The sequence below is a fragment of the Arachis hypogaea genome, chromosome 17 (genome assembly GCF_003086295.3).
Source record: "Arachis hypogaea cultivar Tifrunner chromosome 17, arahy.Tifrunner.gnm2.J5K5, whole genome shotgun sequence".
In the NCBI taxonomy this organism is placed as follows: Eukaryota; Viridiplantae; Streptophyta; class Magnoliopsida; order Fabales; family Fabaceae; genus Arachis; species Arachis hypogaea.
In genome coordinates this window covers 125,095,576-125,167,664 of record NC_092052.1, presented here as the reverse complement: position 1 = coordinate 125,167,664, position 72,089 = coordinate 125,095,576, and the positions used below count along the sequence as shown (strand labels likewise).

At 32.7% G+C, this 72,089-nt stretch overlaps 1 protein-coding gene and 2 long non-coding RNA genes across 9 annotated transcripts; 1 reads left to right on the top strand and 2 right to left on the bottom strand.

Moving 5' to 3' along the window:
• Positions 1-35,764: 35,764 nt before the first annotated feature.
• On the bottom strand, positions 35,765-39,235 carry LOC112766811 (uncharacterized). Of its 7 annotated transcripts, XR_003184566.3 has the most exons (6): positions 38,715-39,235; positions 38,469-38,635; positions 37,345-37,422; positions 36,547-36,599; positions 36,142-36,228; positions 35,765-36,046 (listed from the first exon to the last, which is right to left on the bottom strand). It is a non-coding gene; the product is annotated as an uncharacterized lncRNA (long non-coding RNA). The 7 variants fall into 7 exon arrangements; XR_011875656.1 differs by having other exon boundaries at positions 38,469-39,235; XR_003184565.3 differs by lacking the exon at positions 38,469-38,635.
• An 8,284-nt stretch (positions 39,236-47,519) lies between these two features.
• Positions 47,520-49,607, bottom strand: LOC140180741 (protein MAIN-LIKE 1-like). Its single transcript, XM_072222031.1, has 2 exons — positions 49,056-49,607; positions 47,520-48,428 (listed from the first exon to the last, which is right to left on the bottom strand). The coding sequence occupies exons 1-2, from the start codon at positions 49,125-49,127 to the stop codon at positions 47,520-47,522; spliced, it is 981 nt and encodes a 326-aa protein (XP_072078132.1). The 5' UTR covers positions 49,128-49,607.
• A 19,935-nt stretch (positions 49,608-69,542) lies between these two features.
• LOC112765342 (uncharacterized) lies at positions 69,543-71,182 on the top strand. Its single transcript, XR_011874918.1, has 2 exons — positions 69,543-69,915; positions 70,872-71,182. It is a non-coding gene; the product is annotated as an uncharacterized lncRNA (long non-coding RNA).
• Positions 71,183-72,089: the final 907 nt, after the last annotated feature.

The window sequence follows — 72,089 nt, the reverse complement described above, 5'->3', positions numbered from 1 at the left end:
AGGCTTCTCCCTATAAGTAAGGATGAACAGTCAGGGTTTGATTCAAGGAGAAAGAGTGAGATTGCAAAGCACAGGATTCTCAGAGCTACCTAAGCTAACAGAATTTTTTCTCCTTCAATGTTTTTATTTTGTAATTTTTCTGTTTAATTTTGTCTGTCTTGAGTCTCATGAAAAAAGACAAATAGTGAGGTTTGTAAGAAAAAGTCATAGAGCGGAAAAAGGCAGAGAGTGAAAAATTAAAAGAAAAAGTCATAGATGTCCTTAGAAGTCCTTTGTACATCTGTGTTGTGTTTCATGATTTTGTGGGAATCCCCTTGCAAGTTGGGTTAGCACTTTGCAGTGATTAGCTTGGCAGTAACCAAGTCAAGTTCAGGATTGGGATTTAGATTCTGGACTTGTCCCGGATAGGAAGGGTAGTTCCTAGGGAGAATTGGTGTTTGTAATCAAAGATGATTATAGTGAAATTCCAACATTGTTGTGATGGAGACTGGATGTAGGCTGCACTGCACTTAGTAGCTGAACCAGGATATATCTGGGTGTAATTTTCTCTCTCTTCTACTCCATTTCTGTTTCTGCTGCACAGGAGATAAAATTGAAAAATATCTCGTGCTGATCGACGAGACAAAAAGAAAAGTCTCGTGGCTGGGTACGAGACAAAAGAAAAAGTCTCGTGGCTGGGTACGAGACAAAAAGACAAAAAGTCTCCAGAAGTTGTTTCAAAGACCAGCAAGTGTTGTCTAGTGAAAAGGGGGCTAAGATTCAACTCCCCCTTCTCTTAGCCACTAAAATCCATCAATTGGTATCAGAGCTTGGTCTCAAAGAGATCAAGCTTTGGAGCTTGGAGAAAAGATCCTGATGGCAGAAAACAGTGGCTCAAATCTGGTGTCCTACAACCTGACTGAAGGACAATCAAGCAACAGACCTCCTCTTTTCAATGGAAAAAACTATACCTATTGGAAGGAGAGAATGAAGATCTTTGTGCAAGTAGTGGATTACAGACTTTGAAAGATTATCCTGAAAGGTCCTCAATATCCAACCGTCACAAGTGCCGAAGGAGTTGTCTCTCCTAAACCAGAAGCAAGCTGGACCGAAGAAGACAGAAAGAAGGTTGAGCTCAACGCCAAGGCCATCAATTTACTCAACTGTGCTATCAGCTTCGAGGAATATCGACGGGTATCACGATGCACAACAGCAAAGAAAATCTGGGACAAACTTCTAGTGACTCATGAAGGAACCACCATTGTAAAGAAGACCAGGATAGATATGTTAAACAGAGAGTATGAAATGTTTGCAATGAAGGAAGGAGAATCTATTGATGAATTGTTTGAACGCTTTAACATCATCATTGTCGGCTTGGATGCTATGGGAATCAAGTATCCTGAATCTGTGCTAGTGAGAAGAGTGTTGAGATGTCTCACAAAAGAGTGGAAAACAAAAGCATTAATTATTTCTGAGAGTAGTGGTCTTGACTCCATGACATATGATGATTTGAGAGGAAATTTACTTGCTTTTGAAAATACTTATTTGAAAAAGGATTCAAAAAGGAAATGAATTGCTTTTACATCTGTGACTAACCCCCTGGATGATGAATCCAGTGATTCTGAAAATGAATTTGTGTTGTTTGCCAAAAATTCAGGAAAATGGTGAAGCTCAAGGAGAGAGGCAAAGGAGGCAGCTCAAGAAAATAGAAGAAAGATCTCAGCAAGGTTACATGCTACAACTATAAAGAAACGGGGCATTTCAAATCTGACTGCCCTAAGTTGAAAACGGAAGAAAAGCCGAAGAAAGGAAAGAAAAAGGGACTGATGGCATCATGGGAGGATCTGGAAAATGACTCAGAAGACGATGAAGAATCTGAAACAAAGTCTCAACCATGTTTTATGGTTGACTACATTGAACAGGTAGTCATTCCTAACCCTGATACTGAATCTCTTCATCTTATGATAGATTATCTTTCTGAAAAAAATAAGATGCTTCTTGTTGGATAACCAAGATCTTGAACAACAAATCACCATCCTTAAAGCAGAAAATAGTTTTCTCAAAGAAAAAGTAAGGGAGGCCGAAACTGCTTGTGATCTTGTTGAAGAAAATAAACAGTTAAAAGCCCAACTTAGAAGCTGTGAAAGTGACCATTCAGTTGTTGCATATGTAAACTGTTTTAAAGAAAATGAAGAGTTGTTTAAAGAGGTCAAAAGACTTAAAGATGACTTAGCCAAGTTCACTCAAAGTTCTAAAAATCTAAATCAAATCTTGGCTAGTCAAAAACCTCTTTATAATAAAGCTGGCTTGGGGTTCTATAAATCTATTGAGAAACCTTATTTTGAAAACATTGCTTCATCTTCCAATGATACAAGGTTTCAAAACCCAACAAGCTTTAACAAAACAGCAACTCCAAAATTTTGTAGGCTATGTAACCGAAATGGACACTTTCACATTCAATGCTTTTTTGGTGAGAGGATGATTGGTGATAAAGTTTGTAAAGTTGTTTTTGATTATAATGGTTTAGGACATAAGAGATGGTTTAACGTGAAAGGATCCAAGAAAATTTGGATGCCTAAGGTCACTTAAGCTTATTTTATAGATATGCCTAGCATCCAAACGGAAGGAGAATATGTGGTATATGGACAGCGAATGCTCTAGGCATATGACCGAAAAGACAACCGTCTTCATAAAGCTTGATGAATATGATGGAGGATTTGTCACTTTTGGTGATGATGCTAAAGGAAAGATAGTGGTTGTTGAGAAAGTTGGTAAAAGCTTTTCATCTTGTATAAATGATGTTCTTCTTGTAAATGGTTTGAAACATAATTTACTTAGTGTAAGCCAATTGTGTGATCTAGGTTTTGAAGTTATTTTTAGAAAGTTTATGTGTTTGGTTGTTTGTGAAAAATTTGGGGATATTTTGTTTGAGGCAAAAAGGTGCAATAATGTGTATGGATTGACTCTTGAGGACTTGAAAGAATAAAATGTAACATGTTTTACTTCTATTGAATCTGAAAAATGGCTATGGCATAGAAAGTTGGGTCATGCTAGCATGTACCAAATCTCTAAGCTAGTTAAGAAAAATCTGGTTAGAGGAATTCTGAATATAAAATTTGATAAGGATCTTACTTGTGATGCTTGCCAATTGGGCAAACAAGTAAAATTCTTTTTTAAACCAAAAGATGGAATCTCAACCAAAAGGCCATTAGAGATGTTACACATTGATCTTTTTGGTCCAACAAGAACTCAAAGTTTAGGAGGTAAATACTATAGTCTTGTGGTGGTAGATGATTACTCTAGATTTGGTTGGGTACTTTTTCTTGCTCATAAAAATGATGCTTTTCATGCTTTTTCAATCCTTTGCAAGAAAATTCAAAATGAAAAAGATTTAAAAATTGCCCATTTGAGAAGTGATCACAGAAGAGAATTTGAAAACCAAGACTTTGAAAAATTCTGTGATGACTTTGGAATTACTCATAACTTTTCATGCCCTAGAATCCCTCAACAAAATGGGGTGGTTGAGAGAAGGAATAGAAGCCTTCAAGAGATGACTAGGGCCATGCTTTGTGAGAATAAGATTTCTAAATTTTTATGGGCTGAAGCTGTAAATACAGCTTGTTACATTTTGAATAGGACAATTATTAGAAAAAGGTTGAAGAAAACCCCCTATGAGCTATGGAAAAGAACCCCTCCAAATCTTAAATATTTTCATGTTTTTGGATGCAAATGTTTTGTACTTAACAATAAAGAAAACCTTGGCAAATTTGATCCAAAATCCTATGAAGGGATGTTTGTTGGATACTCCACTACTAGCAAGGCCTGTAGGATTTATCTCAAAGAACATAGGACCATAGAGGAATCCATACATGTTACTTTTTGTGATTCTAATTTAATTTCCAGTACTGTGATAGATAATGATTCAGATTATGAAGAAGCTGGAACAAGTAAAAAAATTCCAAGTCTGCTCAAAATGAAGAATCTGCCAGTCCAATTTTGTCTCGTCAGATTGAAGGAGACATTTCCATTTTGTCTCCTGAACCAGCAAGAGAAACTGAAACAGTGAGATCCACAGAAGCTCATCAAAGTTCAACACCAATCCCGAAGCCTAGAGAATGGAAGTCCATGAGGGGTTATCCTTATGACTTTATCATTGGTGATCCCTCTCAAGATGTATCAACAAGATCCTCAACCAAAAGACACTCCGAACCAAGCAATTTTGCCTTCTTGTCACAAATGGAGCCCAAAAATATAAAACAATCTATTGAAGATCCATCATGGGTCAAAGCAATGCAAGAAGAGCTTGCTCAATTCGACAAGAATGAAGTTTGGACACTAGTACCTCATCCGGATGGTAAGAAAGTGACGGGTACTAAGTGGGTCTTTAAAAATAAACTTGGTGAGCATGGACAAGTTGTTCGTATAACAAAGCTAGATTAGTGGCCCAAGGTTACGATCAAGAAGAGGGTATAGATTTTGATGGGTCTTTTGCTCCGGTAGCTAGAATGGAAGCAATAAGGTTGCTTCTTGCCTATGCTGCCCATAAGGGTTTCAAAATGTTTCAAATGGATGTTAAATGTGCTTTCCTTAATGGCTTTATTGATAGAGAAGTGTATGTGGTACAACCCCCCGGTTTTGAAGATAAAGAACTTTCAAATCATGTTTTCAAACTATCTAAGGCTCTTTATGGTCTTAGACAAGCTCCAAGAGCTTGGTATGAAAGGTTTAGTGCCTTCTTGTTGGAAAATCAATTTTAAAGGGGTACCACTGACACTACTTTATTTATTAAAGCATCTAATGATGACATCCTCCTAGTTCAAGTTTATGTTGATGACATTGTGTTTGGATCGGCCAATGTGTCCTTGTGTGAAGAGTTTGGAAAACTCATGACTAGTGAGTTTGAGATGAGTTTAATGAGAGAGTTAACTTTCTTTCTTGGCCTTCAAATTAAACAAACTCCTAGTGGTACCTTTATTCACCAAGGAAAGTATGCAAAAGAACTTATCAAAAAGTTTGGCCTAGAGAGTTCCAAACCAATGGGAACTCCAATGCATCCTAACACAAAACTTGAAAAGGATGATGATGGCAAAGATGTGGATGAAACAAGGTATAGAGGAATGATAGGATCACTCATGTACCTTACCTCCTCTAGACCGGATATTGTTCAAAGTGTGGGTGTATGCTCAATATTTCAATCTCACCCAAAAGAATCCCATATTTCAGCCGTTAAGCGCATCATTAGATACATTAAGGGAACTTGTGAGTATGGCTTGTGGTATCCTAAATCTGATGACTTTTGTGCAGTAGAGTTTTGTGATGCAGATTATGTGGGAGATAGGGTGGATAGAAGGAGCACCTCCGGCATGTGTTGCTTCTTTGGAAGCTCACTCAACATGTGGTCAAGCAAAAAGCAAGCCACAGTGGCTCTATCCACAGCTGAAGCTGAATATATTTCTGCATCTGCATGTTGTTCACAACTAATTTGGTTAAAAACGCAGTTGGAAGATTATAAATTAAAGATCAATAGTATACCCTTATTTTGTGATAATATGAGTGCTATAAACATTTCAAAAAATCATGTTCTGCACTCAAGAACCAAGCACATTGAAATTAAATATCATTTTATTAGAGAACATATGCAAAAGGGTACTATTGATATTCAATTTGTAAAATCTGAAGACTAACTTGCTGACATTTTTTACAAAACCCCTCTGTGAAGACAGATTCTCCACTTTGAGAAAAAGTTTGGGAATGATTGATTTAAGTTCTATTAATAACTTATGAATTTTTTTATTCTGCTCAGTTTTGTCTCGTAGAAAAGTAGGAGATAAAAATCAGGGTGTATTGGAAGGGCTGTGATCAAAGGGGAGACTGCGCCGAAATTAATTCTTATGGGCCCCACCAAATTTTCTTGACCCCACTCTGACCGTTTTGTTAGTTTCTCTTTGTGTAAATCACAATATTCTTTTGTTGTCTCATCAAATCTTGTTGGAAGAGGATGTTGTCAAATCAAATCTTTTTCTTCATCTAATCCCTTGATTCTAGGAAACCACTTTTCAGTTTATTTCAAATAAAAGAGAAACTTCCTTGGGTATTAACCGCTCCTTAATGGTCATTAAACTCCCTCCAATTCTCTCTCCACTCCACATTTAATGCTTCCCTAACCTCCCTCCTCCCTCACTCAATTCGGTTTCTATTCAACCACCCACCTTCCACTTCTCTATTTTTATTACCATGAAAAAGAAAACCGCGCCCTAGAAAAAGTGAAAGGATTCTATTCTCTCAAAAACCGTCCACACCACAAACTCACACCCACATCCATATCCATTCTACATCCTCATCTTCTCCCTCACCACCCTCGAAACAAACAGGCACCATGAGAAGGAAAGTCATAGCCACGAAAACCTCTTCAAGGAAAAAGAAGGAAAAGGTTCCTGTGGCAGAAGAGGAAGAATCACATACCTCACCCATTCACCACCACCATCTCCACCAAAGAAGGCCACACCCGGAAGGAGTACCCAGAAAACAAAAGGGTTCGTGCTGTACAACACCAAGGAACCATCAAACCTGGAGTCCTTGGATTTCAAGAACAAATTCAGCAAACTACACTCTCACTATGATCCTGTCAGGTTCAACTCATGTGCTTCATATGAATTCCATAAGGAGGTTCTGGAAAAACGCCATTTCTATGCCACCTATCTCGTCAATCTCGACTCACTCACCAATAAAGGGATAAATGTTTCTTCTCTTTTTGAACTTCTCCAATGGACACCACTGCTCCACATCCAGAAACCGGTTTACCCCGGTTTGGTACGTGAGTTTTATGCCAATATGCGACTGATTGATGGCACCATTCACTCTTATGTGAAGAGGGTTCACATAACTCTTGACACTGAAACTATTGGGATGGCTCTAGGCTACAAAGAGGAGGGGCCGAGAGCATATATGGCCGAGAAATGGGACTCCCAGGTCAGAGTCACCTATAAGATTGTCCTCCAACATATCTGTGAAAACCTATCTGGCTTGGATGGCACTACTCCTATCCACAAAGCCCTCGGTCCTACCAACTCTCTGCTTCACAGGATCATCACCCACATCCTGACCCCTAAAAGCGGCTCCCATAATAGAGTAACATTCTCTGACTCTCTCATCATTTTTGCTCTTGTTACATCTACTCTTATATCTTTTGGTTACCTTATGATCAGACACATGTGGGGATCAGTTAAAAGCACCAAAAAGGCGAATCTGCCTTATGGGATGTTCTTAACAAGTATTTTTGAATATTTTAAAATTGATCTTCTAAATGAGGCTGTAGAAAACAAGGTATCTATGATCAAAGGAGGAGGAGCTGTTAAAGGAACCAAGGGGAAGAAATCTGTAGCTTCGGATAGTGAATATTAAAGTCGGCCTGAGTCCTCCAAGGCAACCGAATCTATCAAAAAAATTCTCACTGAATTTTCAAACATGTCGGAGCTCATGGTACAATCCCATAAGGCGGCACGCAAGCTAGCCTATGAAAATGAGAAGGCTTGGATGAGATGCAAGGACAGGGTAAGTCTGATGCTGGAGAGCCTTGAGGAGCTGCTAGTGAAGAAGGGGCTGAGGAATCCGAGCTTCATTTATCTGATGATTAATCTTTTTTTTAGTATTTGATATTGGCATGTTTAGGCTCAATTTGATACTCTATTTTGTCTGTTTGGACACTGTTGGACCTATGACTTGGTAACATACTTTTAACATTTTGGGTATATTTTGCATATTTTATGTCATTTTTGCAGGTGCCCCTTGATGCCAAAAGGAGGAGAAATGGTGCAGGAAAATTGAAATTAACAACAAAACAGGGATGAAATTCTTTTGAGGATTCATGATCTCCCTTGTTTCAAGTTTCAATATCTTGTTGTGATGATATGTTTAATGCTGATAATGCACATGTTCCACCTTGATTGCTGTCTGAAATTTATTTTGACTTATCTTGGTAAAATGAGGATTATTGTGATTGTGATACATTTGCCTTACCTTGATAAAAGTCTGCTGTTTTAGATTTATTTTTGGCAGTTCCTTTAAGCTGTGATGTAAACATGAAGTTTGATAGTTGCTATGGTTTGAGATGATCATGCTTGACTAGAAATATTTTTTGCTAAAATTAATTTGCTCTGATTTGCTCATTGAAAAATATTTTCAAAAGGGCTTGAAAAGCTACTTCAGGAAACATCAATTTTGTCGGTACCAAAATTTTTTTATATCAGATTGAGCAGAAAATCAAATTATTGATAACAAATGAGTTTTGATTATCATTCAATTCTGCTCATAAATCAAGCCATTCAACATTACATAATGAATATGTTGAATAACATTGTTGCCTTAGACTTGATCAAAATTGTTACAGGTATAAACCTTCCCTTGGTAAAATAGCATACATTAAGGGGGAGCCATGTGACAATTAGAAAGGGAGAAAAATTCAAATATTCAAAGAGAGTATTCTATACTTTAATCTTTAATTTCTTTCCATTTCAATTTCAATAATGTTTATCATCAAGGGGGAGATTGATGAGTTTGGAAAACTCTAAGCTAATATTTGTGATGACTAAATATTATTAATTTGATTAATTATAAAAATATTAATTCATATATGTTGATTAATTAATTTTTGCTATGCAGGTATGTTTGGGCCGAAAATAAAAGAAAAATGGTGTAAGCCCAATTCTATTGAAACACATTCAGCATTGATACAAAAATTAAATTGATTCTATGGCTGAATATTTGTTGTAGTATTTGGGTCAGAATTAGTGATACAGGCCCAATTTAAATACTTGTTACTAGACCATTGAAGTTGGTCCGAAATCAAAAGGAAATTGGGCCAGATTGAATTGTGTTACTACAAGCCCAATTATAATCCTTGCTAAGTGATCCTATGCTTGGTCCGAATCTAATTGAGAAAGAAAGCAAGTTGTTTTGCTTCCAACGGATCCCACCTTTCACTAAGTGATGGATCTCAAATTCAATTAATTTGAATTTAACTTACATTGGGAACCATGAGAGAGAAAGTGTGAATGACATTATTGATTGCATTAATGCTACACGCTACTCAGCATAGAGGGAAGTAAAAAGCAACTCATTTTAATTAATTTGTTCTATTTCATTTAATTGCTTTTCTTTCAAACTCTATCTTCTCTCTCAACTCTCTTCTCTTTTTGGTCATTACACAGCAAACCATGGAAGCTAAAGCTAGCCACCGAAGAAAAGGAGATGCACGCTACAAGACAATCACAATGATGGCAAGAAAAAGAAAACTAAAAGTATGCTGTGGCTAAGATTCTCATTCACTTGTGGTAAGATTTTGTGAAAAGATCTTGGCCTCTCCATACCAAAAATGGAAGAGAAGATCTCGGTCAGAGAAGATCCTTGGAGGGATGGCTTGTCTCTGATTCTGCTCAACTACCACAAGAGGTAGCTACAGTGGCTACATGATGGAAGAGGCAGAGATTGGAGCAGATGAAGCTATCATCATCATGAAGCATCAAGGGTCAGGAGTTCATCTTGGAGAGCAAGGCAAGGATGGAGGGCTCGGATTGATGAAGATTGGTGACCAAGGAAGGACTAGAGGTAATTGCATGTTGGATTTTGCATGGGTTATCTCTTCTCTCTCTCTGTCCGAACCGGTTCTGACTTGAAGAAGAAGAAGAAGATTAGCTTGGTCTGTTTGGTTTCAACCTTGGAGGCTTCTCCCTATAAGTAAGGGTGAACAGTCAGGGTTTGATTCAAGGAGAAAAAGTGAGAGTGCAAAGCACAGGATTCTCAGAGCTACCTAAGCTAATAGAATTTCTTCTCCTTCAATATTTTCATTTTGTAATTTTTCTATTTAATTTTGTCTGTTTTGAGTCTCATGGAAAAAGGCAAACAGTGAGGTTTGTAAGAAAAAGCCATAGAGCGAAAAAAGGCAGAGAGTGCAAAATTAAAAGAAAAAGTCATAGATGTCCTTAGAAGTCCTTTGTACATCTGTGTTGTGTTTCATGATTCTGTGAAAATTCCCTTGCAAGTTGGGTTAGCACTTTGCAGTGAAAAGCTTGGCAGTAACTAAGTCAAGTTCAGGATTGGGGTTTAGATTCTGGACTTGTCCCGGATAGGAAGGGTAGTTCCTAGGGAGAATTAGTGTTTGTAATCAAAGATGATTATAGTGAAATTCCAACATTGTTATGATGGAGACTGGATGTAGGCTGCACTGCACTTAGCAGCTGAATCAGGATATATTTGGTTGTAATTTTCTCTCTCTTCTACTCCATTTCTGTTTCTGCTGCACAGGAGATAAAACTGAAAAATATCTCGTGCTGATCGACGAGACAAAAAGAAAAGTCTCGTGGCTGGGTACGAGACAAAAGAAAAAGTCTCGTGGCTGGGTACGAGACAAAAAGACAAAAATTCTCCAGAAGTTGTTTCAAAGACCAGCAAGTGTTGTCTAGTGAAAAGGGGCTAAGATTCAACCCCCATTTCTCTTAGCCACTAAAATCCATCAGATGGTTTTCGATCGGTGGGATAAGTTATTGTGTGAAGCTGCTATTGTTGAGAACGAGAGCGAGAGATTCATGTATTGCCCCTTCAAGGACTGCTCTGCCCTTATGATCGTCGACGATGATTCACCAACGGAATCAGAATGCCCTAGCTGTAATAGGCAGATCTGCGTCACGTGTGAGGCAGTTTGGCATCATGGGATCACGTGCAAGGAATTTGGGAGGACAGATAATGAATATAGAGTAGTGATGGAGGTAGCGGCCAGGAACCAGTGGATGAGGTGCCCAAACTGCAGGTTCTTTGTTGAGAAAAAACGTTTCACGTGCGATAAAATCCGTTACAGATGCGGATATTTGTTCTGTTACGGCTGTGGAAATAGTTGGGATTCCACCTACGAGTGTTATCTCACCACCCTCGATACAACCCTCAAGAAAAATACTACTCATCCTTTAAATACTGTCCTTGATTCAGTTTTTAAATATAATATTTTATTATTTTAATTTTTTAATTAATCATATTTTTTATTTTTAAAAAATTACTTTTATTTTTATTTAATTTATTATCATGGTATCAGAGCTATGGTATCAGAGCTATGGTATCTTTCTTGATGAGGATATATAAGTTATCGTCTTTTTTGTGAAAAATCACCATACTCATTTTTCAACTTCCTCCCATAATAAATAATCAATATTCTAATTTAGTTCAAAATCCAAGCAATCCTTATTACATGTATCCAAGTGAAAATTCTACCTCAGTTTTGGTTACCCCAATTCTTTACCAGCAATTCCGCCTGCGCCTCCTTTTTTCCGGCATTTCCGTCTGCACTTACTTCTGGCAGTTTCGTCTGTATTCTATTTCAGCAGTCATATCTACATTCTGTTTCAACAGTTCAATCTGCACTCTGTTTTAGCAGTTCTATCTGTACTCTTATTGCGCTCCACGCGCCTTTTTTTTATCGCGCTCTACGCGCCCTCTTTCATTACGCTCTACGCGCCCTCTGAAGATCACTTTTATTGCGACATACGCGTCTTCTAAAGATTAATCTTATTGCGCTCTACGCGCTTATTTTTATTTTTATTTATTTTTATTATTTTTGAAGATTGCTGCTCAAGCACAGCATCTCCTTTTATATTTTTGCCGTCGGCAGCTGTAGTTCCGCCGCACGCATCTCCCTCTGCGTCACCATGCCAGACGCGTCTTCCTTAACAATTTTATCGGAACATATTCAAGCTGTGGATTATTGACATCTTCCATCCACCAGCTTGCGGGGCGTATTAAACTACTCTTCTACCTTAGCCCATGACAATAATAAAAAAGTCTCGTGACCCACAAATTCAGCCCAACAAAATACACAATTCAATTACAATTTTAGTCTTTATTATCTTATCTTATCTTTTTGTTATTTTCTTATCTTATTTTATCTTTACTTTTATATTTCGTAGGTAATGTTTTATATATATTTAATTTTACCTTCACAATTCAATTTAATTTAATCAATTAATAATTAATAAAAGTTTTTTATCTTTTTTTTTTATTTTTTTACAATTTTATCAGTCCATAATACTATTTTAATGTGAAGATGTCATTACGAGAGTATTAAGGTAATTATTGACGCTTATTATCTTGCTCCAGCTATATATGATGCCTACATAAACCGGTTTGTTGTTGGTCCAGCTATATTAGTCCTACGTAAACCGGTATTATTTATTTTATAGAGGAAAGTCGCAGTTATTGAATATTGCATGAATGTGTGAACTGTGAAGAATAATGAGGAGTGCATGAAGCATTATTTATCTTGGATTCATATTACTACATCGCTGTTTGATCTCTGCTTTTGTTTATTAATACGGGACTCTAAACCAAAGAAATAAAGATATAAAATTATATTTTATAGATAAAATATAAATACAAACATTATGTTTTAAGATAATAAATTAATATATTTTAAATTTTTAATAAAAAACATAAAAATATTAATAAAAAATATATTTTATCTTTTATTATTTTTATTATTTTTTTATAATTATATTTTTTTATTATGTTATCTTTTAAATTTTTTCATATTTAATTTGTCACTCAACAAAATATAATTACGTCGTTATTTATCATTGACATGAAAGTTGGAAACACCTATGTCTTTTTTTTTTTTTTTGGACCTGATGTCTTTTCTTTTTGCTTTTTGGTCGCGGGAAACACCTGTGTCTAATTTTCCATTCAGGAGTTAGAGTGGAACGAAGTTTTTGGGGTCTTGGACTTATGACAAGCCCAGAGGATTTTCTTTGGATCAATTACAAGCCGACTGTAATAAACAACCCAAATATTTTGGGCTGAAGGCCCATATGAATTTTGTATTGGCCAACAAAATAACGATTATATTATTTATACACTAAATATTATTAATATCCGTATAAAAATATAATTATTATTAATTAATTGTGTTTTTTAATTACAAAACAAAAAAAATACGAATTTAATTGTTAAAAAAAATACTAATATTAAAACAGTATTTATTATAAAGAGTGTAAATTTAATGGAACTGTAAAACGAATAACGTTAGCACATGCTATGAGTCTATCTATGACTTCCAAGACAATATGAAAAAAAAAAACAAAAGCATATGCTATGACTTCAATCAAAATGTGACAGGAAAAAAAATTGCCACAGCTTGTGGAAGCAGAAGACCATAGGTTGGAAGTTGGAGCATGAGCGTGGTGCTTCGGACATACTGCAAAAGTTTCTGTTTTATTTAATTTATTGGTCTAATTTGTTTACCTCCTCAATTACTTTGGCTTCATATGGATACGGCTAGAATATGCTTCAATAAAACGACATTTATTGTCTTCTTAGATTTGGTTATGTTGATGAAAGATGCACGGTAGCTAGTACAGTATTCCAGGAAAAGTTTTAGTTAAAAAATGGAAAAGATGTCATTCTCCCTCCTTCAATTTAACGGAACCAACCTTAGCTTGTTTGTGTTAACTTTGGAAATAAATACATTACTGTTTCCAGGGTTCAAATATTCAATTCAAAGGTCATGACAAAATGGTTCGATTCGAAACATCATTAATTCATTATTTTCCAGGTCCGTATATAAGTACCATACTCATGAATACACCCCCCAATTTCTGAATTTCATTTGTTGTTCCTTATGTAATGAATGTGACATGAAGTGTAATCAATGCGTTGAAGTCAACGGTCAAGATTTTATTTTTGAACCCTTGGTGTGAATGTGAGCGCTGAAATCTGAATGCAAAGATTGAGAGTTCCTTAAGCAGTTAAGCTCTTTAATTCCAGCCCTTCTCCTCTTTCCTGCTCCACCTCCTATTCACTGATAACTTATCTACTCATTAATTAAAATCCAAATATATACTGAACTTGTAAAGAGTGCTTTTCATAAGCAATCCATACTTCATAAATTTTGAAATAACTTACTATTTTAATTTTTAAAATTTAAACTAATTTTTTATAATTTTATCATTAATATTTAAAATATTTATTTTTGTTTCAAATATTTTATTTCGTCATATTTTAATCATTTAATTAAAATATAACTATTTTAGACTTCGAAAAACATTCATCTATTTCGTGATTTTAGTTACCATAATATAATTCAAATGTATTTTGATTCTTATAAAGTGCACTAATTTCAACTACGTAAAAGGTTGTTCATTCTATTTTTTTTATTAACATCGAATTAATATTTTTTCTAATTTAAAAATTTGATTTATATGCTATTAAATAATTAAATAAATTTACAACAAATCTGAGAAAAATTTAGATCAAAATATAGTTCTCAAGCAAAAATATTTTTTTATTATTATTTTATGATGAAAATCAAGGCTTCAAGCATTAAGAGTGAATAAACTACATATTAAGATAATGGTCAACTTAGCATTATAAGTGGCTTTTGGTAAATAGAGACTGAACTTTCTAACATTATCAAGTAGGTGGTTCTTACTTCTTCCTATACTCTCTGCCTTTCCCATTGGTAAGAATAGTATGATTAAGATTTAAGACAGCAACAATTTCCTTATTTTCCTCACCGTTTCTGTGTACGTTCATATTTTGATTAAGCAGTGATAAAATATTATGAAAATAAATAATAATAATAAGCTGCCTTGTGGCACAAATACACTATCAATAATTTATTGGCACTTATTTTTTAATTTTCATATTATTTTTTTCACTCTAAAACATAATATAGAAAATAGTTTACCAAGATCTTCAATTTATTCTAGAATGACTAGTGAGTTAAGAATGAGATAATTTTTTAATCACCTAATGGTTGATTATGTATCCCTAGCATATAATTTTAATGGCTATAACCTTCAATTTTCATTGAATTTATCTTAAATAATAATTTGTTACTTATAAAATATTTGTTTCTTGTTTTAGTCTTTACATAATTTTTATTTTGGTCAATTAAGGTTTAAAAGGTTTTTATTTTAATTTATATCATTAATTAACTCGTTCTCCTTCTGCTAAATACTAAAAGAACAAGCTAATGAGTTATAACTCAAATAGCATAGTCTTCTCATACTCAATTAAGAGGTTACGGGTTCGAGTCTCCTATCTTTAGTTAAAAAAAAATACTAAAAGAACAATCCAATGAACAAATATTCAACATTAACGCAGAATTTAAAAAAAAATCGCATTTAAATGGTATAATATACCATATTAAATACTGATGTGATAAAATATGTCATATTGATATTTAACCTATCAAATTAATACTTAACATAACAAACTAATGACAAAGACTAAATTAGAGCCTTTTTAATTTTAAAAAAAATTTCACTTCTCTCTCTTGCGAGATACTAAAATAACATTCCCCTCCCCTCTATTTTATAAATATACGTTCCCCTTTCTTCTAACTTTTAAAAAACATCCTCTTTAGTCTATTTTAAACTTTTTGTATTAACTAATGTTAACTTTATCCATTTTTTAAGAAAAAAATTATTTTTTAAAAAAATACTCATTAACAAAAATTTTATTTTTTATCATTAAATTTTGCTTACCAAAATATCCTTTAATAAATTATTCTTTTATTGATTAAATTATATTTCAAAAAAAATTTAATAATTATATTATTTTTTTTAAAATACCCTTCAATAATTTTTTAATTATTAAATTATAATTTTACCAAAATTTTTGTTAACAATTTTTTTTTATATTTTACTATTAATTTTTTGATATTTATATATATTATTTTAATATTAAATAAAAAATTTAAGTAAGATTATTTTTCAATATAAATATATATTAATTGTTATACATATTAACAGTGGTAAGATTTTTTTATTTAATGTTAAAATAATATATATTGGTATAAAAAAATTAATAGTAAATATAAAAATAATTGTTAATAAAATTTTTAGTAAAATCATAATTTAATAATTAAAAAATTATTGAAGGGTAGATATCTTAGAAAAAAATAATTTTATTATTAATTTTTTTGAAAATATTTTAGTAAAAATACAATTTAATCAATAAAAGAATAATTTATTAAAGGGTATTTTGGTAAGTAAAATTTAATGATAAAAAATAAAATTTTTGTTTAATGGATATTTTTTCAAAAAATAATTTATTTTTTCTTAAAAAATGGATAAAGTTAACATTAGTTAACACAAAAAATTTAAAATGGATTAAAGAGGAGGTTTCTTAAAAGTTAGAAGGGAGGAGAATGTACATTTATAGAGAAAAGAGGAATGTCATTTTAACATCTCGTAGGGGATGGGAGTTGAATTTTCTCTTAATTTTATTACATTAAAATAACAACAAAAGATTATTAAAGTGGAATTTATACCACTATTTAAAGCCCTCAGAGGCCACAACACACAAGCACATGAGAGAGCCCTAATAAGCTGACATAAAACAGAGAAGAAAGAACTATTAGAGAGGTTGGAGCATGGAGGGTAAAAAGATGGCAAAGGCAAAAGAGAAAAGAGAGATTTGGTGTCACAAATCAAAGAATGGAAGTAGATTCCCTGCAAAGAGGCGTTCAGTGAAGAAGATGATTTGGGATTCCATTGTTAAGGCCATCTTCAAATCCATCAATGGTAACAACTCAGTACACCCCTGCATCTAATTAAGAGCTTTCTCAATTCTCATAGTTGATGCTTACATCTCTTTCCATTCCATGTAATATAGTATACTCACAGAAGCTGCAAATGTTTGATTCATTGTGCTAATTTTCCTATGGTCCTTATTATTAGCATGTATTCTGATACAGAGTAGTTAGCCTATTATTATTTTAATTTCCAAATACCATCACTGCTTTCTATTCAAGATGAAAGCCAAGTTCACAACGCGTATAAACCTTAGCTTCTAAGGTTATTATCACACACCCAAAAAGACAAGAAAACCCTTCAACTTAGAAAAATGAGCATCCTCCTCCATTTTTCAACTTTTTCAAAACACAAACACCACTTTCTCCTCTCCTCTTGTTAGTTCCTCGTAGCTTATTATCAATTCAAGGGGGTAATGGCTGTATTTTGTAATTTGTGGGGAGCATTTGGTTAGAATATTGGCTATGTTCCTTTTTACATACTGTATATGTATTTCGAGTATACTATTTATGTTCTTATTGGACTACTATGTCGTGGAAGTTTCTTAAATTTACGAGTGTTCACTCCTTTATGACAATTCATCATCTTCTTCATTCGACACTATGATTATACTATATGATAGGTGGAACGATAAATATAAAACATGTCATACATAATTCAGTCCAAGATTTAGTTAAAAAATATCTTTAAAAATATTTTTTAGTTTTAATATTTTTAATAATGTGTGTTATATACATTTTTTTTGTAATATTTTTTCTAGTTAATGAATACTTTTTTAGCTGGATTTGAGAGGATATTCCGATCATTCCATAGGACAAAGTGACAAAGAGTAAAAACCAATTAACTTTTTATCAATAATAAGATGACGTCCAAGTAATTTATTTCTCCAGAACTTTACTAAGAAAGCGTGTGATGCCAAAGTTGAAAGCAAGGAATAGTGGCCTTTTTGAGTGTGAGATGGTGACAATAATATTTGGCATGTAGTCAGTTACTTTATTATTACATTCATAACGACAATGTGGATTTCAGTACCGCCTACAATAACCATCACTTCCATCTATCTTAATTGTCACAACGTAATATAGATATTACTAAATTAATTTCCCGTGTTATATCGTGAATGGGTCCACGTTGGAGATTATGAGAGCCAATGCATCTAATTATGCATAAAACGGAAGACAGTGAAAGAAGAAAGATTAAAGTGTAGCCTAATTTGAATAGTTGATAGATCTAATTATGTTGTTTACAAGTTTCCGCGTTAATATGGAAAAAGCAACGAATTCTGGGCCCAACTGTTAATGGATGTAACTTATCCCAAAATTAGTTCAAAAAATAAAAATGGTCTTATAGTTATAAAGACTATTAGACTTTTAATTTTAGATAATGTGATACATAATAAAAAAAATTACTATTCTAATTTAAGAATATAATGTAGCTATTGATTATTATTACCTGCTCACTAATAAAGCAATATAATAATTACAGAATGACGAGTAGCTCACTTCTTTGACTAAATAATCATATTCACAATGTCTCAAAAGAATTCAAATGTGATATACTAAATCTATAAATCACTTTGGTAGTGACTTACTTTTTGAGACTCTACAACTCCCTACCTTCCAAATTGTTATCAACAACTACCCAATACTTGATAGGATGGAATTGGGCAGAATAGATACCAATCTTTGTTCGTCATCTGGGGTTGGAGATTCAGGGGAGGGTTAAGAATATGGAGCAAGTTTTCTAGACATCTATCTCCATTTGAGCAATATAATAACGTATAACGTGTGCTGTTCTGATTGATTTGCAAACATTGATGACTTCTTCCAAGCAATCCGATTCCACCATATATATTCTCTTCACTCTTCATCATTCGCATTTTGCAGGGTAATGTCAAGAATGTAGGTAGAATTAATTGATCAAGAATGCTATCTAGTGTTTGCTTTTAAGAAAAGAGTTAAGTAAACTACTAAGATGATAGACAAAACGAACCCTAAAAGATATTAACGATAAATAAACTGTTAAAAAATTTTAAAATACGATAAAAAAATTAGATATTAAATATATATTCTAAAAAATAATTTTAGAGATCAAATTTTATTTGATACAAATTTTTGTAAATATTATTAAAAAAATAAAATCTCTTCATCTTTAAAATTTGTTAATTTCTTGCCAAGTGAATATTTTAAAAAAATTATTGTAAATGATTACATTTTTTGAAAAATAAAAAGAAAAATTTAGAGATTAAATTTTGTTCTGAATTTTTTGTGCCCATTTTAAATATTTAATCAAATGTTGTCACAAAAATTTAGATTTAATGGATAAACCGTTTGCTAAATATAAAATTTTTATTACTTACAAAAAAATATAACATTTGTTAGTTTTTTTGTTATATTTTCAAATCATTCAGTGATTGTTTTGTCGATAATATCTTTTAAAGAATTTTTTTATCAACAGTTAAATCTTTCAGACACTGAATTGATAATTAATCCATAAAAGAGTTTTATCTAAACTCATTTACTGAGAGTATGGAAAATTTATGAGGCAATTCCTCTCTTTTTATACAACAATGTTTTTTTAATATCTAAAAAAAGTTTAGCTAAGACACATGTTAAAGCTATTAACTGAGAAATTTATTATAGAAAATGGTGCAAAGTTTAATTTTTAATGTAATTATTGTGTATTTATTAAAACAAAATATTTAAAATTTTTTACTGATAATAATCTTAACTTGTATCTTAAGGACATATGTTAGCTAAATTTAATAAAAAAAATACATTAATTTTATGAATTTAATTATCACATGTTCTTAAAATACAAGTTAAGGTGATTTCTAATAAAAAATTTAAATTTTTTATTTTAATAAATATACAATAAATACATCAAAAATTTAATTTTATATTTTTTTTAATAAAAATTTTAATTTTCTCATTAATAATTTTAACTTGTATTCTTAGAATACATAATAGTTAAATTCTAATTTTATTTATAATTTTTAAAAGTATTTTTATACTTTACTCCAAATTCCTAAACGTTAAGATCAATTATAATAGTTGCTTTTATAGAATATTTTGTTTTTGTTCTAACCCAGCCCAATAAGAGCCGAAGGTCCATTTGACGGATCACCGACCTAACGGGTCCCCGATCTGTACAAGCTAAAGTAATCCACGCGTCACACCATTTTCAGAAGCTTATAGGCGAATGGGCCTGAGCGAAAGGACCCACCCGAATACAAGGTATAAAAGGGGAGGGACTACCCCTCCACCGAAGGTACGTCATCTTTTTACCCTTAATTAGTCATCTCGTCATACGATCACTTACTTTAGCATCGGAGTGTCCTTGCAGGTGGCCCCACCCACTCGACTTACCAATGATCGTGACCCAACTCCCCCTCGCCAAGTTCGCGTCCGGGTCCTGATCCTCAACATCCCACTGTTGCTCACACCTAGCCGTGCAACCGACCATTCGTCCCAACGAGCAACCGAACACTGGCGCCATCTGTGGCGACCTGACGCGAGTGGAGCATGGAGCTTATCCATCGTACGGAGGAAGTACGAGAGGAGGGAGGCGCTACAGGGCGTCCAGGGTTTGCCTTAGGAGTAGAGTGAGCTCGAAAACTTCCCAGGAACGTCGAGAAACCCCCTCTTGCCAAGGCGACTCCCACGCACGATCCCCGAAAAAATGCCCGTTTGGCAGTACCAGCGGTGACAGCTCCTGAATCATGCAGGAGCTCAGGCACAGGGTCCAGAACCTAGAGAGAGAACTGGCGGCGAGAGATCGCTACCATCCTGAGCACAGCCGAGACTCTCGCTCACGTTCAGGGGCTCATCCAAGCCTTTCACACACCCGATCCCCATCAAGGAGATCGGAAGAGCACCAACAAAGCACCAAGAGGGACGATGGGCGCAATCAGATTGACGCTCACTCCCTCAACTACACCCATGGCAGATCGGAAGCTCGTGGCAAATGAAAGAGAGATCGGAGGAAGAGACGCCGAGATCCCGTCATAATGGGAGCCACTCCTTTCCATCCATCCATCCTCAAGGTCTGGCTACTGCAGAAATTCGTGTGATGGAACCAAAGACCCACAAGAACACTTGACAGCCTTTGAGGCCAGAATGAACTTTGAAGACGTGGGTGACGCCGTTAGATATCGTGCGTTCCCCATAACCCTGGCAGAACGGGTGATCCCTTGGTTCAATTTCCTTCTGCAAGGGTCCATCACAACCTTTGCAGATATCACTGTAAAATCCTAGCACAGTTTACCACCCGAATTGCCAAAGCAAAACACCCGATTAACCTGCTAGGAGTGACCCAACGAGTCGACAAGCCAACAAGGAAATACCTTGACTAATTTAATGATGAATGTCTGGAAATTGACGACCTCACGGACTCGGTGGCCAATCTATGTCTCACCAATGGTATAGTAAATGAGGACTTCAGAAAGCACCTGACCACTATACCAGTCTGGCGATGTAAGAAATACAAAACATGGCAAGGGAGTACATCAACGACGAGGAATTCAGCCAAGTGGTAGCCACCAACAAATGACAGCTAGCTAACCCGCCGGCTCGCTAGACCGGCAATGCCGAGAAGCCAGGAGAAGTGTCGAGAGTAGGGACATTCGGGAAACTGTTTAAATCGTTTTTCCGGATGGGCAAGCTCACCAATTACACTCCATTTCCTCCTCCCATAGTAGAAGTCTACCAGCAGATTGTAGAGAAGGAAATCCAGGCCAAACCAAGGTAGTCGAAAGATAGGACCAGGGGGAACAAGAACATTTACTGTGATTATCACAAAGGTTTCGGACACAAGGCACAAGATTATTTCGATTTGAAGGATGCCCTGGAGCAAGCCATCTCAGAAGGAAAGCTAAGCGAGTTCTCACAATTCATCCAAGAACCAACATGGAGGGAGAGAGAAAAGTGGAGGATGTTTGTTGATTACTCAGATCTCAACAAGGCATGTCCAAAGGACTCGTTTTCCCTTTCCAACATTGATGCTTTGGTGGACGTGACGGAAGGCTACAGATTTTTTAAGCTTCATGGATGCATATTCGGAATACAACTAGATCCCAATGCATCAGCCTGACGAGGACAAGACAATGTTTATAACACCAAGGGAGACTTACTGTTATGAGGTCATGTCGTTCAAGCTAAAAAATATGGGGGCGATGTACCAAAGGCTGATGAACAAGGTATTCAGGGACCATATTAGCAACTCGGTAGAGGTCTACGTAGATGACATACTGGTGAAAACGGCCGAACCGAGCAACCTAGTAACAGACCCAAAGGTCATCTTTGACTCACTCTGAAGGAACAACATGAGGCTGAACCCCCTGAAGTCTGTGTTTTCCATAGAAGCAGGAAAGTTTCTTGGATTTATGATCACACAGAGCAGAGTAGAAGACAACCCGGATAAATGTGAAGTCGTTCTTCACATGACAAGCCCTGCATGCGTGAAGGATGTACAAAGACTAGCAGGAAGGTTAACAGCCCTATCTCGCTTCCTTGGCGCCTCGGCAGCCAAAGCGCTACCTTTCTTTAACTTGATGAAAAAGGGGATGGCCTTCGAGTGGACCTCGTTCTACGAAGAAGCTTTCAACCACTTCAAGAAAATCTTGTCGGAGCCACCGATTCACAGAAAACCAAAAGAAGGGGAGACCTTGTACCTGTACCTGGAAGTCACGATCTGAGAGGAGAATAAGCAATAACAACCTGTATATTTCATAAGTAAGGTGATTCAAGGAGTGGAGCTGAGATATACAAGGCTAGAAGAATTAGCTTTTTCCCTGTTGATCTCCTCTCGGAGGTTAAGGCAATACTTCCAAGTGCACCGGATCACACTGCGAACCGACTAGGCGATCCGACAAATCTTGCAGAAACCTGACCTAGTGGGGCGAATGATGACCTAGACAATAGAGTTGTCTCAGTATGATATCCAGTATGAACCCCATCACGTAATTAAAGCGCAAGCAATAGTTGATTTCTTGGTTGAAGTGATCAGAAATGCTCCCAAGGTCTCGAGCACACAGTGGAAGCTCCATGTAGACAAAACTTCTAACCAAGCATTTGGAAGAGATGGAATCATTTTAGAAAGCTCAGAAATAATGACTTACGAGCAGTCTATTAAATTTGAGTTCCTGGTCTCTAACAACTAAGCCGAATACGAAGCTATGATCGGCAGCTTGATTCTAGCCAAGGAGGTCGCGGTGGCAAAGCTTGAAGTTAACAGTGATTCATAGGTCGTGACAGCCTAAGTGAATGGGACATACCAAACTCAAGACCCGTTATTGAAAAAATATCTAGAAAGAAACAAACAATTGTGCAAGGATTTTGAAGAGGTAGTGGTCCAACATGTGCCCAGAGAAAAAAACGCTAGAGCTGACCTTTTGTCAAAATTGGCGAGCACCAAGTCGGGAACGGAAAATCGATCTCTCATCCAAGGCTTGGAAAAGGAGCCGTCGGTGATCCGTTGCTTGACCCAAGGTCAAGAGGAAACCTTTTCTTAGATTAGCCCGATCCAATATTTTCTCAAGGAAGAGGAGCTGTCGAAAAATGAGAAAGAAGCCAAGGTTATGAGGAGAGAGACTGCCAAATATGCAATGGTACAAGGGCAGCTATATATACAAGAGAGGGCTCAACCAACCCTTACTGAAGTGCTTGCAGCTCGATCAGACGGAGTATATCCTGAGAGAAGTGCATGAGGGGTGCTGCAGATACCACATTGGAAGGAAATACTTAGCTCGAAAGCTCGTTAGAGCTGGCTACTATTGGTCCTCCATGATGACTGATGCTCGCGAGTACGTTAAGAAATGCAGGAGGTGCCAAGAAAATGCAAACTTTCACAACAAACCGATTGGCCCACGACCCTTCTCTCAATGGGGAGTCGACCTGTGGTGCGGAATTTATAACCCACAAACTAACCGGCAAGTGCACTGGGTCGTACCAAGTAGTACCTCAAGTGAATGAGGGTCGATCCCACGAGGATTGATGGACTAAGCAATAATGATTGCATGATTTACTTAGTTAGACAAGCAAAAAATAGTGTTTGAGAGTTCAATTGCATTAAACAGTAAATTCAGAGAATCAGAAAGCAAGCAGTAAACGGGTTGTGAAATATATGAAGAAAACAGTTAAGGTTTCAGAGATATTTATTTTCCGAATTAACTTTTCTTACCAACTATTCTAATCATGCAAGATTCAATTCATGGCAAACTATATGTGACAAAACCCTAATTCCTTAGACCTTTTTAGTCTCCTCTAACCTTCATCAACTGCCAATTCCTTGGTCACTTGATTCCAATTAGAGGGTTAAGTTCAATTCTAGTTTATATGTCACGTATCCCGTTAAGTCCAGATAATTATAAATTTAAGAGAAATTGTTTTCAAGCTGTTGTTCAAGCAAATAGCTTTTCCAAGTTTTACAAGAACTCAATTAGAACAAAGGTCATACTTCCGTTCTACCCAGATTCATAAGATAAAGAACGAAAACAATTCTTGAAATTGAAATCAATACATGAATTAAAATAGAACAGTAATAATATTAATCCATAGAATAAACAAAGCTTCTAACCTTAACAGTGGATGTTTAGTTGCTCATGGTTTAGGGAGAAAACCAGGATTCTGTAAAATTGTAAAGTGCGGAATGAGGTAAGAGAGAAGAGTGATCAGCCCGAAGGGCTGATTCTTTTCCTTTTTATGTCTAATCCTAATTAATGTAAAATATATTTTCTAAAACTAAATAATATCTTTTTCTATTTATAAATAAAATAAAAGCTTAATCAAAATATAAATTAGGATCTTCGAATGCTTCTTGCTACGTGGGGACCATGGCAAGTATTAAAGGCTGGCGCCTAACTTCACAATTGTGAAGTTAGGCATGAAGGGGACAGCAAGGTTTGGACGCAAGGATTGTGCCTTGGCACCTAACTTGGGAAAAGCCAAGTTAGGCGCCACTTGTACAGCATGCTTTTGTCGTGTGGAGCTTTCCTTTGGCGCCTAACTTGGAGAATCCCAAGTTAGGCGCCACCCTTGCCGAATTGCTGGAGAAGAAGTATACACTATTATAAATTGTTGGAAAGCTCTGAAAGTTAGCTTTCCAATGCCACTAAAATCACGTCAATTGGACCTCTGTAGCTCGAGTTATTTCTATTAGAGTGCAGGGAGGTCAGGATTGACAGCATCATTCACTTTCTTCTCTTTTTCTACAGAAACTCCATCAAATTCATCCGAATGCTACCTGAAATAAACAGAATTGCACACGGCTCAAAGTAGCATCCATAGTGGCTAAAAGACATTTAGATCTTGATTAAACTCAATAATTTGAATGCAAATTCACTAGGAAAAGATAGAGAAGATGCTCACGCATCAACTTGCTGGGCCCCTTCCCAATGGCCCCGGGACAGGTCAAGTATCTAATTATAGCCATTGATTATTACACCAAATGGGTGTAGGCTGAACTATTGGCAAGCATATCATTCGCGAACTGCCAAAAATTCCTTTGGAGGCAGGTGATCGCGAGGTTTGCAATTTCGGAGGTCGTGGTGTCGAATATGGAACACAGTTTTCCGATAAGAAATTTGGAGAGTTCCTGTCAGGCCTCGGAATCAAACAAAAGTTCTCGTCCGTGGAACACTCCCAAAGCAACGGACAAGCCGAGGCAGAAAACAAGGTCATTCTGAGTGGGCTGAAGAAATGCTTGGATCAGAGGAAGGGCTCCTGGCACACGAGTTAGCCTCAGTCCTGTGGCCTTATAGAACAACACCACAATCTTCTACGACGCCTTTCTAGCTTACTTATGGTGTGGATCCGGTGATTCCCATGGAAATCGGAAACCAAGCCCAAGACTACTCCTCAGGGGAAGTGACGAAGTAGCTGAGAAGGACCTGATAGATAAGACTGGAAAGATGACCCACTTTTCAGAAGCGACACTGAAGCAGAGGTTAGCGCTGTGCTACAACCGCAGGGTCCAAAACAGAAGGTTTGAAGAAGGCGACCAGGTGCTATGACACAACGATATCGGTCCGCCGACCCCGGAAGAAGGGAAGCTCTCCCCTAATTGAGAAAGACCCTACAGAGTTAAAGAAGTGCATGAAAAGGGCACCTACAAGTCGGAGCGGTTAGACGGAAAGGAGATTTTGAGGACTTGGAATGCAACGAACCTTAAGAGATCTTACTCTTAAGGACTTGACGATCTCCCGTCCAACCGGTTATCTTTTCTTTCCCTCAAGCTCATTTAATGTCTCTACTTTCATTTACCTTTATTTATTTTATTTTAATTTTTGCCAAGTCAAGGTATTGTCATAAATTGTTAAAGAAGGGGTACTTTTTCCTCTTGCCGTAAGAACGGAATGGCGGCAAGGAATTTTAACGAGGCCTATTATTGAAAAATGTTTACGTATTGTATTTGAGATTTATTCATGTTTCAAGATTTATTCATTATAAGTTACCAAGTCATAAAGTCGGCTTCCTGGGACTGATCACCCTGGAAACCTCTGTGCAATGATATACGTATATCCATCGAATTACAGCCAAATAGTTAAATGAAGAAACGATATAGTAGTAAAGCGACCAATATAACATGCTAGATTCTAGTCATAAGTATCGAAACCATTAAAACGGCAGTCCAAAAGGGCATCACATCAGCCCAACAACAACAACAATAAAACGACGAGTTCAGAATTACATATAAGGGGCATCACATCGGGCCAATAACAAAAAGAGTTAAAAAACATTACAAGTCCTAAAGCACATCACATCCTCAGAATATCAACAATCTTGCCATCTTGAATCATTTTAAAGGAACCAACAGCGGAAGTGTCGAAGTCGGGAGCAAAAAGAGAGACTTGAGCCTTGATCACCTCTTCGGTAGCGACAATGGCCTCCCGGGCGTCTTTAAGGATCTCCTTATTCTTCTTTTTTATACTTGCAGCCTCCTGGCGAGCCGAGTCCGTCGACTGCACAGCCCCCACTTGCTTTTTCTCCAGCTCTTTTGCCTTGTTCTCCGCCGTGGTGGCCCGACCTTGAACTTCATTAAGTTGTTTCGAGAGGGAGAGGCCCCGTTCAACGAGGCAGTTGATCTCCTTACTTGCCTCATTCACCTTCTTTCCCTCAGCCTTCATGTTAGCAATATCTCTCTGGGCAGCTCTATGTTTCCCATCCAAAACCTGGCACTGAGCCAAGACTGGTTCCACCTTTCTGGTGATGGCGACAGCCCAGAGAAGGCTCCGGTACGTCCACCCTGCTTGAGCGGCCAAATCCTCATTCCGAAAAAATTTCTCAATGCCCTGCAAGAGCTGGGAGTCAATAAAAAATCATGCGTCAAATTTTTTTTCCATCATAGTGAGAACTTGTCCTGAGCTGGAGTTGATTTTCCTATACTAGGGGTTGGAAATGACGATCACTTCTGCCTCTAGCTCAATCACAATCCCTTTACCCCACTCAGCCTCATCGGTAGCAATATTCTCGGAAGGTGTCCCAGGCAGAGGACGCAACTGGGTTTCACCCTCGCCGGTCGGGGGAGCCTTGGGTTTGGCAGTAGGGGTGTCCGAGCTATCCTCATCACCTCCGGGAAAAAAGTGAGTCATCAGACGGCTCAAAAAAGTTTGCCTGGCCGCCGTCCCAACTGCAAAAGAAGCAAAAAGCAAAGTTATGAAATCGGAAGCAAGACAGCAAGGCATAAGTCTGGAAAATGGAAGAACAATAAGGGACAAGATCTTACCCACACAATCGCGATCGGCCTCTTAGTCACCCATTAAGAGATGGAGATTGAAGTTTTTAGGACCCAAAATTACTAACAAGACATCAGCAATCTGTTGGTTCTGCCGACCTAATCCATCATAGGTCATTTTTATTAAGTAATTGGAGCCGGCACCGAAATTCCAGTAGGTCGGTATGCGCCTTTCTCCCTCCATGGTAAGACAAAAAGGGTAACGACCTCGAGCTGGCCTTACCTTGAAGAAAGTTTCTTTAAAACCATGAAACGAATCCCCGAAGATTCGCCGATTTTGCATAGCTCGGAAGGAAAAGTACCCATTTTTATGCTTACCCTCTCGGGAGGGATTTGTAAACAAGAAAAAAAAAAGAAAAACTTTGACGGAAGCCGGGAGCTCCAGGTACTCGCAAACCATGTCGAAGCACCGGATGGTTGCCCAGCTATTCGGATGAAGTTGTGAGAGAGCAACGTCATACCAATTTAAGAGTCCCATGAAAAATGGAGGAAAAGGAAGACAAATTCCCAGAACTGTGAACATGAGCTTGTACACCCACATCTAGTCGAAAACCCGGAGAGCCTCAAGGTTGAGTTGACAAACACGTTCCCGGGAGACCGACACGAAAACATCGTAGTTGGCTTCCTCGGGACCACCCCCGCATAACGCCCTCGAGTTGCGAAACTCTTGTAATTCTTCCACGGTCACCCTAGAGGACGTGCTCGTGACGTCTGTGGTACACTAGGCATAATGATTCACAGGAGGTCTCTGTGCCACACCTGCAGTGAGGGCACCACTTATGTTAAAATCTCGGGAAGTCAGAAAATTGGGTTAAGCTAAAACTAAAACTATGTTCTTCTTCGGCACTTTCACCCTATACTACACCATTTTATGCCTAAAACTACAAGGGAACCTACGACATCCCCCTGAAAACTAAAGCCATTCTAGCTTAAGCTACAATGCTAATTTTCAGAACAAGAGGCAGTAATAATAGAAGAAATAGAATAATAATGGTAGGAAACAAAAGCAAAATAAGCACAAAAAAGGCCCACTTGCCAATATGTGAACCAAGAAAGGATGAAATGGAGAATTGCAGTAGTGCAAAGACCCATGGATGACCCAAGGAAAGAAGCAACAAATCACGAAAAAGGAAAAAAAAGAAATGGCCATAGAGGGGAATAGCAGTTTTGAAGTGAGTGAAAAATGAAAGGAAAATGTGATTAAGAGGAAGGTAACCATCGAGGGAGAAGCGCAAAAGGCCAAGGATAAAATAAATCTTTCTCTTCACTTTTAAATCACTCATAAAGAGCATTTAATTCCCTCGGCACAGAAACTGAAGCAACCTCTCCAAGTAGGGGTGTTCATGGGTTGGGTGAAACCGGGTTTAATGTGACCCAGATCTGACCTGAAATATATACCGTGCCTATTTGTTAGACCCGAACTCCACCCTAGATCCGATGAAACCTAAACACTTTTGGGCCACGATTATACCGGGTAAAAATCGGGTGAAAATCGGGCTGTTTACATTACATTACCTTGATATCTTCTTGTAAACTAGCATGTGAAAATATCCAATTTTTCAAGATTCCAACCATTATTTGACATGATAAAATTCACTTAGAAAAATATAACAAGAACCAACCCTTCTCTAAAATTAAGGAAAGTCATTATCAATACTAATATTGTCTAATAACACCAAATATTTAAATCAATACAAATAACACAATATTATGCATTAGTCTAAAGTCTTATGCATTTTAAACATAAAACATTAACTTATAGTCTTATAATGACTACTAACACAAAATATTAATTGTGTATGATGACTGGACCACCGAACCTGATTCGGGTGACCCGAGATATGGCCCGGACTCGACCCAAAATAATGACCGGGTCTATTTTTGAGACCTTTACCCGACTTTAGACCCGATGAAATCACACCAAATTAGCCCCTAAAATATTCAGGACCGGGCCGGATCTTCGAGCCTTGGTCGGGTTATGCACACCCGTATCTCCAAGCAATGGCAAGGAGCAGCTCACATGCACGAGGAATGTGCTAGAAGCATTCCTCGGATAGCCAAACTCGCGATCAAAGAGGAGCAACTACGCGAGAAGACAATGGGTCAAGATTAATGCGCTAACCGCGATTCTCGCGACTTGTCGCGTTAGGGGCACTATTCTGGCGGTCTATTCGGCGGATCACCGACCCATACGAGCTAAAGTGACCCACGAGTCACACCATATCCTGGTGAAGAACTGGACAGCTGGAAGAAGCTTCCAAACAAATAGAGCCAAGCAAAAAGACCCATCGGGTACAAGGTATAAAAGGGGAGGGACCTACCCCTCCCCAAAGGTACATCATCTTTTTATTCTAATTAGCCGTTTCATTGGACAGACACTTACTTTAGCATCAAGCTGTTCTTGCAGGTAGTCCTGTTGACTTACCGACGATCATGGCCTTACTCTCCCTCGTCAAGCTCGCGTCCAGGTCCTAATCCTCAACATCCCACCATTTCTCACACCTAACCGTGCAACCAATCATCCATTCCAACGAGCAATCGAACAATTTTATTAGAATAATATTAAAGAACTAATATTATAGCAGTCAAATTCAGTCAATATTATAATATGTTATCAAATAAATTCAGTATGAAATTATTAAAGATTAATTTTTATTAAATTTGAATTTTAAAATTTTTTTTAGTTAAATTTCTGAATTTTTTATTTTTAAAAAATTTAATTTTTTTTGTCCTTATATTAAATATTGTTTGCAATATTGGTTGTGCAATCTTAACTCCCAAAAATTTTTCTTTATCTTATTATAGCAGCAACTTATTGAACGAGCCATAGCAAATTATCAAATTAAACCGAGTGAACTACCAATTCGATCTCTGTCCATTTCTTAAAATGACAACGCGATCCCTTATCATAAAAATGATCCATTTCGGTCCCTATTCTTTACTTCCGTGACCCAACGCAGTTCTTGTGGGTGTTTTTCCATCAACTCTGAACGGAAAATGCTGACGTGTCAGGTTCAAAAATAGACAGGGACCTAATTGTCTCTAAATTTAAATTGGTTAGGGGTTTATTTGTCCCTATTTTTTAAATGATATTTTTTTAAAAAATTTTTATTCATTATATTAATATTCTTTTTTTAAAAAATTATTGAATATATGGTATAATAAGTACAAACTAATTAATAAATTATTTAAATTTAAAAATATTATTCATTATGAAACTAAATAAATAATTTTAAATATAATTTTTAAATATATAAATAATAAATATTAAAATACGGTTAATACATTAATAATAATAATCCTATGATATAATATTAGTATTATAATCTAGATAATTTTCACAATAAAATAAAAAATAATAAACACATTATTTGATATATAATAATTTTTTTTGAGTTTTTCTCTCTTTAAACTAAATTAATAATTCTATTTGATATATATATATATATATATTATGAAAACTATTTATAAACTCAACAAACTCAAAGCATCAATAATATTATTAATCTATCAGTAATACATATTCCCATAAGGTACAGATCCATGAAGATTTATCAATATAAAAATAATATGGATTAACTAAAATTTTATGTATATTAAAATTTAATTAAATGTTACATATATTTTACTCAAAATATTATTCATAGATTAATAATATTATTGATGTTTTGAGTTTGCTGAGTTTATAAATGAGTAGGCTACTAATAATATATATTATGTTTTATTTCATTTAGTATTAGACTATTATTAGTAGCCTACTCATAGTGTATTTTAGTGCCAAGATATCAAATAGAATTATTAATTTAGTTTAAAGAGATAAAAAATATTAAATTTGTTATTACTCAAAAAAATTTTACTATATATCAAATAATATGTTCATTAGTTTTTATTTGATTGTGAAAATTATTTAGATCATAATACTAATAGTATATCATAGGATTATTATTATTAATGTATTAACCGAATTTTAATATTTATTATTTATATATATTTAAAAATTATATTTGAGAATTATTCATAATAAATAATATTTTTAAATTTTAATAATTTATTAATTAGTTTGTACTTATTATACCATATATTCAATAATTTATTAAAAAAAATATTAATATAATAAATAAAAATTTTTAAAAAAATATTATTTAAAGAATAGGAACAAATAAACCCCTAACCAATTTAAATTTAGAGACAATTAGGTCCTGTCTATTTTTGAACCTGACACGTCAATATTTTTTTTTTAGAATTGACGAAAAAATATCCACAGAAATCGCGTTGGGTCACGAAAATAAAGAATAGAGATCAAAGTAAAATATTTTTATGGTGAGAGATCGCATTGTTATTTTAAAAAAGAGACAGGAGTCGGATTGATAAATGACTAAATTAAACCATACGATTTCAAATAGTCGGAATTGAAGTATATAGAACAAAACTGTATAATCAATATTTTTTACTTGGGCAACAGTAATAAAGATATGTTGGTCTACAACTCTCTCATAGAATCAATGATAGTATGATTGGGTTTGAACATTGAAAATTGAGATTATTCTCAAATAGTTGTATTTGACCAGTTAATTTATTATAAAATTGCTAAAGTGTTAATAACAATGCATAGTGAAAAAAAAAAAGAAGAAGAAGAAGAAGAATTGTGATTTTAATTTGTGAATATTGTGATGGACGGTAAGCTTAACGAAGAAGTCTTGAGATGCTTGATTATTTGTGGGCCTAAAACTTGGTCATTCAGTTTGACTGACCAGTGATCATAGTGCACTACAAGACTTTTCCAGCTGTTTATAAAATATATATTTATAAAAATTAAAATAACGCACACTTTAATATATTTTACTAAAATATTCATTAATAATAATTATAATTATATATATAAATTAATGATAATTATTTAATTAGTTTGAATAGTAATTATTCTAATAAATTTTATTTACTTTTAATATTTTATCAGATAATATAAATATTTTCATTTGTTAAAAAATATTTAAATTATTTATATATTTCATGATTAATAAAATACTAAAAATAAAAGGAATTTATTAAAAAGGAATAAATATGTTATTATTATTATCATCATCATTATTTAAATCAACCACTACAAGAAAATAGAGTTATTTTAACATTTTATTTTTTAACACCATAATTAAATGTCAAAATTAATATATATTTTTGACAAATATCACAAATGTCAAATTTTTTATGTTTTCTTGATGAATAATTTGACCGTAGAAAATTACTCCTCAATTTTGATATTCATTTGTTTTCAATTTACTCCACTATTTTTCTTCTTCTTTGGGCTCTGTTAATTTTGACATCACACTGCTCTCAGTTTAGGATTATACTACTCATTCTTTATCTTCAAAATCTCAATTTATTCTTTAGTTTCAAGATCTCATTTCATTCTTTGTTAAAATTTTTTGTTGAAAATATTTTATAGTCAATAAGTGTCAAAATAAATAGTATTTTTGACAATTAATAAGTATCACAGAAAATATGTTCTCAAAATTTTCTAACAAATTATTTTTGACAGCCAATATTTATCAAAATAAGATTTAAATTTTTTTCACAATCACTTATATGTTAAAAATACTATTTTTGACAAAATTTTTATTAACATATTTTCATAGTTAAAATAGTGTCAAAATTTATTTTTTTGACAAATTTTAATTTTTTTTATACATTATAACCCTCAAAAATAATCTATATTGTTGTAGTGAACCAAACAATTATCATTAATTTATACATAATATATAATATAATAAATAACAAATCATATGCGCAAATAAATCGAATATATATATATGGAAGAGGCGGAAGAGAAATTTAATTATCCAAAGTGGATGAGGATATAATCCTTATATTCCGGAATAACTTTTCAATGTAATGTCTAATCAAATTTGGCTTGGCGTAGTGCTAGCCAAATTATTTCGAGATTAAAAATTATCCTATTCTAAATAGTTTTTAATAATTCCAATTCTAAATATATATTAAAAAGAACCTCTCTTTATTTCCAAAGCAATAATGTTTTACTTTTTCTGGGTTTAGGGGCTATCAAATTTTTATTAATTAGATAAAAATAGAATTTTATACATCTTTTTATGCTCAAGACTGTACAAAATTCGAAGGATGAATATTAAAGATTTAAAAAAAATGTTTTGATACTATATTAAAAATGAAGTATTTAATATATAATTTAACTCCAAAAACTAGCTTGCATATTAAGAATCATGACATGTTTATAAAGATTATCAATTTTATTTTTAGACAATAATATGTAAAACTTTATAATTATATCTAAGTTGTGGAGAATTGGGTCAAATTTAAATGATTCTGATATTTCTTTTGTTTCATTTTTTTTTTCCTGTCTCTTTCTCCCCTCTCTTTTGGTATTGGTTGAAAGACTTGAAGTGTTGAGCCAAAAGTACGTCGTCACATGACAACGTTAAAATGGAAAAAAAAGTTAGTTGGTGTTCACACTTACTTCAGACTTTGGTCAAATAAATTAAACGGAATCTTCGAATTAATTAATCAATATTGCTCAGTTTTCTTTGGCATCTTGTCTTAACTTTAACTGGAACAATCACAATCTATCTCATATTCTCATGTTTATATATCTTATTTTCGACTATAGAATGGTTGAAAATGTACGCTCTCAATGATATATTTTAAAAATATAATAATAATTTTTTTAAATATTTTTAATGTATTTAATATATTTAAAACGTAAAAAAATATATTAATTTTTATAAAATATTTTTTTATGATATATTTAACCGATTTTTTTTATAACACAAATTAACAAAACTCTAATTTAAACTTTATCTATCTAATTTCGTTCAATTTTCTAATTTATTCATAATAGCTCTAGTTACTAGTTGAAAAATAATAGAAATATTAAAAAGATAATAAAAAAAATAGTTTAAATAGTCTAAATTTATTTTATTTAATATTTATGAATTTTAATAATAATTAATAAATGTTAAATTAGATAAATTTAAATTATTTTTTATTAATTTTTTTTGTTATCAATTTTTTTTTTTTTAAATAATGGTATCAAGTTTCATTGTCGGTTTCATTGTGTCTACATCATTTTGTAGTTGGCATTACAATGATGCTTATCCTATTAACTCTTTTATCACTTTGGAATATATAGCACATGATTTATTTAATTTCATCCCTCTAAAAGTTTTTTCCTATCTCTTCATATATTTAGTCAAATCCAGCGTATGGTGTGGTGAAACTTAAGAGGAACGAAGTTTAACTGTTAAAGTTATCGGATAAAAGACAGTGACACAATTGAAATTTACTGTGAAAAAACCAAGAACAGCGATGTTAATTAAGGAAAATAACCCATCAAGTTCTGCATTTTGAGAAAGATGCATGATAAACGTGTTCTTTGATTGAATCATTAATAATAAGTGGATGTGGAGGGGTGAGAATTGAACATAGTCAAAAAGTCAAAACTCGAATCTAGTCCAAGCCAGAAAGCTATGTAAAAGACAAAACGCAGAACTTGATGGGTTATTTTCATTTCTCTAATTCTCCTTAAACTCTTAAAGCTTTTCAAAAACACATTATGTGGACTTCTAATCTCAATTACTTTTCCATTTAGTATATATTATAATTCGGTAATGCTGGAGATAAAAAACAATCGGTACGGTCCAAATAATTTGAAAATTTGAAGTTATTTTATTTAATATTTATTTATTAAAGAGTATATTAAATAAAATAAAAAATAATAAATTTTAATAATTTTTTATTAATATTAATAATATTAGAAAAAACATTAATAATTAGGGTTACTGCAATAATTATTAATTCCGTTGCTAAAATGAGAATGATATGGTCTTCCCATCGATCACACTTTGTATATATAGAGCATATGAACTAATTAATTAGGGTTATTTACCTTTTTTTGAAGTGATGGAAACATCCACTACCTATAAAGTATAGACATTTTCTGAGTTATCGTGTCTACGTGTTAGATACATTTCAGACGCGATATTCACCGATACTCGTCTGACGTGTGTGTCTGCTGTGTCCAAACCGTATCTTAATACTACAAGACGAACGGATAATTGCGGCGGTTTATTTTCCAATCTGCGGCGGTTTTGAACCGCCGCTAAACAAGATGCCAGCGGAACGGCATCCGCAGTGCATAAAGACGCGGGGATTACATTTTGCGTCGATTAGATTAGTGGCGGTTAAAACCGCCGCTATATTACGAAGAGTGATTTCTCCCACATATTTGCGAAGTTCCTTAACCGCTGCAATTTGCTGCAGCGTTTTTTATGAAATTTATTTGCAGCGGTTTTAAACCGCCGCTATTTGTAGCTCCTATTTCTTTTTAAAAGATACTATTTTAGTTTGTTTTCTTTTATTAACCTGGAAATATTTTTTAGAGTATTTTTTTATTTTAAAAATCGTATCGATCTTCTCTAAAAGTCTAAATTGATGCCGAGAACTCATGAATATTTAAAAGCAAAACAAATTAATATATTTATTTTAATATCAATAGAGTATTTCAATAGTCACAAAAAAAAAGTAAAGTATTTGGCTGATAAAAAATGCTGCATAGTTAACTTAAACAAAACATATACTGTAAAATAAAATATCATATATATCCTAATTTCTATTTTCGGCCATGTCCATCCAAAGAATTCATCCGTGCAGCGATGTCTGATGGTAGCTCCCATCTTGTTGTTGGATCAGATAACTTAGCACACTCTCTATTGTCTGCCTCTTTGTTTTTTCTGCTGCTACAAAAAAACGAAAATAACTTAGCATATTAGATTAGATAACTTAGCACAATTTTATTTAACCAAAATAACTTAGCATTATTTTATCTAACCAAAATAACTCTGCATTTTGTCAGCTATTTCAGTACACCTTGCCATCTTTAAAATTGTCTAGCTGGCCATTTTCAAAACACCAAGTCCTACATTGTAAATCAGGGAAAAAACATACTTGACATAAACATAGCTAATTTATACAATTGATAATAGCTATGTGCCTAAAAAAAATCAAAGAAAGAAAATAGTTGATAAAATCTATGTGAATAATGAAAGTTATGTACTAGAATGAAAACAGGCTTGAACAATAGCCTTAGGGCATCGAGCATGATCTTAAATGAATTCATCCACAATTGATAGATACTAAAATTAAAGATCTGACAAACATCTACTAAAAAAAGATTAACTAATCAACAAATGAAAACTTTAAACAAGAAAAGAAAGATCTGACAAAAATATTTTACCCACAAAGACAATCTTCAAGTAGCTCTTGATTGTTGGTTCCAAGTGGAAGCATCTGCCACAATAAGAAATTCAATGTATAATAAGTTAGAAAGAGTTACTGGTTTTACCTATCAAATTATCTTAATAAAGTCAAAATAAAATTAAGATAGTCAAGTCCCTTTGTAAATAACACATATCACACCAAGTAATAAATTGAATAATTAAAGAAAGTATATTAATAAAATATATTTTTTAAGGCATCCTAGTATGGGTAGAAATGCTTTAAACCAGATAGAGTATTGTGAACCATCCAAAATGCTTTAAATCAATTAGCAAAGCCAAAGATATAATAAATCAATTGAATGGAAAAATAAAAGGTTAATAGCAAAATATAATTGAAGTAGCTATTTGATCTGGAAGCCTTTACGAATAGCTGTTACACTAGATTCCTCAGGAGCCAATAAAAATTGATCCTTCAACTGATTTCTATCCAGTGAAAAAAAAATTTAAGCAATACAGCACAAGAAATTCAAAAATAAGCAGTACATAAAAAAGTTTATCTACCAAACAAAAAAGAGATTTTTAAAGTAATGTTTCAAAAGAAAGAGTATAGCAACAACAAAAACCAAGCTGAATATCCTTCAAAAGGTTCTATAACAAGTACCGTTTTCAGGGTATGTCATAAGATACATACAAATCACCTAATATTAAAGTACAAGAGAGTGGAAGTAATGTTGTCTCCTTTTGACCATCATATGCATGTTATATTTAGAACTCCCATAGAAATTAATGAAGTTAAATTAAGCCAATGTATATACCAACTGCTTCACCCGGTCGTTGACCAGAGGACAAGTGGATGAGTAATTTAAACCAGAAAAAAGTCCCCACAACATCCCCTGTTGCATATATTTTTATTAGTTTCAATCCCAATAGTACATATTACAGAAACAGCAAGGATGTAGGCAAATATTTATGAAATTTCAATTTGCTTCACTTCTAACAAGCACTAGAGATATATAATTGAGAAAAATAATTGCAGATTTCAATTTTCAGTACCATGTAGAAGAAAACTAATCACATTTAAATTTGTTAGTCAATTTTCTTTTTCTATTCTTTTCTAAGATAACAACACCTTTGTGTCTCTATGTCATCCAAAAATATAATGAGACATCTAAATTCATCCTTGGTCGAACAATCAACATAAAGCTCAACACAAAAAAATTCAAAGAAAAAGGAATAAAGTTTCAACCAATTCCTTAATTGAACTATCCTCACAAAGCCATCTGAAATATGTTCATACTTTTTCTTATAAAACCGACTGTGAAGACATCCCCATCAAAGACAAGAGATTGAGCTGGTAGGCAGATTAGTTGTACAGACTGATGAAGCTTGGAAAATTAAATACCAAGGAAAAGAGGTAATTAAGTCATGAGAGGATGTGTCAAGAAACAATAAAAGATAATACCACAAACCAATTCTATCCACTTTTGTAAATCAACTAAAAATCAACATATTCGAGAGTGGAAAGTCTTAGGTAACCCTTACTGAAAAGAAAAATCACTTAGAATGGTTTGATCAAATATGACCAACAGAGGGTCCAATGAGAAAATGGGATTAATGGAAAAATATTCCTATTAAGAGTCAAGGATAAGAAGATATCATTAGAGAAGATTACGTTCCAAATTTTAAACATGTTCTGAACTCTTTACAAAATTTATTTTTGGATAGTAAAAGATGGTGTCAATTTATCAATGTTAGTTGGCTTCACTAGTAGATAAAGTTGTTTTTGTTATTTGGTTAATATAAATATTTTTTGAAGGGTAGATAGGTTAACTGCAAAGGAAATAAAAATTTGCAAAATCTAGATGAAAATCTTATAACCAATAGCAGTAGAAAATAAACTGCATAAACCATGCCTAACGGATTGCTGATTGACAATTACCACTCTATTAAACAAACTGTTGAAGCAGTCAACAAATATTCACAAGAGCTAAAATATCATCATTATTTTCTAAATCACGGAGACTGGCTTCACGACGATGACGGAGACTGGGATGCCAACAGCTCCAAGCATGACTTAGCGACGTCGAGGAGAAGACATATACAAATCTTGAGAAAAATAGGATTCAAATTTTGTAAGTGATCAAGAATGAAAACAAGAAAGAAAGAGCAATGTGGAAGAACAAACCAGTGACAGGAAGAGGCCGATAACTCAGATTCGCGCATGGTGGAGGAGAGGGGAACGGCCGACGACGGTGAGAGGAGGATGTTTGGGCAGCTACGCAACTCAAAGACGGCACAGACGTGCACGGGAGAGCAGATAACAGGGGTGAGTTACGCACACCGTGAATGAGGGATCAGGGGTTTCACGTACTGTAGAGTAGAGGGGAACGGTCGACAGCGGTGAGAGGAGGTTGGGTCGGCAGCCACGCGACTCCCCGGTGGAGCATAGAACAGGAATTCGCCGCTTCTACTCTCCTTTCACGGGTTCTCCACTATATATTTTGGGTAATCTGAACTGATTTTGGGAGAAATCAGTATATTGGGTTAGGGTTAGCGGCAGGGCTTCATAGAATCGACGCTAATTCAAGTTGATTCTGCGTCACATTGAAGTGATCGGATGCCAATCGCGGCTATCTTGACAAATTACAGCAGATGGAGAAGCCGCAGGTATTTTGCCGCCGCTATCCTCCGTGTTTTCTGTAGTGTAATAAAAAATAAAAAATTCTTCTCCGGACACATTTGGACACACCTAAATACCATCACGTGTGAGCGTGTCTAGTCTTATTCTTAACATATATTCTTAAAATAAATTTAGATATAGTATATATTATTATTTATTATAACAAAAAATATTTTAAATACTTGATATAATTAAAATAAGATATTAAAAATAATTAAAAAAATTAATTTATATTTTAATATCAGTAAAATATCAAAATATCATTACGATTTATCTAAAAGATACTTTATATTTTATATGTATCAGTATCCCCGTATCTTATAAAATTTTAAAATTCGCGTGTCGGTGTGTCCCGTGTCGTGTCGTGTCTCGTGTCCGTGCATCATAGTCCACTACTAGTGTATTCAATCACGAGGATCCTAATATTAGATATTAAGTTTGTTTTTTTTCCTCTAAACAAACAAAAGAAAGAAAAAGCAAAACACTTACCTTAAATAGGAAGTAGTGATTTATCAGATATCATCACAAAACTCAGACCAAATAGCATGACTAGGATTATGCTTTGCTCTATATCTAGCTATTTAGTCTGCAATTTTGTTGGCTTTTCGGACTATCCATTCAAATTGAACCAACTAAAATCGGAACAGAAGCTCTTAAATCTTGTTAACTAAATCAACAACATCAAATGAATACCTACTAGTAGAATCATGCATAAGATGTAAAATGTTAAGATAATCCATTTCACACATAATATCTCTCAATCCACAATTACAAACTAAAACAAGACCCTTCCAAAATGCAAAAGGGGAGTGCTAGGGGAACAATGAAAATTTTGAACAACATGAACAATCACCAATCAAATGAAAATACACTACACTCTAATTTAATGCTACTAATTAAATTTACTCTTTTAACCCTATTAATTCACATTGTTTACACATTGTTCAAAAATCTTGTTAGTTACCTATACTTTTCCAATGCAAAAAGCTCACATCTTATAATAGATCGGGGGGAGAGCTTCCAAAACAACTCGAAATTCAACCACCATTAAAATCTCTAAGGAAAAGTATAGGGAGACAATGAGAATATTAAACAATGTGAACAATAGATATGTCGGATGTTCAATTCAATAGGTAGCAAATGATTATGTTAATTATTCTTAATTGGATGATTTTTTTATTCGATTTACTCATGCACAATTAACAATGGCTGGATGTTCAATTCACTAGGTGTGCGGATGGTTATCCTAATGTTAAGGTTTAGGAGGTAATTTGGGGTGGAGTATTTTTTTACTTTATTGGGTCAATTCTAGAACCCATTATTCATATTGTTTAGAAAAGTCATTGTCTACCTATCAAAACTGAATCTTTAATTATATAACCAAACCCAGCCAAATTCAAATCAGAAAACAAACTTACATCACATTTAACTTTAAAAGTTGTACCTACTAGTAGTTTCCAGTATAGGCGATTCTTGAAAATTCTAAAAGAAGTGCTTCTACTTAGAAATAACTTTAAATCACTGGCGGTTATTCTAGCTAAAACAACAACTTTGTGATTTATCTATTGATTTTTAGTATTAAGAATGTCATTACACTGGTGTCTTCATATTCACCAAAGACCTGCCCAAAAAATGCCTCATTATTAGGCATGACTTTATGAAACCAATCTTTAAAAGTGATATCTGCCATCGAGTCCATAATAAAAGAGTTTAATATTTATCGAATTACTTTAGATTTCATACAGTCTCTAAAATAATATTTAATTATTTTCTGAACCTCGTTATATCTCGAACACATATCTAAAAAAGTTAAATGACGTCGAAAACAATTATCTTTTCTATTAAGTTACTATATTCGTGAGAAAATTACCTTTCATATATTATTGTATTATATATATATATATATATATATATATATATATATATAGCTGATTCCGATTAAGCTCTCAAAAGATTAAGATAAGCCTTAAGATACAGACCGAATTCCTCTAGATTATTAAAATCTAGTTAGACTTATAAACTATTTTTAGCAAAGGAACAAGCGTGAGACTCTATCTCTGTGCTTCATCCTCATACATAGGGCTTGTTTGACTATAGAGATTGGGGTCAAGAAGAAAGTGACAGGGAGGTGGCGGGTGACGAAAGCGGTGTCGTTGCCGCTGACGGTGAAGGGGTGCCTGCATGGACGTCTGCAGATAGTTGGGCAGCGTCGGCTGGTGTTCTGGGCGGCGGTGGCTGGTGTTCTTATCGACGTCAATGTCAGACCGAGAAAAGGAAAAAAAAATAGACGGAAGAAGGGAGGTTACTGTATATATAACTGCATCATTTATAAATTTTTATTTTTTATTTTTTAAATTCAAAATGCACATTTATTAAAAATTAATTAAATTGATTATCATTTGATTTTTTTTAATTTTATTGTTCACATTATTCATTAAATTTATTTTCTTCTTATATTTTTTTAATTTATTATTATTTTTAAAAAATGGTCAAAATTAAGTACGAGTATTTAGAAATACTCAAATTAAACATATAAAACGTAACTATTAAATAAATTATAGTTTTATCGGCATAATCTATATTTTATTTTTTTGAGTATAGCATGATTTTTTTTTGTCAATTCAACAAATTAAAAGCTAATTCATTACGAATTAAAATTTTATTTAAAAATTTGTCATTAAATAATAAATTATAGTATATATAAAATAAAATTTAAATTTATAATATTTATTTAAATAGATTAATAAATTAACTATTAAATCAATTTAAGTTGATTTTGGATATAGTATAGCATGTTGGTGGTATGTGATTTGTCATTTGTCACATGTTCTTCTTTTGGTGTGTGGGCCAATATATATAGTATAGTGCTGCCACTGCCTTGTGACACGTTGCGTTCATCAACTGGAACATGAGAATCTTGGAATTCCTTTGACCTTCTTTGCTAGCCGACTCGCTCTAAGATGGATAGGTCATAGAATGGTAACTATTCCAACGATAATGTCAAAAATATTTTTTTATAATAGTTTTTATTTAAAAAATATAATTTTTTTGTTTGATTATATTTTAATTAAAAGTAATATTTTTATAATATATAAAAATTAAGTTCTATAATTTATCATTTAATAATTAAAATGAAATATATAATATAATATAAAATTATTGATCATTTTATCAATAAAATTATTCATAGCAAATTAAAATTTATTATATATAATATAAATGTATTATTATTAGATTTTGTTAGATGATAAATAAGTTTTTAACCAAGATACAGCTAAAACATATATAACACTTTCAGACATTAGTATCACATGTACATTTTAAATAGAGATATCACTAAGAAAGACAAAAAAAAAAAAGAAGCAATAATCTCGTAAGAAAATGCAGCAAAAATTGTGAATGGTAATATGTTGATCATTTTGAACTTTTGATGGAAAATTATAAAAATATACAAAATATAATAATTTCTTCTATTTGTATGTTTTCTATCAATTCTTATACAAAATTTTATATAATATGAATATAAATTATACTAATTTATATGTGTAAAAATCAATAAAATGCTAAACATTTAATCAATTGTAAGAAAAAAAAATGTTTTCAAGTTTCTAAAATTCTTGTTTACAATGTGTTCATACTTCATACTTAAAAACTACAATTTCTCAGAATAAAAAAAAAAACTATAATTTGACGTCATAAAACAGGCATACGTCAGCGTAAAACACTGGATTTACATAATTACCCTTTTCACAAATATTTATTTAATTAATTTATATCCAAATATTTGAAAGAAGAGTGGTCTATTTAAGTAACTAACTGCCTCTTCCCTCAGCTAAGCATAGAGTGATAGAGTCATAGACACAAAAACAGAGAAGAAAAGAAACAGAGAAGAAAATAGAAAACAGAGGAGTGAGGTGAGGCACGTGAGGCACGTGAGGCGGCCATAATGGAAGCTGAAAAGAAAGAAAAGGGCACTGAAAATTCGGTTAGTAGCCAGATAACGGCGCCGGCGGCGGCGGCGCCGCCATGGCATATACCAAAGCAAGGTAGCGTCTTCCCCGTAAAAAGACGCTCCGTCAAGCAAATGATCGCTACCGTCATCATCGCCGGCGTCACCAACAAAAACAACGCCGTACACCCTTCACCTGATGATCACGTCTGATCTCATTATTAATGGAGTTACATTTTCTTTTTTTGGTTCTTGGCTTTTTGTTGTATTGTATCAAGTATGTTCCCATGTTATAACTATAAACGTGAAAGTAAGAATGAATAAAATGAATGTTTGTGTTGAAAGGACGTGCGTTCTATCATCTTCTTACTCTATTTTCTTTGGGGATTGTATCCATTGTTGCGCAACTGGAGAATTTTTTCGATTTCCATTTTCTGAGCACACCACAAAAACCATATCTTGATCCAAAAACAGAGCATAGCAACAGTTGTACTATAAATACTACTCTTAGTAGTAACCTTAATCTTATCTAGTCTATAGACTTGTGTTTATCCATGGGAAATACTGAGAGAGGAATATAAAAATATAAAATTGTGTTTAAGAGATAAAATAAAAATAAAAATATTATGTTTAAAATATTAAATTAGTGTATTTTGTGTTTATTTTAATAAAAATAATACAAAAATATTAACAAAAAATATAATTTTTTTTATTTTTTATTTTTATTAATTTTATAATTATATTTTTTATTATTATATTTTTTTCTTAAACTTTTTAATAAAAAAAGAATAAATTTTATTTTAATTTATTATTAAATAAAATATAAAAATATTAAATATTAAATATTATTTTTTTTTAATGTTTTATTTTATTTTATTTTCAGAATCATACCCAACTTAGTATACTTCTACGGGGACTTTTTAGTCAATTTCCATATTTTTAATATATTCTTAAAGGAACTAGTTTGATTACCTTAAAAAAAAGAAAATCATTCATAGTACAAAGATATGCTCCAACGAGATTGCAGGAAATCAATGCAGTTTTTTTTATCTCAACAAGACAACAACTCCCAATCATATCATAGATGATGCTCGCCTCATCCTTTTTTTGTGGGTATCGAATTTGTAATTTTTATTGTGATTTTTTAATGATATTGTAATTTTTTTTATGATACTACTCTTTTTAAAAGTTTAAATTAATAACAGGAGTTATATAAATTATTATATTTCTATCATATTTATTTACGCAAGAGTCACTTTTTTAGAGTTTACATGAATTTTTACATGTTTTTCTTTAATGACTTATACCAAATCTTTTCTTTTGGATCACAAAAATTCAAACTCTAATTCCTTAGATTATAAAAATTATAAAATCATATTATAAAATCACTTTTTTTTCAAACTCTTATTAAACTAAATAAAAAGAAATAATACGAAGGATATATCAGTAACAACATTTGTTCAACCAAATTTATAGTAGATTTTTCATTCATCATTGAATGCCACTTTGCGTGAACAGGTTGTATCTGCACTCGTCATCACATATCACAATCATATTCATATGGGAAAAAAAAGAAAATTTGTAGTAATTTTTGTTTGTATTATTTTTTAGGTATAAAAGATATTTTTATTTTATTTTATTTTAGGGCAAAAAACCATATTAAGCCACATGCAGAAAAGTTTAACCAAAATACGCCAAACAGAAATTTGTTTCAGCAATAAGCCAAGAGGCATTTTTATATAAATCGAACCACCAAGGTTCGAACTGTATTAGCTAGTAATTCGAACCAAGTTGGTTCGAACTAGTATTGGAAAATTTTGAATAATTCGAACCGGATAGGTTCGAACCAAGAAAGCATGTAATTCGAACCTGGTTGGTTCGAATTATGTGGAGAGAGCTTGGTTGTAGTAATTCGAACCAGGCTGGTTCGAATTACATGCTTTCTTGGTTCGAACCAACCTGGTTCGAACCAAAGAGAGGTTGATTGTAGTAATTCGAACCAGCTTGGTTCGAATTACGTGTATCATGGTTCGAACCAGGTTAGTTCGAATTAGTACGAATCAGAGCTCTATATAAACGCTGTAAACGTGAATTGCTCTCATTAGAGGACGTAAGATGGCTAGTGAGGAGGAGAGTTTTGCTGTTTTGGTACACCATAAAGGATCCATCAAGAGGAAAACTCGGTCCGGAGTGAAGTTCACAGATAAGAATCCTCTCTATATTGTGGTGAATCGAACGACAAGCTATGATGACTTGGTTAGAGCTGTGCTGATGAAACTTGGCCTGGAAGGTGCGAAGCGGATTAAGAAGTTTTTCTATCGCATTCCAGTCACGATCCTGCACGATACGGTGAAGTATGATTGTCTGACGATTGGTAGTGATGAGGACCTCCAAGTCATGTTTCTTTGTCGGAGACAGTTTCCGGAGGTCCGCACACCAGAGTTGCTGGCAAAGCTGGTTGATGTGGTATCCAGCTCAGGGGGTTCGAACCGGAATACCGCCAATGTAGCCACGGCAGCTGGCTCCAGTTCGATGGCTGCTGTGGCTTCTTCCTCCGTCCCAATTTACGAGCCAGCGGCCCAACTTGTCGCCTCTCCGTCATTTGCTGTTGATTTGAATGACGGCGTCCGCGACGAGGTAGGATCCTTTGATGTTCTGGCAAACGCTTTACAGGGCGTTCCACCGGTTGGCGTCGGAGACGGAGAATTGGGTGATCCTGATGAGGACGACGTTGAGCCCGAAACGATTGAGGACGATAGCGGGGACGAGGTTCAAGCGGCTGGGCCTGCATTGGCTGGCGGTGGTTCTAGCTCTGGCACACAGCAGTATCCACCATATTTTTCTTCTCTGGACCTGGACGCCATGACGCATGAGGTTGCGCTAGGTCACCCTGTTGGATTCGGAGCTAGAGATGCGGAAGGAAATGCTGGTCTCACAGAGTTCCAGGTTGGTCAGCAATTCCAGGATAAAGATGAGGCCCTGTTAAGTGTGAAGACTTACAGCATCCGGCGAGGGGTACAGTACAAGGTGGTGGAGTCCGATCACCGCCGGTATGTGGGCAAGTGTTCCGAGTTCGGGAATGGGTGCACATGGTTGATTCGGCTCAGTCTCCGGAAGCGGAAGGGCATTTGGGAGGTCAAACGGTACAATGGCCCTCACACTTGCCTGGCCACATCCATATCAAGTGATCACAGAAGTTTGGATCATTCTGTGATTTCGGCGTTCATTATGCCAATGGTCAGGGCTGACGCATCGGTTAGCATCAAGGTGCTCCTCAACGCCACGGCAGCGCATTTTGGTTTTAGGCCGACTTACAGGAGGGTTTGGATGGCGAAGCAGAAGGCCGTTGGCATCATCTACGGTGACTGGGATGAGTCATACAGCGAGATACCTAGGTGGGTGTTGGGTGTCCAGCTGACGATGCCTGGTACTGTTGCGGTCCTCAGGATGAGCCCGGTTCTAGTTGGAGGACAAGTTGACGAGTCTCAAGCTTATTTCCACAGACTTTTCTGGACTTTCCCTCCGTGCATCGAGGCATTCCGGCATTGCAAGCCGCTAGTCAGCATTGACGGCACACATCTATATGGTAAGTATGGGGGAACGTTGCTCATTGCGATTGCACAGGACGGGAACTCCAACATTCTACCTGTCGCATTCGCACTAGTAGAGGGTGAGAATGCGGAGTCGTGGACATTCTTTCTCTCGCATCTACGGCAGCACGTGACCCCGCAGCCCGGTCTGCTGGTTATATCGGATAGGCACAACGGTATCAAGTCTGCGCTTGAGGCCCCGGACGGAGGTTGGTTACCACCATCTGCGTACCGTGCATTCTGCATACGACACGTAGCGGCTAATTTCGCCCTTACCTTCAAGGGCAAAGACGCTAGGAGGCTTCTCGTGAATGCAGCGTACGCGAAGACTGAGGTTGAGTTTGATTACTGGTTAGATCCACAAGGATACGGACGAATATGGATGAGGCAAATCCAAACAGGCCAAAACGGTGTGGCCTTTGTCGCCAACCCGGACACACTAGACGTAGATGCCCACAGGTAGTAGGATCGTCTCAGACAGGGCGAAATTAGTTTCCATGATGTTATTGTTAGTGTTGTTTACATTTAAGTTGTCTTGTTAGATGCATTGCTTGACCACGAATGTACCTTGTTGAGATTAATGCATTGAACTTTGGTATTTGTGAGTAGTAATGAATATGTTGTCTTTCATTAGAAGTTATGCTACAAGACTCGTTCATCCTCATTTTAATAACTAAACGAAATCATTATATATTATCATGTTTCATTTAATACAAATAGTTAGGAACAACATACATAAACAGAGCACTACATAACAAGAAAACTAATATACTAATATCTCGGACCCTTCTCGCTACCGGAAGGGTTGTAACCTGCCCATCTGCACCATACACATGAGTTACATATACTAATATCTGTGTTAACATTATGCAATAGAGTATTAACATACACGCAATTCTCTAAGTCATATTGAAAAAGAATAGGCCCAGTATAGTACCTAGACGCCAACGGCCAGCTGAACGTCTCATATCCTGCAGGCCGAAACTGAGGAAACCGCCAAAAGATCCAAGACTGCAGTAGCTGGAGCGGGCCCGCTAACTTCACAACATGTCTGTTTGCCACCCTGCACATGCACCGGTACAACCAGGCCAGTGCTGCCGAACCCCAGCTGTACGTACCCAGCTCCTCCAGCCTCGCTACATAGGGAAGCCATCTAATGTGAATCCGGTTGCCAGACTTGTCCGCAAACAACTGCGTGCCTAGCAACATCATGATGTACGCACGGACATATCGACGAACAGTGTCATCATCTGCATCCTCAGGGCACTCACCAAAGGTCTCCTGAAACCAGCTGCAGTTCACTGCGTACTTCTGAACCTGACTGGGAGGAGGTATAACTCCAAGCAACTCCTGGAACCAGACCCAGGGTGGACGGCCTCCATCGATGTATATATGGAACTCTGACAGGCACCCGCTCACGTAACGGCCATCGACTGGCAAACCCAGCTGGTATGCCACGTCCTGGAGTGTGATCGTGCACTCTCCGAACGGCATATGAAAAGTGTGCGTCTCGGGACGCCATCTCTCCACGAATGCACTGACGAGCGCCTCGTCTAGCCGGAACCACCGGTCGTTCAGCCTTGCAAGATGGTATAGCCCTGCCATCTGCAAGTATGGAACGTATCTGTCATCAAGACGCATGCCCTGCTGCCGCCTCATGCTCCTAATGCATCGCTCGGGCTGCGCATGAAAAGAACCGCATACTGAGATATATAACTACACAGGTTTTACAGTAAACCGGTTCACATAAACCGGTTCACAGTAAACCGGTCTACGTAAACGGGTTTACATAAAACGGTTTCCATAAACAGGTTTACATTAACCATTTTTCTAAATTAAACAGCATAACATTACATGAAGGATAACTAACTGGAAAAGAAACCCCTAAACCACACAACTAAACCGCTAGCATATACCACAATTACCGAGACCCATTAACAAGAAACAAATTCAATAAACCGGCTTACTTAAACCACCTAGCATTAAACAACTACCATAAACCACATAAAAAAACCGCTTGCAAAAACCGCTAACAAAAACCGCTAACATAAACCACCAACATAAACCACTACCAAAAACCACTGACTTAAACCACTAACAAAAACCACTACCCTAAACCACCACCCTAAACCACTAACATAAACCACTAACTTATACCGCTAGCTTAAACCACTATCATAAACCACCTACAAGATCCCCTCACCTAAACCGCCTACATAAACCACTAACATAAAGTACCATCTAACTAAGATACAAAACCACTAACGCACAAGTAACGCTAGGATCAAAAAAAATTTCCGTACTAACCTCGTCGTTGATGACCCCGGCTATATGAGCGACTCCGTCCAACCGATATAACCGTGCCGGATCGTCCTCCATCAGCAGACTCGTCCGTTCAGGTCTTTCTCGGAGAGAATCTGGGTCGTTTTCTCTGGGATTTTGTGGGGTAGGGGGGAGGGATAATGGTTCGAATGAGGGTGATTCGAACTCCTTTTATAGTCGAATCACACATAATTCGAACCAGCCTGGTTCGAATTATGAAGGAGTGCATTAGGAGTAATTCGAACCGACCTGGTTCGAATTACATGGACTCGAATACAAAGCATAATTCGAACCACCCTGGTTCGAATTATGTGTTATTGAAGTTCGAACCATACTGGTTCGAATTATGTATGGGAGAAGTTCGAACCATCTTGGTTCGAATTATTCAAAAACGTAGAACACTAAATCGAACCATCTTGGTTCGAATTATGAAGGAGTGCAATTCGAACCAGCTTGGTTCGAATTGTATTAAAATACACTTTGGCTCATTGCTGAAACGAAATTGGATTTGGCGCATTTTGGTTACAAGTTTCTTGCTCTGGCTCAATATGGTTTTTTGCCCTTTATTTTATTTTGTTCTTATTTATCATCAATCATTTTTATTACTAAAAATAAAAAATATATAAAAGATAAGTAAACAAAAATAGTATCTATATATATAATATAAAGTTTTGAAAAAATTAAATACATTGTAAAGATATAGTGGAAGTAACTATTCAAGTCTAATGAGAAAACTAATTGACTGAGTCAACTAAACACTTTAAGGATATAACTTTTGTTTATTTATTTAGAGTTCAAATATGATGCTTACCAATTGTGATTGGGGGGACAATTGGACAAAGGCTAACAGCTTTTGTTCCATCTTTAATGTATAAGCATCAAAACCCAAATAGAAGCCAAAGAATCTGGGGCCACTGGCTGTAATTAATAAAGAGAAACCATTTTGTTTCTTTCACAATCATATAAATAAATAGAAACATAAACTACAAAAAAGATAACCAAAGTGGTAATAATAATGCTTCATCGCTATATTCAAATTAGAAATTGGAATATTATTGGATCGCATTTGCTTATTTGAATATTTATCTTAACATGGTCAACTCAACTGTTTTGTCACATTATGAGTTATAGACTTATTTCTACTTTGCTTTATTTATAAAGAATTATTTTTATAAAGCGAAACATAAATAAAGAAAACGTGTATATTAAACTATACAGACTAAGTAATCCATGAATTATACATAAATATATAATCATCACATGCCAATCACAATAGTAACAGTAGTGGTTAAAATCGAATCAGACTATAATACATCTTATTAATATTATTGTAAATTATAATATATAAATATTTTTCATCACATAATTTATTTTTATTTAATTTATTTTTATTTTAATTATAAATTCACTCGTTTATAAATTGAATATATTTTTATTTAATATAATTATAAATTCACATATATTTTTAATAAATACTTATAATATATAATAATATAATAGATATAAACTAATTAATAAATTATTAAAATTAAAAAAAAATAATAATTATTTTAATATAAAAAAATAAAAATATTTATGATAGAGTAAAAATAATAAAATACTTATTTTTTATTCTATATTATTTTAGAATAATTTGTTTATTTTTAAAATATTAGTAAAAATATGTATTTTAAATTTTTGTCTATTTTATATTTTTTATTTATGTAGAATCAGTTCAATCAGTGACTCACCGATTAAATCAGTAATTCAATAACTCAAATAATCTGATCGATTTAATTATCGGTTCAGTTCTGATAACTATAATAGTACCATCATTGATCCTTTCGTCAACAATATAATCATAGTGGATTTAATATCGCTAGTTTTGTTAAAGAATCAAAGCATATCTATCGGTATGATATTTAATTTAGACTTTTGAGTTGGGCTAATTCTCTCCAACTCAATTAAGAACTAAAATAGTTAACGAATTAAAAAATTGAACGAGATACATAGAGCTACTATATAGTGCAATTAATAATGAAATATTAAAGAATTATTAACTAATATTTATCCCTTCAACTAACTATATATATTAGTTACCTTACTAGTAAATGTATTGAGTGCATTAATTTAAACATGATAATTATTGGAGATATAATTATATGTCTTTTTTTATTAATTTAATTTTTTAAAAATAAATAATTTAATGATATGATTAAAATTTTTATGATAAAAAGTTTAATATTCAGATTTTTTGTTGGCTTCAAAAATAAAAAATTTTAATATAAAAAAATTAATTTTGATACACTGATTATAATATATATAATATTTTACACATTTATCTAATTATATATATATATTTTGGATAATTATTCACACCATCAATATAAAAAGTAATTATTTTTACTAATGTAATGTTATATAATTAAATATACTTATAAAACTACCTCACACTAATAATATATTAAATAAAAATAAAAAATATAAAAATTTAAAATAAATTCTTGTGTAAAATAATATGGCAGATATATGATTATTTATGTATTATTTCTATTAAATTAAATTTTTGAAATAAATAATCTTATAATAATATTCTTTTTAATGTGTGTAGCTAACCTCACAAGGGCAAGTTATGACATGATCTATGTGAAGAGGTGTATGACAAATTGACAACGCGTTCTCCTAATTTTGATTTTGATTTTGATTTATAAAATATAGGTGTTACTATTCGAAAACATTCCATTATATTTCTTGGTCTCCTCAATTTTTCGGGTTGAATTTTTATCTTGAAAAATGGAAAAGGTTTTTTTGTTTAATTAATTATACGGATAACTATATATAGAAATACAAGATTTCTTTTTGTTTTTGTTTTTATATTTCCGTTTCTAAAATAACCTAATCAAATCACAGTCTAAAAAGAATAAAAAAATAGATTCCCTTCCCTTCCATGTTCAAACATAAGATCAGTCAATAAGATGAAAATTCAGGTACAGTTGACTTCACATGAAGTTAATAATCGAAAGTCATTAAATAATTTGACTGATTTGACTAAATTTTTATTTAACGACTCTTAACTATCAATTTCACGTCAAGTCGACTGTACTTGAATTTTTAACGGCGAATAATTATTACAAGTCCATGCATATAATCATGGCATTCTTGTGCGTTTCATCTTTAGAATGTTAGCGGTTGAAAGAGGCGTTATATGTATGCAAAGATTAGCTATTCCCTAACCTAAACACTACCAAAAAAGGAGCAGAATATGGCAGATTCCACCCCCACAACAAATGAGATAAAAGAACATCAAACGGTTAATTGCTACCCTACAATGACGTTTCCCACTTATCCATCAATCATCATCGTACTACTGTATTGGTACATGATGTATGGTATTACGTGTTATAGTATGATTTTTTTAATAAAAATAACATATAGCATTTAATTTTTATAGTTTAATAATTCTTTCGTTTGTAAATAAACTATAACTTGTTCATGGTCGTTGTTAGTGACAACGAAATATGGCATGCACATTCTTATCTGCTATGCAAATGAAATTAAATCATCTTCTTTTCTCTTTATTTTTATCTTCTTCTTACAAATGACTAATGTTAAATATATTTGTGTGAATGTGTATTTAAATATAGGATATTGAGAATTATTAGAATGAAGTCTCATTTGAATATCATATAAAATTTGTAATTGAGTTAAAAAATCTTATTAGAAAGAATAAAAAAGAGCAATTGAGAAAAAGATTTGTGTTTATTCAACTTGTATAAAATAATATAATATAGAAAGGTATTTATAAGTGTTATGAGAATCGAAATAATAAAGACGTAATATCCTATAATAAATATTCACATATGCTAAATAATTCTAATGAATGCTAATTGATCCTAATATATTCTAACATATCTCAAATTCAAGTCACAACTTGAGTTTGAAATTTATTTAAAAGAAAAAATAAAAAATAACTGCATAAATTGATGGAACAGGTGTAGAAGAACTGCTAGAAGGAGCATATAAACGGAACTGCCAGAAGAAAATGTAGACGAAACTGCCGGAAGAAAATGTAAACAGAGTTGCCGGAAGGAAGCGCAGACGAAACTGTCGCAAGAAAGCGCAGATGAAACTGCTTAAAGAGTGGCAAATTGTTGAAAAACAACGGAAAAGATGGCAAACTGTCGAAAAAGGTCAAAAAGATGACAAACTGTCCGAAAAAATGACAAACTACCGAAAAAGTGGCAAACTGCGAAAAGATGGTAAAATGGTGAAGGATGACGAAAAATATTTGGTTTCTCCATGAAAATAGGTAAGTAGCGGATGACAGTGGTGTTTAATTTATTAGACTCGAAAAGACATAAGACGGAGATGATAAGCTAATCGGTAAGATGAAAAAGTTAAAAGAGTGACAAAAAATAAAGAAAAATGACATAGAGAAAAAAGTGTGAAAAAAATACGGTGACTTTACCAGAAGAAAAATAATATTATCCTCTTCAAGGAGGATACTATGGTTCTTATACAATGTTTGAAAGAATAAGAGAGAGCAATAGAAAAAGAATTTGTATCTATTCAACTTGTATAGAATGATTCAATATAAAAAAGTATTTATATGTGCTAAAAGAATTGAAATAATAATGACGTAATATCTTATAATAAATATTTAGATATGCTAAATAATTCTAATGAATACTAATTGATCATAACATATTCTAACACTTAGAGACATTTGATATGAAAAAGATAGTGAATATCGGATACGGATTTTAAATAATTGTTGGAAATCAATGCTTTCGGTATTGAAATTTTTTACTTGAAAGCAATGAGCATGTTCAATAAACATGCAAAAATTTTACGTCAACAATTGATGGAGCAAGTTTTAAGTTGAATTTGAAAATATCAGAAAAAGTGTAAATTTTTCAATTCTATTTAGAAAACTCCATTTTATATAATGATAGTTTTAGAAGTTCAACATCATAGACACTACATTTTGTCCAGTATCTAAACTTTACTCCAGTTAATCATATAGAAGATAATTATGAGCCAAACAATAACTACGTAATGGAGATTGATGCACCTAGTGATACCAATGAGAATCTACGTTTATGCCTCGTAACTCAATTCTTTCTATTAGAAAAAATTCTCATGACCCATCATGATTTCTTTTTATTAAATCATTCTTCCATCTTAACCCATAACAACAATAGTCTAAATTTAACCCAATAAAATATATAAATTTAGTTACAATTTTAGCTTTTATCATTTTATCTTATCTTTATGTTACTTTCTTATCTTATCTTTACTTTTATCTTTCGTAGACAATGCTCTATGTATATTTAGTTTTATCTTTATAATTCAATCAATCAACAATCAATTAAGAAATACAAAGTACAATATTTTCATCTTTTCTTTTCTTATTCTTTTATAGTTTTATTATGGTATCAGAGCTTCTCTTAAACTCTGCTGACATTCATAGATAGACTAACCAATTCAGATCCTAAAACCCCTTTAACTTCCCCTTCCATTATGAATAATCAACCTTCCAATTTAGCTCAAAGCGATCTTCAAATTGCCGAGCTGCCTCTTTTGGACCTCTCGTCAACCCAACCCTTTTCTTTCATGACACTTTCTTCTAATAAGAGTAACTCTAACGCTTGAGTGCCAATACCACTTTTTCTGACAGAAAAAGTTTTCAACCGTTGAAAGGAAGTAAAGAAGGGTCCCTACACAATTTTCAAGAGAAATGAGTCTCTGAATGAAAACTTGGGATGACCAATAATAACTTGTCAAATGACAAGTTATTATTTAAATAAATAATTATATAAAATTTTAATTAATTATATTAAATAATTATATTATAATAAATAATTATATTAAATAATAATTAAATCATAATTAATTTATTAATAATTATAATAATTAATTAGATTAAATAATTAAATTTTTATTTAATTAATAATTTATATTAATTATTTATGTCATAATTAATATTGAATATTATTTATATTATTATATTAAATTATAATTAATTAAATTTATTTACATTAAAAAATAAATTTAATTTTTACACCTTACAAAATGATTGTTGGTTGGGTTGATTATTTTTATTTTTAAAATTTAAAATGCTAACTACATTATTAAAATTAATCGTTGCAAAATTAGTCGTTGCAAAATTTGCATCATACCATCAATTTTTCTAAAGAAATGCCCAACTTCGAAATAGGCAACAGTATAGACAATTAAAAGAGGACTTGATTGAACACATATGGCAATTTCATAATGCTTGTCGTCAACTATAGAGCTTAATTACATTTTTCTTTGTATTAAGCAATTTTACAAATTAGTGTAATCTCGAATTATATATTGTGTATTATTGTTATATATGAATTTATTTAACATTAATATCTTTTAATAGTGAATTATTTTTAAATTTATAAATTTAAATAATATTATTAAAAAATTAATTACATTAATTTTAAGTATTTTAATTAATTAATTAAATGGGACCACAATAAGGATTAAAGTTAGTTCCTCCTAATGGAGAAGAGAGATATGCTTTGAGTTCCTATTTACTGTATATAACGCAAAAACTGATGTGAAGTTACTTTTTATGACAGGTGGGCCATAAATAGGAATTGGGATGAGTTCCCTACTGGACATGGTCTAAAGACACTCGTCATTCAAACCACTTAAACTTTTGTCAAGTCCAACTACTCATTATCTTTGTTCTTTCAGTACTTTTTCTATTGTTAATAATTTTTAAAATTGAGATTCATTCTTGAACATTTGGATCATTGATTCTCGTGCCACAGATCACATTGCATCAAATTTGTCTTGGTTTATTTCTTCCACACAAATTTCTCCTATTATTGTTCATTTACCAAATGGTTCTCTAATTACTGTTCCTTATAACGGCATTGTTCAATTTTTACCATTTTTAGTTCTTCATGATGTTCTTTATTTACCTCATTTCAACTTTAATATTATCTTCATCTCAAAAATTACTTTAGCACTCAAATGTGTACTCACTTTTTCATCTTCTTCTTGCACTCTACAAAGCAATAGTTTGGAGACGATTGATTTGGGCAGAATGAGAGAGGGATTATATGACCTTGAATCCACTTTCGATAAAAATTCATCCACTACACATTCCATAAATTCCATCCAATCTCCACCCATTACACCTTCAAATATATGGCATTTTTGTTTAAGACATTTACATAAATATTTTTCTTTTATTTCTATGCATCATGATGAGACTTGTGATGTTTGTCATCTTTCTAAGTAAAAGAAACTTTCATTTTCTCAAAGTTTTAACAAAGCCAATGCAAATTTTGATTTATTACATTTTGATATTTGGGGTCCGTTTCGACAAAATTCTATTCATAATCATAAATATTTCTTTACTATTGTTGATTATTTTAGTCACTTTACATGGGTTATTTTATTAAAATCAAAAGGAGAAGTGCAAAATCATGTAAAAAAATTTATTACTTTAGTTAAAACATAATTCAACTCTAAAGTCAAAGCTATTCATTCCGACAATGGAACAAAATTCATTTTACATGATTTTATGCTTCAAAGGGCGTTATTCATCAACGTAGTTATGTTGAAACTCCTCACCAAAATTGAAAGGGTAGAACTCAAGCATCAATATATTTTGAATATAGCTCGCGCTCTTATGTTTCAATCTAATTTACCATCAGCTTTTTGGTCTTATGCTGTTAAACATGCTATTTATTTACTTAACAGAGTTCCATCGTCCGCAATTAATTTTAAAACACCATTTAGAATTTTATTTAATCTTCCACCAAATTATCATGATCTTAAAATTTTTGTATGCTTATGTTTTGTTTCTACTCTAATGACAAACAGATCAAAATTTGATCCAAGAGCCAAAAAAGTTGTGTTTATTGGTTTTCAACATGGTTTTAAAGGATATATTATTTATGTTTTAGAAGATAAAAGAATTGAGATTTCTAGAAACGTAATTTTTTATGAAATCATCTTATCCTTAGCCACAAAAAATGTCTAATTCTATACACTCAATCCAACATTGCCAAACACACCTTCTCAAAAATAAGATTCAGTTAATCTTCCAGTTGGACCCTCACCCGTACCCATTGACCCACTCCCATCCAATTCTTTCTTTTCTCCAACAACCCCTCTTTCTTCTTCATTGCCGTGTCCTAACCAACTTGAATCCATGACCCTCAAATCTATTTCAAGTCGTACAACCTCCCATCTTTCCGCAATAAACACTAACCCACCATCACCTCTTCATCTCACGTTACCTTTCTCGCCATCTTAGCAATCCCGTCCTCGTCATTCTGATCGAACTTATCGACCTCCAGCATATCTCTCTGATTACTTATGTAATTCCTCTCTCACCTCCACAAATCTCTCTCCCTCAAAATGTCGTTATCCTCTATCTTCAGTTATGTCTTTTTCTTCTCTTTCATCTTCTCATCATAAGTTTTTTTATCTCTATATTCTGATGTTGAGTCAAAGTCTTTTAAAGATGTCAATCAACACTCTAATTGGCGTAGTGCTATGAAAGATGAGCTGGATGCTCTTGAATTGAACAAAACTTGGCGCCTTGTTGATTGCCCTGCTGGTGTTAAGCCGGTTGGCTGTAAATGGGTGTATCGCATCAAACGCAAGCCTGATGATTCAGTTGATTGATATAAAATACGCCTTGTGGCTAAAAGGTTCACTCAGACTGAAGGTGTTGATTTATTGAAAACTTTCTCCTCTGTTGTCAAGCCTGTCACCATCAGATTAGTTTTGGCATTGGCCTCTATGAAGTATTAGCCCATACTTCAGTTGGATGTCAATAATGCTTTTTTACATGGGGATCTTTTTGAGAATTTTGTATGACTCTACCACCTGGATATACATCTCCTCGACGAATCAATGCTGCAAGCTGCTGAAGTCATTGTATGGTTTACGACAATCTAATCGTATGTGGTATAACAAACTTTCTCATCTTTTGCTATCTCATGGATATCAATAGACCTTATCTAATTATAGTCTATTTGTTAAATTCACTGGTACTCAAATTTCTATCCTTCTAGTCTATGTTGACGACATTGTTCTCACTAATAATTCCATTTCTGAACTTGCTGCCGTTAAGTCTATTTTACACTAACACTTCTGAATTAAAGACTTTGGTCCATTAAAATATTTTTTGGGTATTGAGGTTGCTCAATCAGCGAAGGAAATTTGATTATCTCAGAGAAAATATTATCTTGATCTTTTGGAGGATTCTGGTTTATTAGGTGCTAAACCTACCTCTGTTCCAATGGATAGTACCACAAGACTATATTAAGACAAAAGTCTCCTGCTATCTAACCCTTTTGTATATCGCCGTTTGGTTGGGCGTCTTATCTATGTCACCACTACTCGACCAGACATCATGTATGCTACTCAACAATTAAGTCAATTTATGGCATCTCCTACTGAATCTCATCTTCAAGCTACCAAGCATGTGTTATGATATCTGAAAACTAGCTCCAGCAAAGGACTTTTTTTTCCAAGAAAATTAGAAATTCAGCTTCTCGGTTTTAGTGACTCTGATTGGACCGGATGTCCTGACACTTGCCGATCTTTAACAGGCTATTGTTTCTTCTTAGGCAGCTCTTTAGTCTCTTGAAAGACCAAGAAATAAACTAACGTTGTCCGCTCATCCACCAAAGCAGAATATTATGCACTTGCCAACATAACTTGTGAATTTCAATGGATACTGAATGTGTTACAATTTTTACGCATTTCTCTTATCCGTCCACCATTTTTATATTGTGATAATTAGAGTGCTCTTCATATTACTGCTAACCCGATTTTTCATGAATGGACCAAATATTTAGAGATTGATTGTCACTTGGTTCGACAAAAAGCTCAAGCTGGAGTGATGAAACTTCTCCCTATTCTCTTTTTTGGGCAGCTAGCTGACATCTTCACCAGGTCTTTGTCTTCTCAACCCTTCCATCTTAATCTCAATAAGCTTGGTGTTCTTGACATCTTTCATCCTTCAGCTTGCGGGAGTGTATTAAATCATTCTTCCATCTTAGCCCATAACAACAATAAAAAAGTTCCACGGCCCACAAATTCAACTCAATAGAATACATAAATTCAGTTATAATTTTAGCCTTTATCATCTTATCTTATCTTTATATTACCTTCTTATCTTATCGTTACTTTTATCTTTCGTAAGCAATATTCTATACATATATTTAGTTTTATCTTCATAATTCAATTAATCAACAATCAATCAAAAAATACAAAATACAATATTTTTCATTTTTTTTATTCTTTCATAGTTTTATCACTTCTACCTGCAATCATTGGTTTTCATGAGCCACTATTTCAGTTTGGATTTTGACACAATGCAAGAGAATAATTTGTTTAATTATAGAGAATTAAATAATTGCAACACAAACAGAAGTATTTCATAGTTTTGCTAATTATTGATGATCAATACGGAGATTCTAACATTTTTCTCATGGTATTTATGATTGTTGAGTCTGACATTACCAAGTTGTGGTTATTATAAGTCCTACATCTCTCAAAAATACATCTCTAAATGGTTTGTATAAGTGTGAAGCGTCCCTACCCTTTGAGCTAGTTTTTGGAGTTGAATTTGACTCATTTAATGTCAACTCTAATATAATATTAAAGTCTATCTAATTTAATGTTGTTAGGTCATCATTCACTTGCAAATGTTAATATTCCAGACGATTGTTTTTAGACATGAAGGAAATATATTATAAGTCTCACAACTCTCATGAATAAAGTCTTTAAAAAATTTATAAATATGAGACATCTTTCATCCGTTAAACTAGTTTTTAGATTCACTTAGACCCACTCAATTTCAATCCTAATAATAATTTATTTTTTTCTAACAGATTTGAGGCATCATATCACCCTATAACAAGTCATCCTATCTTTTTATGCATGCATAAAAAATATGGTTATATTAGTTTACAACGAGATAAATACAGAAAAAAAAAAACATAAAAAAAAGAAAACAAAAAGTAACGAAGATACGTGATGGTTATTGCAATGTGTAAGATTCAAATGATGAATATCTAATTCTAGCTCCCAGAAACTAGTGAAGAAGATAATTTTTAAAGGATTTTTCGGTTTTTTTTTGGCTTAAGAAATATAAAAGAAACTAGCTTATCAAGATGAGAACATAGTAATTAAGTAGCGGTGGTAGCAAAGAATGGCAATAGAGCAACTATGTTAGATATATATTAAAATTAGTTATTATTCTATTAATAAATAATATCTATTATTGAAATACAAAATATTTATTGAATATAAATTAAATTATATATATATTTATATAGAATTATATGAAACTGATTTTAGTGTTAAATGATATTTTTGATAAATTTATTGCAAAATATTTGAGGTACCTACTTGTTTTATTGCTCTAGTAGTTATTAATATTATTAAAGACCAGAAATATGCTCACAGTAGGAAAAAGAAAGTAATGGCAAGTTGCAACTTAAATACTTAAACCATCGTTACAGTTGAAGCACAATTTCTACCTCTAAAATTTGTTTGGAAAAAATGTCTAGTCTCATCAAATATATGTTTATGCCTCCCTCCTCCAACTTTTCTTCTTCATCTTTTTTGTTCTCTCCCCCTTTTCCATGGGTGTGTCTACATACATCTATCTAGTGCTTTACAAGCGACAATGCATGAATAGGAAAAAAGTGGAAACTCAAGTGCAGTCGATTTTACGTAAAGTTAATAGTTGAGAGCCGTTAGATGATTTAACTGATTTGACTAAATTTTTATCTAACGACTCTCAACTATCAACTTCACATAAAGTCGACTGCACCTTAATTTCTACCTAAGAAAAAAATGTAACTAATCATATTCAAATTTTCTATCCTAGCAACTCTCAGAAATTTTTTAAAAAAAGAAAAAGAAAAAGTTAAAGAAGAAGAGTTGAAGCAATAATCAAGGAAAGATACTTTTTGCCACGTGAGGCAAAAAAAAAGTATATATATATATATATATATATATATATACAAAATATGATTTTCAATTGGATATTTCTCCTTAGTAATCTTCTATGTTCAATGACAATACGTATATATTAATTAATAGTCTTCTACTGTGTCTGACTGGCTGTGAGGTGGTCTAATAGACACGACTATAGATAGCGAAGTAATAAATATATTCAAATGTTGGAAAGACAGATAAGCACAAATTCAATTGAATTTTATAGTTTTGTGACTAATATTTGTCTATTAATCAGAATGGGGTCAATAAAAATTAAAAAAACTTAGCCATAGAGGCCTTTTTTATGAATATACATACCTGTCACGTCTATGCTCAGATGAAATTTGAAGGCAGCTCAGTTTTGATAAAAAAAATATTAAATTTGACATGTCAGAATTGAATTTTAGTGAAAGCAATTCTGTGTTCTTTGCATTTTCCTAAACATAATGATAGAGACATGTATATTTTTTTTATATTCATTAATCTGCACATTTATAAACTTCAAACATCATAGATCCTTTAACATTTTGTTTGGATGTAAAATAAAAAATAAAAAAAATAAAAAAATTTAATTTTTTTATATATTATTTAAATGAAGGAAAAATAAATAAAAAAATAATAATTAAATAAAATTATATTAATATTCTTATTTATATTATATATAAATTATAATATATTAATATATTTAAATTAATTTTTTAATAAAATAAATAATCCTAATTGTATTTTAAAATTTTAATATATTGTCATTGTTAACAATAATAGTTTTTTAAATTTATCTTTTTTTATTTTCAATTAAATGTTATAAATTTTGCTTTCAGTGTTAACAATAGACATATTAGTAATTTCACCTTCATTTTAGAATTTTCAGCAGTTTTCTTCGCAGGTTTGGAGATAAAACTTAAATGTGGGCTCCACGCTATTGTTTTCCCTTTCAATCCAATTTCTATGCTCTGCCAATCAAGAAAAAACTTCATTTTCTATCAATTTTCCTTCCTTGTATTTTCTTTCTTCCTAATTTCCATTGATCCAAATATAGTATAAGTGAACAAAATAATTAACACGTGAGATATATTGTTGCACATTTGTGAAGTTTCCTAAGTAGCTACTACCTGCTATTAGTATATGTCCAGAAAAATAAAAAGTAGTGTTCACTTATAAAATAGAATTTTTCTAGTTAAATAAGAAGTGTTTGATGTAGTCAATGAGTAATAGTTCAAATGACATAGTCTTCCCATACTCAATTAAGAGGTTGCGGATTCGAGTCTCCTATTTTTGGTAAAAAAAAGAAAAAAGAAGTGTTTGATGTAAATTGATACGGCTACGTCTTTCTGGTTTATAACTATAATTGGTTGTATTTTATTTTGTTTGTTAACCACATACATAATTAATGTAAAAAAAAAAATCTTTTTGAAAGAAGGCCAGGTAAGATTATTGCTTTGTTATTTGATTTTATAGATCATTATTTTCATAATGTTTATTTTGTTTTGTTTTGTCTGTTGGGTTTGGAGTTTAGAGTGTGTAATGCCCAAACAATGGTTGAAAGAACATTTTTTATATTAATAAGCGCATTATAAGTGCCAAAAAGGGAAAAGAATAATAAAATAACAAGTAAGATCTTGTTGAATATATAAAGTGAAAGATACATATTAATTATATACAAAAGTGAATTATTAAAAGAGAGTTCAATGTGGTTACGCTAAGAAGAAAAAAGAAGAGATAAGGACAGAAACTAAAAAACAAGGCAATTTATGAATATATTTCTTATTTACAAAAACATTTTGGAGGAAAAGTTTCCACTTTCCAAAGACTGAGAGAAGAATGCAAGTTGCAAGGGAGGGGGTTCTGGAAGATGTGGAATTTTTTCCTGCATTCACATTGATTAAATTTTTAAATATTAAAAGAAAATACACAAATGACATATTTTAATTCAAAAAAAAAAAATTAAAAAAATTAAATTTTAATATGCTGTTAACATAATCTACATCAATAAAATTAATTATCTGTCATACATTTTAAATGGTTAGTGTATTAAAATTAAATTTTTAATAATAAACTAAAATAAAATTTCAGGTGTATTCAATTTCACGTGAAGTTGGTAGCTATGAATCGTTAAATAATTTAATGGGTAAAGTATATTTTTTGTCCCTGAAGTTTGACAAAAGTTTCAAAAATACCCCTAAATTTTATTTTGTTTCAATTTTGTCCAAAAAATTTTCGATTTGCATCAAATGTACCCCTGACGACTATTTTTTTAAAAAATTTAAAATCAATTAAACAATAATTTCATAAGAACAACCCTCAATACAAGCAAATCAAGTATAATTTTCATGCATTATTGTTAGATTGGTCTTAAATTTTATGAAAATTTAGCCATTAAAAATATATTTGATACAAATCGAAAACTTCTAAGACAAAATTGAAACAAAATAAAATTTAAGAATATTTTTAAAATTTTTACCAAACTTTAAAAATAAAAAATATATTTTACCCTAATTTAATTGATTACTCTCAATTATTTTATATAAAGTTGACTGTAGCTAAATTTTCAACCTAAACTAATTGTTTGGTTGTGGTACAATGTTGTTATGCATGCGTCAGATGAAGTCCCCACATTGTAAAACAAAAGTGATTAGGATTGTTCCAAGAAGGAATGAGAATAAGACACGTAGTTGGATCATGTGTATGCAGGTACAGTTATATTGTATATATAATGGTTCATTAACCGCACTCATCATCATCAAAGTTTGTGGATATGGCACAAGAGCAGCAGAAGAAGGTTTTATATGGTTCAGTGGTGAAGAGGAAGATTAACAATGCAAGCGTGATTCCCGCTCCAAGGAAATTGGTGAAGACAATGATGTGGCAGAGCATGGTTCGGTGGTTCTTCACTCCTTCTCACAAACGCATATGGCCATAGCTTCTTCATCAATCTTGTAATTAATAAGCATGCTTCTTCTGCACTTAATTAGTTACATTTATTGTTTGTCGTGCCTTCTTTAGATAATTTGACAGTTATTTTCATCGTGTAAGTAACCATCATTATTGTTTATTCATGAGTAACTAAAAGTGTGCAGAGTAGCGAAACAGAGTATCCTTCCTTCTTCACTTGCAAGTTTTGTCAAGAAATTAAAACTGCCCTGTTTAATTTGATGATACGAATATTATGATTACTGCAATTTCATATATCTAAACTGTTATTTAAATTTCAACATTAGTGCGAGGAATTAAATTAAAGCTTAAAGGATTGAAATTCAAAGAAAGTTATTATTAGATCGGAGTTGCATTTCACTATCGGAACCTGAAATTCACAGAAACAACCGACGCTGGAAGCTGACACAATCTTCCATTTGAGGTAAAGTCACATCAAGCAATGGCAAAATCTCTGACCACAACTGATGGATTCTCAAAAGCTTACTTCAATTATTCCACACCTACACGTTTCTTGCATTCTCTCAATTTTACATACATATATATTCAATTTAGTATTCATTTTAAAACTAAACAAGGTAAATACTTTAAAATTAATTAATGAAAATTATAATTTGATTAATGATGATACATATAGTATTTAAATAAATATCGATAAATTTATTTATTCTTGAAAATACTAGTGCATGTGATTAATTATTTATTGTTTAAAAACTTTGGATATTAGATCTGATCTGATGATTTTAGTGCGAATTAAATCAAAATTTTGGCCATATCCGATCTGATTCGCGTTCACTCTTAACTGAGAGAAGGTCCGACCACACAAAATAATAATAAAAGAATAAAAAAGATGGGAAAAAAAAAACTAAGTAAAGTGATGATACAAAAACATAGATAGTATCATATATAGCAATGCAAGTTGCTGAAGAAAATAAGTGTGTCACATCTCTCACATCGTTAGTTCTCTTCTTTGCCCTAAAATTCACGTCCTTGATATCTTAATTAGTTTATTCCAGATTCAATGAAGCCAGTGATGTGGTCCTGCTCCTAATGCATGTCTAGCACCTTGACTATTGCCTTTATTACCCTTAATTATTAAAGAGTGTAATTAAATTTTCTTAGTCAATAAAAGAGTAACGGTTTATTAATCAAAATATGATAATCTCTTGACTCTTGATTGCGTATCTTTTTTAGATAGTGGATAATATCTTGAGTATCTTTGCCTGCAGTTTATCTTATTTGAATGGGGTAAGAAAAAGCTACATAGAGTTGAATAAACTTGAAGTAGAAAGAATATTATCGGTTCCAAAATGTGTCTGGTGGGACAGTATAAGATACATTGGAGATTTCTTTAATTTTGACTGCTATCGCTAAGCGATAGTCACAATGTTCTTTAAGATTGTATTTATTTATAGGTATAGAATACTAAAATAAAAACATAAAGACATAAAATTATGTGATAAATAAAATATAAATAGAGATATTATATCTAGAAATATTAAATTAATATATTTTATATTTATCTTGATAGAAAGTAATATAAAGACATTAATAAAAAATATAATTTATTTTTTATTTTTTATTATTTGTATTAATTTTTTATAATTATATTTTTTAATATTATATATTTTTCTTAAACTTGTTGAACAAAAAAAATTTATAATTTATTTTAGTTTATTATTAAATAAAATTTATAAAAATTAATTTTTATGTTTTTATGTTTTATATTTTATTTTTAATGCTTTATTTTATCTTATTTTTAAATTCAAATGCAGCTTAATTTTCTATGGATGTCAATGTATTAGAGTTGGAACTGTAGTCTACACATGAAAATTTAAAAGACACCAAGTGAATCTAATAAGAAAAATTAAGAATTGAAAACATAATTTTGAAATGTGATATATATAAGATATTGTGTGGTCCACTTGTGTCCAAAGGAGAGATAATATAGAATTATAGATACACTTTAACATATTCTTTGTTTTCAGAATAGGAAATTAATTATACAATAGTGATAGGCAAGGTAGAGAAAATCGAAATTTTACGTGAAATCGAAAAAATAAATTAAAAACATTAAACATAAATTTTTAATAAAATTTAAATCGTAAAATTGTCAGACTTAGTATAAATTTTGTAAAATTGATAAACTCATTTAAAATTGTAATATTAAAAGATTTTAAGAATTAAATCGAAATTCTAATTACTATGGTAATAAGACCGTATATTTTATAATTTATAACCATTAATAAATCGTTTGTTAATATTTTTAATGATATAAAATTATATCTAATAATATAAGATCCCACATGCTTTTAAGACTTTTTCTTAATTATATATTAACGTGTGGGCACTACACATTATAAACCCCACATTGTACATGTTAGTCTTGTCTTTTTAGGACAAAACCAATCCATTGAATATATTTGGTAAGGAAAAGTATATGGAACTAAAATGTGACCAGCTAAAAATAAACAAAATCGTTTAATTAAAATCACTTTTTGAATAATATGTTTGAAAACCGCTTCTGAGATCACGGAGCACAAACCAAAACCCGATTTTTCATGAAACCCAAACACATTTTGGCTGATTTTTGGCTAATATACTTTTGGTTTCTAGTTGTTCTCATTTGGTAATAGACAATTAGTGTAAACCAAATCAAGAATGAATTCAATTGAATGCGACTTCGCTCAATTAATTAGTTCATCATAGTGCTGTGCAGCTATATAGCTTTAACTTTAAATTTCTTCTTCTTCTTCTTCTTAGCAAGTTTAGGTCTTGGTTGTTGCCTATTTAATTTTCTTTGTCTTGTTCTTTAATCTCTTCTCACTCTTTTCTCTACCGTGCAAGACAGTTTTCCTATCATCATTATATTTATATTGTCATTCATATATAGGAACCAATTTAGTAAATTAGTAAAAAGGGACGGAATCAAGAGCATACATAATAATGTATTAAAAATAAAGATTAACATCACTAAGATTATGTGTTTCTTAATGTACTTTTTTTCCCCAATAATGAGCTGAATTTCTTTTTTTTTTTTTTTCAAAATTTTGTTTTTTAAATTCTTTCCATATATAACATTCAAGCCATATTTAACTAATTAAATTAATATGAATGAGTTCATATATGTATATAATATTTAAAAAAAATGTCGGGTGCTAATTAAGTCTGTCCCTGCTAGCAGGATTCCGTCATAGATATTCAGCAGGGTTGACTGTTGAATGCGAAAGCGAAAGAGTCAACGTAGATATAGCACATGAGTTGACTTATTATTTCCCTGTTACATTTTAACAAGTGTCACCAAAATTAAACACTTAAATACTAATAATGTCAATGGATTGTGCGTTTGGGATTGGAATATGGCTAGTTTTTTTCCTTCATTATTAAGCCATGGATTCTGAATTTGGGCTTTGGAGTGATACTTATTTGATCGTGACACACGATCGAAGAGATAATAATAAGTTAATAACATAAGGATAATGCTAGATATAAGGGTAATGCTAGGTAGATAAAAAAAAACAGTCAGAACTTGCCTTATTTAACATTAATTAATTATCGCAACAATTAATAAATACTAAATAAGGTAAGTTATGGCTGTTTTTAGCTGATTTTGTTTGGTTACCAAACATTTTCAATAACATAAATACTATATATCTACACGGCTACACCTCCTAAGCTATTTGAAAAATTAATGTTGAAAGGATAGGATATAGTGACTTGGAGCTCTATGCATCACTATTCACTAACCATATCCTATTATGGAAAATGGAAGGATAATAAATAATAATGTGGAAAGATATTATAAACACATATATATAGGTCGTGTGGTGGCCTAAATTAATCTAATTATATACTTCCCTTCATATGGTGATTCTGAATTATACTTTTTAAGCATATATTTATAAATTAATTTACTTATTTACTAGAGTATCTAGCTATTGTCTAAAGATAAGATCTATATATATATATATGGCTTTTATAAAATTAAAACTGCGATATTCCTCAATTAATTTTTGCCTTTTATTAATATTAAATTTAGTCCAAAAGCAGTAAGTATGAGAGACGAGAGGGTGATGAGATGAGAGGCATGCATGCATGAAGCTAAGGTTGTAAGTTGAAACACGTTTTGTGATTTAAGAGCCAACAGATGGAGACAGAAATAGAGAGACAACGAGACGAGCAAGAAAAAAGAGCCACCTATTTTTGTTAACTCGTTATTGTGGAAGCCCATGGCCCACCTGAAGTAGACCATTACCTATGCTAGCACCAAAAATGGATACCCAAGCATCATTCTAAACCCATGGTTGCCTGAGGAAGCAAGCTAACTCTTATATATACGGTGTGATGATATCATTTTTATTAAAAGTTTAAATGAATAGAAAAAGATACATAAATAATTATATTTTTTATTTTGGACATCATTTTCGAGTCGTTCTTTAGATAGGTCACTGAATCCGGCAGTCTTAGGATTGGGTCATCTTCACGGCCTAAAACTATTAATAACTTCCAACATCCTAACTCAATATTCGAATTTAAATTTCTCCCTTATTTCAATTAAATAGAGATAAGATAAGATAACTATCACCGGCTATATAAAGGGGAGTTAGAGGCCCCCTCAAGTAGGTACGTTACTCATTCCATTCATATATACCTTTTAGACCCGTTTTGACTTAGGCGTCAAGTGTCTTTGCAGGTACTACCCTCGCCGCTCTAATCAGACGATCCGACAACCGCCTCGACTCGCAGATCTCCGATCCATCTCATTATTCGTACCAAAGACTTCTAGTACATCTCTAAGGCTGCATTTATTTACAGAGACAAGACACTGAAATAGGGACACAGAGACACAAAATCGTGTTTGACAGAAAAGACATGGACAGAGACAATATGTCTAGAGACACTGAATCAGTGTATTTTGTGTCCACCCTAACAGGAAGAACATGAAAACACTAACAAAAGATACAACTTATTTTTTATTTTTTCTTCTATTATTCTTGTTAATTTTTTATAACTATATTTTTTATTATTATATTTTTTGTCTCAAATTTTTTGAATGAAAAAATATTAAATTTTCATAATTTGTTCTAGTTTATCACCAAACAAAATACAAAAATACAAAATTTTATATTTTTCTCTTTTATATCTTGTTCTAAGTGTCTTGTTTTATTACGTTCTTAGAATCAAACACAGGCTAATATATTTATGATGCAAAAAATGCTTTTGAGTTTGCATAATTTTTTATATAATAAAATTGAACTCATACTTGCTTTTTGGGAAACATAAAAGTGACGTAAGTTGGGTAGCATGTCATGCCTAAGTCGTCATAACATATACATAGTTTTCATGGCGCGGTAAGTGTAACTAAAAATTAATACATAGTCTCTTTGATTCTGCACTTTCCGGCGCACCACCACCATACTTTAGTCCTAACCACATTCACACATGTTGCGCCCTTTAATTTTTTTTTTATATTTTACTAATTATAAGATAGCTTATTTAACACGCCACTAGCTAGCCAGGTGCTAATTAAATTAACCATAATTGTATTTCTTGATCACAATCACAATCACACACACACACACATATTCTTGTCAAATAATAATAATCATGATGCGAAGGTTGAGGCTCTGTTGTGAAGGTGTTGATGACATAAACCTGGAAAACGAGCCTTATTATAAGGAGAAGGAGCAGAGGAACAAAACTGTGGTGGAACCACAGAGAGAACTTTACACTAAACCATGGGAGGGTAGTGTGTTCCCCAAAAAGAGAAAGAATTTGAAGAATTTGGTGTGCAAATTTGTCGTTCACTGCATTTGTGGAAAGTGTTACAAGGAGAGTAGTGATAATAAGGCCAACAAGTTTCTTCCACCAACTTCATCGTCCAATTTCAAAAGTATCAGAAATTCTAATGCCGGTGCCGGTAATTATTAACATTTCTTCTTGCTATATATTTATATCATTTGATTAATTACATATCAATTTTGTTTGAAAAGAAAAAGAGATAAACAAAAATCAATTATACAAAAATTTACGTAAAATAAAAAGAGAGACTCTGATAGAAGAAGTATTAAAAATATGGTTATTTAAGCTATTAGTTTTTTTTTTTCCTTCAAAGACATGAAGACTCAGAACTACAACCTCTAAGTGAGTAAGAAGAGATTATGCTATTTGAGTTATAATTCGTTAGTTATTAATTTATTTAGGATAAATTGTTTCATGATATATAATTAATATGAAAGTTTCTATAATTTAAAAAAGGTTTAATTACTCTATTGGTCCTTATAGTTTTATAAAATTTTCAATTAGATCCTTATATTTTTTTCCTTTTAATTGGGTTCCTACTGCACTAAATTATTTTTTCAATTGAGTCCCTATACTTTTTTTCTTTTTATTTGAGTCCCTGCACCAATTATTTTTTTTTAGTTGGGTCCCTATGCAATTAAGCCAATTACTACTAAGAGGGACCTAATTGAAAAAAAAATTGGTGTAAGAACCCAATTAAAAGAAAAAAAGTATAGGGACCTAATTGAAAATTTCACGAAATTATAAAGATCAGCAGAGTAATTAAACCTTTAAAAAAAATAAAATAAAATCTATATGTAAATGAGGTTATATTATAGATAAAATTATTTATGTATAATTTTTTTTCACCAATTTAAATTTTTGAATAACTTGTTTTACGACATATATTATCATAACTTTTATAGCCTAAACAAAATTATGCAAGAGTCAAAACATTACGGTTGATGTTAGTAATAACAAAAGATGATACATGAGAGAGCATGTGCAAGTGGATAGAAGTGTTAGAAACGGTTGATGTTTGTCGGTTGCCTTAGCTTTTTTGTTTTTACTTTATACAATCAATAACTTTTGCAGCCAATTATGGGAACGAAAAAACAAAGAATGCACCTATCAAGTGGTGGCAAATGAAGTGAAGCAACAGTTGGCATGCACTTATTAATTGAGGTGAAATTAAACTCAATCATCTTACATAATGTTGAAGTGGTTGTGACTTTGAAGATATATTATTCCAATAACATAATAAATTGTTAGTTAGGATCGAGTGTGATTGTTTGTCATGAATTATATTTCTTCTCTGGGAATTAAATAACAGACAGTGTCAACATTTATGTAACAATCTCTTTATGTAATTGTTAATTGTTATACATCATTCGTTTCTCGCTTTATATTTAAATTTTTAAATTCTATATATATATATATATACCCAAAAGAAAGAAAAAGGAAAGAAAAAATAATTGTAGTTTTGAGCACATTGGATAAGATTTGCCAGTGATAGTTGTAAGCTATGGTTATAGAAAGAGACACAAATTAAATCTCACGTGCAACTATTATTTCCATTTTCCACAACTTTTAATTTTTAACTTTTAACTACGCAAACTCCAAAATTATGCTAGCTATAGGAACCATAGTCTCTAAGATAGCGTTTGATGGAGAGACAGAGACAAAAAGACTGAGATTGAGAGACAGAGACTAAGAGATAGAGATTGAAATAAATCTCAATATTCTGTTTGGTGCAAAGTGAGAGACAGAAATTGAAATAAGAATGAAACTCTAATTTAATTTGTACAAAGGATAAAATTAGAATTAATTAATTGAAATGAGGATATTTTAGGTATAAAATGTTATTAAAGTTTCAGTCTCCATTTCTAAAAATTTTAGTCTCCTGTGTCCTTACTTTTTGGAGGTACTGAAATACTGAAATTTTAGAGACAAAAACAAAAATTTTAGTACCAGTCTCTGAACCAACAAATATAATACTCAATCTCAGTCTCTCAGTCTCTGTCTCAATACCTTAAAACAAATGCTACCTAATAACCTTTTGTATTGCGTGCCAGTAATAGACCAACTAACCAAAATCCCCAACTTTAGGTTGAAAAATGGCATGAGATTGAAGGACAATATATATATATATATATATATATATATATATATATATATATATATATATAATTTGCCTTGTGGGAAAAATTAGGAATAACTACAGTGATTGATGACAGAACAAATAATAATAAATATAATAATTAAAAGCAGTTTGTTGTGTCTTTTATATATTATGGGAATCTTATTATTATT

Bases quoted from the DNA above. Each gene is read 5' to 3' on its own strand.
- LOC140180741 (XM_072222031.1), bottom strand. From the start codon at position 49,127: ATGGAGGACGATCCGGCACGGTTATATCGGTTGGACGGAGTCGCTCAT. The intron at 48,429-49,055 runs GTTAGTACGGAA...TTTCATGCGCAG, and splicing joins CCGGGGTCATCAACGACGAG to CCCGAGCGATGCATTAGGAG.